The following is a 51,650-nucleotide window of genomic DNA, read 5'->3' as shown; positions in this document are numbered from 1 at the left end:
CAAGTCTTATCTGTGCATACAAAGGCAGCAGCCTGGATTGGTGCTTTAATTCCTGAAAGCCACAGTCTCACAGCAAAGTGCTCCAGAAGTGTGAGTCATCATTCGTGGGGCTTTTACAGCTTCAGTTTCACTGTTGAGTATCCAATGCCCATTAATACAGTCTTCTTCTTAAAGGAGTCAATATTCTACAACCATTCAACAGCAATTTTAAAAAAAGTGTCTCATTAGGAGGATTATCATTCTCCAGATGATTTTTCCAAGAATCTAGGTTATTTTGGGGTTTAGTCTCACCAATAAAATTTCCTTGCATTGAGAAATTGGTTTTACAGAGAACCATTGAGGAATTACTGGAAATGAGAGAGTCTGGCAGTGTTGCACAGGAAATCTGTGTTTTTTCAGTTGTGCTTTTACAGGTTTGTCAGTGAAAGGTGTACATGCAGCACCACATCACTATTTTATGGGCAAGAATCTTTAATTTTACTCTTTCTTATAAAACATACTATTATAAAAATCACTGCTTATCATGATAAACTTGTACATTGCTGGGAAAATGTTGAACAAATGATACAGCACATGAAATTATTGGTATCATTTGTTTCAAAGTGAGACTAGCAGACTGTTTTAGTATAGGCACTTTTACAGGCTTTTTTCTGCAGTTTTGTTCTGTTTGGCTCTAATAATAGTCTGCAGGAGTGATACAGAGAAATAGTTACAACCTTTTTTTCAGAGTGAACTATAAGCTACAAGTAAAATACAACTGATAGGATTATATTAAACTGTCTCAGACATCAAGCCTTTTTTTCTGCCTGTTATCTTTTACATTTAAAGCACTGCTTATTTGATTCATTTTTGTATCTTGTTTGTTCAGAGGGGAAAATGAGAAAATTTTCTTAAACTTCAGTCACTTTAGCTGATCTTTTTTTTTAAAGAATGATTGGATTATCTAAAAATAAATTTGGTATTGACAGTGGCAGCTATTCTACAACATGAATTAGGTAACAGAAATCATAACACTGGATCAAAAATAATTTCTTCCAAATAATTTAGGCTGAAAATTTATTTCTTTTTTAAGTAATCTGGATCATGCTTAAAGGTTTTTCCTTCTAGGTACAAGGACAAAGAACTTGCTTTCCAATGGAAGAAGTGGAGTTTTATTCAATTTTTCTTTGATACTAAAGGATAAATGTTGAATATATTGCATGTATAATAACAAAAACTTTCTGAGAGATGGAAACAAAAATTAACAGTGTTGTCAAGATTTTCAAGGGCTGGTGGATAAAGCTGGAAGACAGCCTCATCAAAAGCCTTTTATTCATCTATTTAGCTCTTGTATTGACAATTGGAAAGAATAATTTTGTAACTTTAAATGGTTTTTTAAGCCTCTCCATTTCTGTATGAGTTTGGCTGAGGGATGCTTTAGGTAACAGAAACTTAACTATATGTTTTTTTCCTTTTTCATAAAATATGAACCCCTGTTAAAAAAAAAAAAAAAAAAGAAAAAAAAGCAAAACCACACACTGAAACCCAGAAAAATATTCTCTTCCAAAGCAATAGCTGATAGCAGTACCAATGATATTTTGCTTACCTGATCCCTATTGCTCACTTCCCATGGTATGAAGACTACAGAGAAAATAATTTTAAGCAAGCCATTAGTATTCTTTAAAAATGTCTAAATAAAAAAAATACAGTACATAAGGCAATACCCGTATGTATTGCCTATTCTTTTTTCTTCTTGCATTTAAATTTGTTACAATAAAAAAACAGCAAAACCACAAACAAATAACAAAAAAAAATCCCCAAACAAACAAACAAAAAACAAACAAACAAACAAAACCCAAAAAAACCCACCCCAAAACAGAAAACCCCCAAACAAACAAAAATAAATAGTCCACCTGGTACCTGGTGCTCCCTGTCTCATTCATAGTTTGGCTTTTTGATCATTTGGGCAGCAGCAGTGTGTCTCTCCTAGTTCCCCTGATTCTCCTGCCATTTGCTGGAAGTTATCATGAATGCTGACTGCTTGATCTGAAGTTATTTTACATTTTGCCACCTGTTTCTCCCATGCCCTGAAGATTTAAGCAAATAGCAAGGCAGATTTGGAGGTCCAAACAAAGCATTAAATGCACTTCTTATTTCACAAAAATTATCTACATTCAAATTAGCTATTAATTGCAAGAGGTACCTTCCTCTAAGTTCCAAAAAAAGGTACTTTGCAATTGCCAGGTGAAAACCATTTTTGCATCTGTGATCTCTGCAAGTGTTGTCCTACTCTTCTTAAGTGCTTTCAGCTTGTAAATTATTCAGATGAAAACATTATGCTGCATATGATCACACTGAAGAGCTGTGAAACAAAGAGTAGTGCACTGGGACAGAAGACAAGTGTGCAGAGACTTTGCAAGTAGCTTTTTCTGCTCCTCAAAATCCTAAATCTGCAAGGATTTTTGATCTGTACAGGACAAAAAAATTGCTCTCCAGTGCTTAACTTGATAGGGAATGTTCTCCTCACCCTTCCAGGCCATTACTTCTGCTGAAGCACTGTAGCAGCAAACACAGTTCATAGTAGGTGCTTCTGGGGTTTTGTGCTATTTGGTTAACTTCATAACACTAAAATGTTTAATATTGGACCAGCTTTCTTCTCCCTTATTTTGTCCCCACAGTCTTGCCTTGTTTTTATTTTGTAAGCTCTTTGTAACACCTCAGGCAATACGGACTGTCAAAGACAAAATAAATCTCCTGGTACCACTCAGTTTGGCTTACAGAGGTCTCTGGTACCTGGCTTCCGTGTGGACATGACACAAATTCCAGCCTGTGTGACAACAGCTTAGGACTCAAGGATTTTTGCCCTGCTCGTAGTCTTATGCATGAATTTCATGCTAACAACTCAGTGTGGCAGTCACGTACAGCCTTCCTCCACCTCCTCCCCCGCTGCTGCTGTGTTAGGAGAAATAATTCTCACTCTGGCTGCTAGATAACAAAAGATAAGAAAAAAATCCCTGTAATGCATGAACCAGGCACCCCTCACCGATTCAAGCTCAGCTGTGACATTGTGCTACAGGATGGCCTCACATATGACCTGGAATATGGACCACTGCTCCATCAAACAATTTTGTAACGATGCTCACGGGCATGATTTACAGGAGGCAGGGACTGTAAGTGTGCTGCTGGTTGTAATCTCTGCTCAAGTGTGTATCAGGGATGTTTGGGTTTTCTTTTTCTGCATGCTGGAGCCTGGGTGAGACAAGCTGTTTTTTGATTATAGGGATTGGAGCTACATGCATATTGTTCTCAGTTACACAGCGTGTTAGATTACTAACATTTTAGAAATCACCAGCTCTTCTGGCAAAGCCGATCCTTTTCTGCAGTCTCACAGCATGAGTATTGTTGTCACTTGAAAACGAATTTTTCAGGATTGTGGTTTGTATCACAGCTCTCTTCTTTCCCTAATTTAGCTTCCACTTGTGTTTTTCATAGATGCAGATAGAGTATATGCTGGAAAAACACCAAGCAGGGCACCATTCTTTTGCTTTCACTAGTAACATCCTCCTGTTGATAGTAGCTGCTGTGACAGGTGGGAGCCCTGAATCTGTAGCAGGTTCCCTCTGAGCTAGTGACTCCATAAAGCCAGGAAATGATGAGCTACACTATGGGAGTTTACACCAGAAGTGTATGCAATAGGTACATATCAAATACATGCGTACAAGAAAATCTATGGAATATGGTAAAGGAGGGGATACAAATAAAACAAGCTTAGTGAACATGGAATGGCTTGGCTGGGGAGGGGCCTTAAAAATCATCTAGTTGCAACCCCCCTCAAGGGCAGGAATACTTTATACTAGACCAGGCTGCTCAGAGTTCCACCCAGCCTGGCCTTAAACATTTCCAGGGATGGGGGCATCTACAGCTTCTCTGAGAAACCTGTTCTGGTACCTCACTACCCTCACAGTAAATAATTTCTTCCCAATATCTAGTCTGAGCCTGCTCTCTTTCAGTTTGAAACCACTCTCCCTCATCTTGTCACTACATGCTCCTGTGAATTGTCTCTCATGGTAAATGCATCAGAGAGTACAAGTGCTCAGCCTCACTTCAAGCCTGCAAAGAGCTTCTGGAAAGGAAATGTGTGATGAATGCTGCACTGTGCATCCCTCAACTCCTAAATGTCTCTTCTGTGAATAGGACTTGGCAAAGAGGAGCCAGACAGCCAGACACAGAGCTGTCACAGGCAGTTTGGGTGAACCTAATTACCAGTAATGTGTGAAAAAACCATGGGTTTGGCATGCTGAATTACATGGCTGGCTGTTCAGATGGAAGATGGAGTACAAGCCAAAAACATCCAAATGGTTCTGCAATTCTAACTCCACATAGTCCTGGATATTGGCTCTGCAATGAGCAGTTCTGATCTGACAGAGGAATCAAACCTCTCATTTTCATAGTATGAGCTTCCCAAAAGGGGGTTGCTGCTCAGGCCAGCCATTCCCAGACACTTGCCTGTGTCAGTCAGGCCACAAACCAACAGTAAACCCACCAAGTGTGGAGCTGAGGAGAAGCTCTGTTTTTCCTGACTGAGCTCAGCCTCCAAGTGTTGGTGGAGAAATGAAAGAATGTGTGGATGGGCAGGAGGTAACACTGAGGAAGAGAAGCTGGGATGCTGGAGCCTACAGGACTGTTTGAAGAAAACAAAAGCTACTGAGGATGTGAATCCTCTGGCAGCAAGTGCAGCTAGACAGGCATAGGAGAAACTACTAACTGGAAGAAATTCCTGCCCATGAATGTTGGCTGCTTTGTCTTCTGAGTCAGGCTGGGTTTCTCAGAGGACACAGTGACATGAGCTGCTTCCTGGGGAATGACAATGCTGAGGCTGTGTGCAGGACCTGAGTGTGCCTGACATGAATAACAGATTTCCACAAGTCAAATCTCTCTGAATAAAGAAATGTCATCTCTTTCTTCAGCCAATTATTTATTCACTTTCATGAAAGCAGGATGGGATGAGAGAGAGAAAGAATACCAACAGACATTGGAATTCGAGGGTAGAATTCTAATTTTAACTTGTCTTTTACTCATGAGGCAAAATTCTTAATATAAACATTAAGATTGCATGCTCCTATTATGATGGCTGCATGAATAGGCATTGCTGCTGCTGGTGTGGGGCCTTGCCTTGCCAACAACTGGCTTTGATGCAGTCAGGTGTGCAAGAAAGAGAGGTAAAGGAGCCAGGCAGCAGCTCTTCCTCAGGGCATCAGCAAGAGAAGGAGCCAAGGCTGGGATGGATATAACCTGGGGTGAAAAGAAAGTTAAAGTCAAGTCTGGCTGGAACCTTCTGCTGCAGGGGAGATAGAGATAACATTAACAGGAGCAGCAGCTGGAGCTGTCAGGGCTGGGCTTTGCAGTCACTTGGAGATGCCTGTACAATCCTGCTGGGACTGCCTTTGGAAAGCCAAGAGAGCTGAGCAAATTTCCATTGCTTTCAGTATTGCCCCTCTTACTTCCTGCTCTCCTCAAATCCCTTCCCAAAGGTTTCCTGTGCAGAATACAAAACTGTCTGCTGTGGCCAGCCTTTTTGCTGCTTTCATCCTGCTGCCTCTCCTGCAGGATCTACCCAGTTCCTGCTTCAGCAGCTGGATCCTGGCTCTGGGCTGTGTGTACAACGTTACAAATGTGACAGTGTGGCTCCGGATCAATCCCTGCTGCTGCCACCTGCAGCGTGTGTACTGATAATGAAGAAGAGTGCTGCTCTGCCCCCATCACTTACCATCTTAGCATCGTGTTAATTACTACTGCTCAAGGAGCTTCTTTGTGCAGTAAATTATTGATGAAAGCAGCTCTGTGAAAATTTGAAAGTTTTGTGTGTCATTCTCCTGAATGAATAACAGTGCATGAACACTTGCAGCAAACACCACATCTCCCTGATCTGAAGAAAGGGAGGGAAAAATAGACAAAAGCACTTTCCTTGGGTTACTGCAAGGGTACAGAAACTATTTCGCTTCTCTCTGATCATATTTGATTTTCCAAGGAGCTATGTTCATATTAAAGAGTGACTGAGCACTGGAGCAGATTGCCCAGAGGGGCTGTGGATTCTCCCTCACTGGAGATATTCAAGAACCATCTGGATGCAATCCTGTGCCATGTGCTCCAGAATGGCCCTGCTTGAGCAAGGAGGCTGGACCAGATGTCCCACTGTGGTCCCTTCCAGCCTGACCCATTCTGTGTTTCTCTGAGTGTAGTGAGCTCCCAGCAGCTATCAGGAGACACTCAGCTTGAAATGAGGAGACAGCAGTGGATTAAATATAGGATGCTTCCTTCAAAGTGTTGCATCCTCATTGTCTTATTTGGGGAGTATGCATAAATCAGATCTTGCTTGCATAAATATAGTAAATTTATTTAAGAAAATAATCTAAGAGGAAAAGAATTGTCTGCTGATTAATCCAGAGCTGCCCCTTCTAGAAGCACAAGCTCCAGGCTCTGGGGCAATGTACTGCACAGCATCACTGTGGGTGTGACTAGCAGCCCCATGGGTGACTTTTGTCTTTAACACTTGCTTTCTTCTGTTACTTTGCAATGTTGGACAAAAAATGAGTCTTGAAGTATTTCAGAGGCTGAATTCTGTATTTCAGGTATGGTTTTGCCAGCAAAATGACTATCTCTATTACAGCATGAGAAAAAATGCCCAGAATGGGCCAAGGAGGGATGGAGAAAGAAGCTGTCAAAAGGGAAAGTTCTGTTCTGTTGGAGCAGGAAGGCTGGCACTTGCCTGGAAAGGCAGGAGTAGGCTGGGCAGCCTACACAAAGCGGCTGCAATACTGCCAAAGAGGCAGTGCTACTCCTTTGCTCCCCCTCCAAACTGAAGTTAGGCAGCTAAATGCATCCCTTTTCCTGCTACTGTTGGCAAGAGGAAAAGCTGGAGCTGTGCTGGGAGATTCCCACATGGCTGTGGGTGATGGGAGAGCAGGGGTGATCAAAACCTCTGCCTGTGCTCCCAGCTATGGCACAGCTCAGGATGCTGATCCAGCATGGGAGCTTTGGCAAAAATGAAAAGAGCAAGGTTTTAGTTTGGCAAATTGCTTGCTGTGGAGTCCTGGAGATAGTGCTGTGTGGTACTTTCAGGGTCCCCCGTGGCAGGAAGGAAAGATGAATCTGACTCCATGTTCTTAGAAGGCTAATTTATTATTTTATGATATTATATTTTATTAAAGAATGCTATACTAAAACTATGCTAGAGAAAGGATACTTACAGAAGGCTTAACAAGATACTAATGAAAAACTTGTGACTCTCCAGAGCCTTGACACAGCTGGCTGTGATTGGTCATTAAGTTAAAACAGTTCATATGAAACCAATCAAACAATGACCAGTTGGTAAACAATGTCCAAACCACATTACAAAGCAGTAAAACACAGGAGAAGCAAATCAGATAATTATTGTTTCCATTTTTCTCTGAGGTTTCTCAGCTTCCCAGGAGAAGAAATCCTGGTGAAAGGATTTTTCAGAAAATATGACAGTGACAGTGCTGTGACCCTTTAAATAATAAACAGACAGCCCTGGGTGACCTGACATGATCACATCTCTCAGAAATGGCACGTGGAGTCATGGTTTAGTCTGCCCTGAGGGTCACAGGGGACAGGAAAGACAGGAGGACACAAGGGCTGCCTGAGGAGGTGACACAGCCTGGGCAGAGGGCAGGACTGGGGGAAGAGGATGCAGTGCTCGCCCAGTTTCTCCACTTTTTCCATGGAAATTGCTCTGTGGACTGGACTCTGCAACAGGCTGGGCCTCAGGAAGGAGAAAAGAGTGGTAATGAGGACCTGAATGGGGAAAATGTGGAACAGAGAGATGAGAGAAAGGAGCAAGTGTGAGGAACCAGGGAGGAGGAAAGGTCAGAAGCCAAACAAGGTATGCAAGAAGGAAGGAAATCAGCCCAAATCAGAAAGCCAGCTTCAGAGGCGTTGGAAGAGCGCAAAGGTGTGAACAAGTCAGCCACTTTCAGCTTAGAGTGTCCTGACAAGGACATTTGCACATTTCAAAGGGCTGTGGGGGCTGCAGTGGGAGCACTGCTCTGCACTTCCAGGTGCTTGGGGACATGTCCCACCTGCCAGCCACTGCTCAAAAGCTGCTCTCAAGTCCCAGGAGGGACTTTCTGGGTATCCAGAAAAAATTGTCCCACTCGTGTGTCCACAAGATCCATAACTTAACCAGACACCTTTAAAGCACTTTACCATACTTGCATAGAATTTTCACAAGCTGCAAACTATGCTTTTCTCAACAATTTCTTTCTAAGGAGCCTGCAACTACCATAATTTGTTTTGTACTGCAGAAAAAGCCCTGGGCTTCTTTCCTGGCTTTTGTTTTCCTTCACTCTTAAGCAATAATTATACCACTGTATCCAGATGTCTAAAAAGTAGCCAAACAGGTTGTCATTTTATTCAATAGTATAGCCAGGTTAAAAGAAGAAGGGAATTAAGCCCCGTTGCCATGATCTGCTGAGAGGTGAGAGGATCCTTGCCAAGATCCTGAGATAATAGAAAGCTGGAATTTATCAACTACTGGAATAACTCATGAACTCATGAACTCATGATGGATTTAATCAAATTATTGTATTTCTAGAGAGAATTGTTCAGAAGTGCAAGCTTACATTAACACACTCATTTATGAATGATTCTTAAGCAAAATCAAAATAACCTTCCTCAGAAATGTGTCTTCCACTCCCAGGAGTTGGGAAAAAAAGGCTTTAGGCCAGTGCCTATGGAGAAGTTCAAGTGGGTAATAAAGTGCATGAGTCCACACAGCACTGTCTGTGAACTACAATTTTTAAAAGCCTAAAAAGCAGGACTGCTATTTGTTAAAGCATAGCTCTGTTCTGTGCACCTAATCCTGAGGACAGGAGATCCTTCAGCAGCCATATAATGCTGAAGACACTGAATTGCCCAGAATACTCTGAACCCCAGAATACTCAAAAATATTAAATTTAAAAATATGGAAAAGTTATATTTTTAACATACATTTTCTCTCCATGTCCAGAGTCGTTACTTGTTTATGGTTATGGAATGTGGGAGTGTGAGGTGTTTGCCTTAAATAAAAACTATAGGATAACTCTGCAAACAGTATTACAAAATTGGGCTATATTCATATTTACTTTGTCAAGACAGATATGACATTTTAATAAAAAATGAACCCTAATCTGATCTATATTAGGGGAAAAAATGAGTTCCTCAAATTCTGATACTTGTCCAGAAATCAACATGAAGACAAAGACTGTGAAACCATACTATTTCCAGCTGAGTAAAAATCTGCTATGAAAATAAAGCATTATAATTCATTCATAATTACTCTTCACATAATGTCTGTGTCAAAGTTGTATCATACACACTTTTCAGAGTCATAGGCAAGTTGAAAAATCTTTCATGGAAAAGTCTGCATTGCAAAAGGAAAAATTCAGTGTGTATGTGTGTGTGCATGTGGGACAGCTTTGGGGTCTTGTAATTTGTTTTTTCTCACTTGGAGGACAAGTCTTTCAAGCAAAAACAAGAATAAGAGCTGAAGCCTCAGAAGTTCATAAATAGGATTTTAGTAAAGGTTTGGAATATATCAAAGAGAGGAAGTCTTATATGAGATTCAAATTTCGCATTAAAATCCTCCTGTAATATGAAATTTTTCATTCTATTTTAGACAACATATTGCTTGGGTTTTGTACAAATTGAGCAATATATTTGGAAAATTATCCTGATTTTCTGATCCTGCTCAGATTGGCTCAGAGGCAGGATCCACATCACTGTCCCTGCTTCTTTCCCTGTGCAGCAATAATCACTTGCTGGACACTCTTCTAGAAACCACAGGAGCCTTTCCATGACACTCCCAAATGCAGCCATATGTTGTGAAGACCTGAGGCAAGGGTCAGCCCCACTGCCAGAAAAGGGTGCTGTGGAATTATCCCTTGATTATTCCTTTGTCCATGCCATAAGCAACAAGCAGGATGCGGATCCCAGGTGGATCTGACATCTCTTCCCTCTCCATTGTATTTAACAGGAAGCTGCTGTGCTGCACTCAGCCTGGTGAGGATCACATTCTGTTTGCCTTCCCTCTCTGCAAGGTGTCTAGGGTGTCCCCTCAGCTGTGTGAGGGGACAGCCACACACAGAGACCTGAGGTGACAGCAGCACCTTGCCCTCTCGTGGAGCCTGGGGGTGGCAACTCCTCATGTGCTTTTTTAGGAGGCTGCCAAGGAGAAGCCAAAGTGTGTGTTGGTTCTCACTGTTTCACAGCGCAGCAAACTCCTTCTGGGAACAGAGCAAGTGGTTCATGCTTGCACTATTTGTGTGGTATTTTCAGGGACCCCTGTGGCAGGAAGGAAATAATGAATCTGACTCCATTCTTAGAAGGCTAATTTATTATTTTATGATCTATATTGTATTAAAGAATACTATACTGAACTATACTAAGGAATAGAGAAAGGATACAGACAGAAGGCTAAAAGATACTAATGAAAACTCGTGATTCTCTCTTCAGAGTCCGACACAGCTTGGCCCCAGCTGGACAATAAGTAAAAACAATTCACATGTTGGATAAACAATCTCCAACCACATTCCAAAGCAGCAAAACACAGGAGAAGCAAATGAGAAAATATTATTTTCCTTTTTCTCTGAGGCTTCTCAGCTCCCCAGGTGAGAAATCCTGGTGAAGGGATTTTTCCAGAAAACATGACAGTGACACTATTGGATCCCCCTGGCCTTGATATCAGTTCAGGACTTATGTGATGTTCCTCCACAATATGCTGTTGAATGTACAAAGCTGTAGCATTAAATAGGTCACTTTGTCTCTCTTCATTATAGTCTTAATTTTATCACTCTACTCACATTATGTGCTTGGGTGTTTATTGACCTTGAAGTCAGACCTAAATGGTAGTGTATGGCTGCGTGCTGCCCTTGATGTGAGTGAATGTGAAATCCAGCTAATGCCTTTTGAGGGCCTGCATCCAAAATATTTGGCACTTAGGCAGGTTCAGTACAAATGGGAGGTGACACTGATTGACAATACCAGCTTCCTGATGCCTACCCATTCCCTGCTTTACACTGGGGATGGAGGGAAAAGTTTTACCTCTCCCAAAGAAAGGCATTTTGCCTTCTGCTCTGAGAATTGGAGGCCATTTGTCTGAGGAGAGCAGTGGGTAAGTGGGTTTTCTTTCAAATGACAAAAGGCAGGGTTGGACCCAATACAAGAAAACGTCCCTGTTAACTACCGTGTGGCACACCAGACAGCCTGCTGTTGCAATAAAATATTTATAACTAATCATTTTGTTAAATGAAACATGTACTTTATGACACCTTTTGTAATTAACAAGCCCTGTTCCAGCTGATTGTGCACATGGTGTTCCATGGTTTATTACCAGGTACTACAAGGAGACATAATAAGTACCTACAAATAACCGCCCATATTAAGATGTAGTATTGCAAAGAGAAGCAATTAAGCTCCTGGGAAGCTTAGTGTTATTTGTTTGTAAACAAGTGCAAGGGTAGGACCTTTGCCAAACAAAAGATTGGGTTAGTAGGATGATAAAGCAATAAACCTCGCAGTGCATGAACACTTTGTGGTGGAGCTACAGTCGGGGAGTGATGAGGAGGCTTTAACAGAGACTTTAATGAAGCTGGATTTTGCTGACAAATGGTGCTTAAAGATACTGGTATGGTTAAGCTGTATTTAATGATGCCTTAGATGTCCTGAGTGCTGGGATTAACACTGAAATAATGGCTCATGATCTCAGTAAGGCGATCTCAGTGGACTTTGGTCACACGAACATATTTAACATTCACCATTAAATTCTCTGATTTGCAGATTAAAGACTAAAGTAAGAGGCTTGAGGGTGTTGTGCTGAGGAGAAACCTCAAACACCTGTCATTCATATTGTCATCAACAAATCAGAGGTTGTAGGTACAAGGAACTCTGAGATATTCATTTTAATCAAACCAGAGAGCAGTGATGTTGCAAAGATCACTGACTTGACCACAGCAATGCAGAGAGCTAAATCATCTCCTAAATTTTCCTGCTCTGCAAGGACAGGCCAGCCACTGCCCACTGGCCCCATTTTCTATGGCTGCCTGTCAGGACAAATCTAGTCAGGATGGGATTGCTCACTGTGCTTCATCTTGGAGTCAAAATCTAGAGTAGGTTAAAACAACTAAAACTCAGCATTTTCAAATGGCAGATGTGGTCTGAGGTAACAGCTCCAAATGCTAATTGAAGCATCTTCTGAGGAAGAATTATCCCTTGATTAGAGCCAACAGAACAGGTGTCTTGTTCCTGTTATCCCTGCCTGGCAGAACAAGCCAGGTGTGCAGCGCTCAGGGTGAGCAAGGCGGGACAAAGCCTGGTCTGGTGCACCTGGGCAAGCCTTGCTCCATCAGTGCTTCCCAGCACATACCCCAGCACTCCTGAGGAGGGATGGAGTGGGGAATACCCCTCTGATACACACAGATGCCCCTTCATCTCTCCTGAGCTGCTGCCGGCTTGCCTGGCTGGCATGTGCAAACCTCGTGGCAGGGGGACAAGGGACCTCACCCCAGAGGGGCACCACTGCCACTCAGGTTGAGCCAAGGGACAGGCAGGGACACTACATGCTCACTGTCAGGCACGTGCCATGGTCTAGGGCCCCTGTGCTGCAGGACTGGGCTATCCTGTGAATTAACCAGAAATGTGGCATCTTCTGTCTTGCTCTGAATGTAAAGGCTGAGGCTGGCACTGTTGGTTATTTGGAAACTGGCAGTCCTCATATATTTTTACTTTTATTGGTACTCTGGGTTCAATTTTTGCAAATTGCTGAGAAGTTTTGCCAAACCAGTGGCAAAACTTCAGCTCTCACTGGCTTAATTGGTCCTTTGGTAACAAACATCTATAATGGGAATTAACCATCTGCAAAATGCTGCCCCACTCTATTGGTGTCAAATCCCCACATCCTTACTTGAGATCAGGGACTGAGGGGGCAAAACACATCTACATACATGGTTTTCTTGCAAAACATTTCCTGGCTGTTTCTTTTTCTAAGGCTGTGTCTATATTTGGCTCACATTCTCTACAGGGGTAAGCTTTTGTGTTTCAAATACAATGTAAAGCCAGGTAAAAAGTTAAGGCTCAGTTTGAATACTGACAAAATTATTGTGAATTTTCACTTCATTTAACTTTCTTATCTTTGTTCTATCTTACCTTGATCTGTCTGCAGGGTTACTGATGTTCCCTGGATAGTCTTTCTCTGTGGTCTGAGGTAACAGCTCCAAATGCTAATTGAAGCACCTTTTGAGGTATAACATTAGTTATACCCATCCTGGTAGGGTTTTTTGATGTTGTGGGATCAGTTTCTTTGAATTTGCCCTAAAACTGGAGGCAGAAGAGCTGAAGAGACATGTAACTGGATGAAAAACTCCTGTTTTTTTTCTTTCATGCTGAAGCCAGCAGATGGTGCTTACTGCCTTTGCACATTTCTTGGAGAAGCCCCACATTATCTGTCAGTTCGTTTATGGTATTTACCAGGGAACAGCAACAAGGCTCACAGCCACTTGTCACTTTTCAGAGAGATGGAGAATTGGGTTCTGAAAGTAAGACACATCCCACAATGTTGAGAGCTTTAGAATTTCAACTCCCTACGATTTTGGATGTTTTCACAAACTGTTTTCTCAAAATGATGCTTTGCTGCTATCACAATAATTGGTGCAGTTTGTGTTGTTGTTGGGAGTTTTCTCTCCTTAAAATTGGAAAGAGTGAGGAAGATAATGAGTCATAGAATCTCCTTGGATGGGTTTTAAAGTGGAGCTTACAGAAGTAAGCTCTAAGGGACAGGTTATGTCTCTGGTATGGGGTAGCTGAGGCCCAGGGGAGCCAGTTCAAGTTGGGATGATTTGCAGGGAATACTGAAGAGTGTGTGCTTCCAGGAGGGGTGTTCTGAGACCTCTTCAGCCCAGAGAAAAAGGGTAATAAGCTCTCAGAAAAGCATCTTCCCAACCCATCCCGCACTGGTAAAGAAGCACTATCTATCCCCACTGATGAGTGTTGTGTTCCCATATGTGCTTTGGGAGACTTTTACAGCCTGAATATTTTCCCAGAACAGCTGTTCTATAGCTGTTCTCTCTCCCAGTGTAGCTGATATTGCTGAAAGGTGCAGAGAGGTTGAGTTACATGGTTTAGAAAAACCCCATAAGCAGAGGTGCTCTCTCATGTGGTGATGGAGAGTGTGAGCAGCAGTGCTGAGGATAAAAGGCTTGGTTACACATTTACACTCATTTCTTCTGTGCAAAGGGCTTAACTTGTACATTTTATTTACCTGTGTATTCCACCTATGTATTTCCTTCCTATGGCCACAAATCAAAACAGGGACTTACCTGGCAGACTGCATCTTTCTGTGAGTGTCTTTTATTCAATATTAATCTCATTCTCTTCCTTGTAGCTGAATCATTATGTCTACATTAAAGCAGTAATTTCTATTTCCAGCCACAAGTCGACAGTTTTAGTAATAGGTAACAAATTTGCTTGTGTTTAAAACCAGTAGGAATTTCTTTCAAGATAATGTGTGTCCAATTTCTGCCTGCTTCCAGCCCCAGCACAGTGCCTGTCAGTGCCATCTGCATTTCTAGGAGCAGCCTCAGGTTTAAGCTTTTCATTTGATGATGCAAGCTGAAGAAGTACTCTCTTTTTTATTTCTTTTTCATTATGGATTACCTGATGTACAAACCCAGCTAGGTTTTCTACATGGGAGGGCAATTTCCAAACCCAGCAAAGCTTATTAGAAAAGTCAGCAATCTGACAGCTGGGCTGGATGAATTTTCTGACCACTTTTACCAGACTTGGCAGCTAACCCCGGAGAATGAGAGCTTCAGGGAAGCTGTGCTGCTCAGTGCTCTACTCTTTCAGTCCTCAGATTTTCTCCAAAATATGTTTTTCCTCCCTATCTGCGTGTTTACACTGGAAACTTGGTGAAATTACAGAAATATTGGTGCTTTCCTGAGGCTGACAGCTAGTTCTTTTAACCTCACTGACAATTATTAAGATAAAAGATAAAAATCTCTGATGATTAATATCTTTATGATCTGATCAAATGTGCGTAGTGTGAATCAAGAATTTTCTAAATAATACAGGAGAAGAGTGTGGCTAAGCTTGGGCAGAGGAACCAGGCAGGGTCTGGCCCCTTGTGAATCCTTACTGAGGAATTGGTGTATTTCAAATACCTGGAACTGATATCTATGGCCTTAACAAAAGGAAAAAACAAAAAAACAAAAAAAAAAAACAAAACAAAACAAAACAAAACAAAAAAAAAACAAAAAAAAAACCACCAACAAAAAAAACCTCTTGAGATAACTTTAGTTTTCATCTGTGTCCAGGAGTGCTGAGCACCTGCCCTTCATATTAACATTCTATCACTGTCTGAAAAGATGAATATTGGAAGAAAATGGCAAGTGGTTACTGAGGTATTATAAAGATACTACTCAGTTTTTGGCTTATGTCATGTGCAGGCTGACCCACCTTGATCCTTAAATAACCTATCTACAAGAAAAAGGCTTGCATAATCAGGTTTTTTTCTGTCCTACTTCTGGGAGAAGGTGTTGTTAGCAAAGTGCTCAGCAATTCGGTGGCCCTGCTTCTGCACAGCACAGGTAGCTCCTGAGCCCTGAGCTCCACAGGAGATGTGACAATGGCCTTCCTTTCTTTGATGCACTGGAGACATAGAAAGGTCTCTCAAATCTGTTTTGCCCCCAAAGAAATCAATTACAGAGTTCTTATTAATTTCAATGAGGGTGAAAAAGAAAAACAAACACTGTTTATGGGTAAGTAAGTAAATTTATTTCACAGATATAGAGGTCAGTGCTCACAGAGCTTTGCAATATGAAGCACTGAGCACCTCTAGCACCACAGTGAAGTCAGTGCTGCCTTGCTCTGGTGTTCTTTATCACTCAGCCCAGACCTTCCCCCATCCAGGCTGTCTTCATCTGCCCACAGGAACAAAATGAGAGGAATCACGTTTCCTCCAGGTCACCTTGGGTTTCCATAGTGACTATTTGAATGTGATTGTCTTATCAATCAGAACCTTCTTTACTCTCATAAGCAACTATAAAATCTCCTCTGGTTTCTATAGCAACCATCTTTAAACCCATATATTTATTTTCTCTAGGCTTAGCTGAATTGTCAGAAATAGTGCAAATTAACTATTAGTGCAATATTTCTCATATTTTTTCCCTTAAGCTATCCTTTACTGTCATCCAGAACAACAATTATGATGAGGCTACTGTCCTTTTGTTTCAGACCCTCTTTGCTGACTAACCACATGAGCAATGCCTCTTAAACACCATGGGTTTCATGAGGAGCATGGTAAACCCCAAAACCTCTGGAGTTCAGTCTTTCCCTTCCCAATTCAGGCCCCTATGCCATTCCATCCCCATGCACTGAGCACAAAAAATTGGTGTTGTTTTGATATCCCAAATCTCTTCTTGTAAATAATATGCAAGAATAGCACCTTCCCTTCAGTAAGCTCAAAGCAAACTACAGTGTTACTTAACAGCAACCCTGTGAATTACTTATTATTGTTGCTGCAGCACAATTTGCACAAGGTTAATGGTCCATTTACACTCCAAAACCAATAAATGTCAAAAATTTTATGGAGTTTTTTCAACTATATGTGGTAACTGGAGACAAGGCTGATACCACATTGCCTATGGTTTCCTTTCACCAGGCAGCAGGTTCACATGAAGTTTTCTGTAGAACTGAGACTGGCACAGTCACAACTACACTTTTACTTCATGATATGGCCAGGAACACCCATTGCTTTCAGTCTCAAAGTTCACCTTCCTGATGCCATGGTTCGACTTGGCAGGAAGTTCAATGCCATACGGCCACTCCCACATCCTCCCCCACTGACCCTCCAGCAGGACTGGGGTGAGAAAAAGAGTAAAATTAATGGGTTGAGATAAAGACAGTCTAATAGAACAGAAAAGGAAGTGATAATAGTAACAGTAATTCTAACAGCAATAAATATAATAAAAATATAATATAATATAATATAATATAATATAATATAATATAATATAATATAATATAATATAATATAATATATACAAAACCAGTGATGCACAATACACTTGCTCACCACCCACAAGAATTCAAGGTTATAATGTGCCTAATTCAAGATAGATTATAGATAATTTTTCTGCTCTGTGGCAGTGTTTTCTGGAATCCCGTTGGTAGCAGCAATTGCAGACATACCATATCTGCTTCTGTGCAACTTCCAGGTTACAGGGCAAGAGAGGCTCTCAGCTCCATCTCTGGTGCTGCTTTCTAGCTGTTCTGGGCTTTTCTTTCTCCTCTTTCTCTGTAGTAGGAAAATTATTTTGGTTTTGGCATGAGATGAGAGACTTGTTTGTTTTTCTCTTAATTTCTACCTTTTCTCTAGAAAGGTTTGGTCCCTACAGAGTCTCCATCTGCTCCCCCTTGCCCAGAGCTGCTGGGTTGCTGGCAGAAGGCAAGTTTGTGCCTGTTCTGCATGTGCAGAGACACCAACAAAGCTGCAGTCAGTCCACCTTGCTTCTTAGGAAAATGCTTACCAACAAAATTGAAAAAGTTCAAAGAAAGGTGAACAAAAGAGCCAGGAAGCTGAGGTTGTGGTCACATATCAGGGAAGGACAAAAGATTTTTGTGCCAGCTGATGGGAAATTCAGTAACTGAAATCCTATGGGTATGAGAGGAGGAATACATCGAGATAATAAAAAGGAGAGGAGTTAACTACTTCTAAAATTAAAAGGAGGAATGTGTAGTGACTCAGGATCACACTGCTGAATTCACAAAAGGTGGTTGGTACTGCAGGGGCTTGGGCCCTGCAGCTGCCTGGCTGTGCTCAAGGAAGTTTCCAGGCTTTTCCAGGGTGTCCCATTGGTGTCCTGATGCTGAGCTGCAGATGAAGGAGAGGAAGGGGAAAGGGGATGCCTTGAGGCTGGCTGTGAGAGCTCCTCCAAGGAGAGCTGTAGGGGACCAGACTGTATTTAGAACCCCCAGGGAACTAAAAGCATTTGTGCTCAGCAGGATTATGGCCTGCTTGTGCCAGGAGGAGGGCACTGGGCAGTGCCTGCCTTGCTGGGCAGGGGCTGTGGAGTGCCAGCACAGAGCTGGGGACACAGCTGTGGTGGCCTGGCTGCCAGTGCAGGGAGGGAGTCACTGGTGTCTGTGCTGATGTGAGCTCAGCGCCATGGCTCTGTTGCACTGCTTCAGACATGGCCAGAGCACAGCACAGCAGCTCTTTGCTATCAACACAGCAATTCCTCTGCTCATACAAATCCCAGAGTAAAATCACTCCTATAAAGAAATGTTTTGCAGAAACACTTTTTTTTTTTCAGTGGGAGCTTGCCTGGAGCTCTTTTTCATCCCTAAACTTTCAATCCCACAGCATTTTTTTCCACACAGGTGCCCCCCCCCCCCCCCCCAGGTGCACAGGTCTTTCAGCTCTGTGCAGGGTCCTGCAGCACTGCTGCATGCTCCCAGGGCACTTGCAAACCTGGATACAAATCTGCTGGGTCCCAGTCAGAGTGGGGATGCCAGGAGCCCGAGTGACTTCGGGTTTGATGGGGAGATGGCTGCAGGCAGAGATGGGACACAAGGAAGGCACAGAACACTACTCACCAGGAGGAAGAGCTACTTCCTTCAGTCAGACACTTGCAGCTCCTCTGCCTTCTTTCAGTGGCTAAACCTTCCTGAGGAAAGCGACACAACTTCATTCTCTAAAACACAAGTGTTGAGAGACTTGGGACCATTACATTTGACTTGGCATGGTAAGAAACTCTCAGGTTTATATAAGAATTGCTAACCTGAAGCTGTTCTTTACTTAACTTCAGCCAATGTGCAGGCATGTTCAGAAGCCATATAGCTCCCATATTTTACCTTCACATGTCTGAAGATACTAAATCATATAGTCATAAAATGATTGTATAAGATACTATATATATTCACTGCTGAGGTCTGTAAAAGCTACAACAATCCATTTTTTTCTATGCAGATTTCCGGAAACTGTCTGATATCTGAATGTGGAACTTGTAACTTGTGTAATCTGTAAAAAATAAGCACATGCCCATTGCTGGCAGTAGATGAATATTTGCAGAGCTGAAGTCAAACACTTAAGAACACGGAGATGCTGAAGTTATCATTGCAGTTTTATCTTGTAAATGCTCCAAAGAACAGAGTGTTTCTTGCTCCACTTCCCACCTCCCTCCCCAGGCAGGCTGAGCTTTTCTTCCTTCTCTTTTCTCTTTTCTCTGTGGACTTCCAGAGCTGCTGGCTTTCAGCTTGTACAAGGACAAGCAGGGACGAGCTCTGTGCTTGCTTTTATGCACCTAGCATGCAACCCCTTTGTGTTACTGTGGATACATTTGTTTTTCACTTTCTAAAAGTGAGGAAAAGGGGCAGCTGGGGAGAAGGGCTGAGAGAGGGTGTTTTTGCACTGTGGTTTTCCCCTGAAGCCTGTGGTCGGGCGGGTGCAAGGCCTATGAGAGCACAACTCAAAAATGACAGCAGGACTGCCATATCAGGGGCAGATAAGAGCCACATTGCTTGCAAGGACTGAAAGCCTCATTGCCCTTATCTCAGTTTTCAGAGCCACTGAAGCCCCGTGTCTTTCTTTCTCCTGTTTGCTTGATGTATTGGGGAACTGCTGCTGAGCAGCTACACGAGCTCCTGTCTTCCTTGGGGCATGTGCAGCATGGCCTGCAGTCCCTCCCTCCCTCCCTCCCTGCCTCCCTGCTTCTCTCCCCCCCTCCCTCAGGAGCGTGGGGGGCACAGGCTGTGCTCATTTAACACACCACTCTCTAGCTGCATCTTCTCAGCAGCTGCCCCCAGGAACACGACTTTGTTATTTATGCTGCTCCCACTCCCACCGTACTGTGTGGGTCCAGAGCCTGCTGTGGGTTTTCCCTTGGGTGAATGACTCAAGTGGCAATAAGAGCCAGCAGCTGTGCTGGAGACTGCCACAGCAGCTTCCACTAGATTAACCCTGGAGGACTGCCAGCAGGAGAGAGGGTCTGGCATGCTGCTCACTGGGATCTCACATCCCTGCAAGGTGGCTTCAGCCCCATGCCTTGAGATGACTTGACTTCCAGCCTTCTTCTGAAGCAGCTGAGCAGCTCCCACAAAAATAGGAGCAGTTTCTGTAGGAGGGACTGTGGAAAATCACTGGACTCAGATTTAAAACAAGCTAGCAACACCACTGTCTCCATCCCCCACTGGAAGAGGGTTGGGTGTGCTCTGAGCACAGTCACAGAGAAGGTCTTGCAAATTATGTGATGGTTGTCCTCTCCTGTGATACCCACCAGTGATACACACCAATGATACTCCCAGTGTCCAGGGAGACACAGCCTGGGCCTGGGCAGCTCTCCACCCAGCAGTGCCTGCTTAATGTATCCTCCAGACAAACAGATCCAAGTTCCTATTCACCCTCTGGCCAGCATTGGCCAGCATTGGCCAACATTCCATGATGTTCAACAGAAAAGAAAGCCACTGCATGAAAGTGGGGGCAAGCAGTGAGAATTTCAGCAGAACCTTTGATATACCTTTCTAAGTCCAAACTTTCTTTAATTAAAAAAAAAAAATTTAAAGACATCAGAAGTGTGGGATTTTGAAATAAGAAGTTATTTGAGCCTCCTGATGCTCAGAGTCAGGAATCACCTGTTTGACTTAGTAGCAGTGGGTGAAGATACATTTCCTTTCGTATTGGTTACACCTCTGTAGGCACTATAGCTGGTGCCTGCAGCAGAGAAGGTTGTGTTTGCATCCTGTGCTAGGCTGGCTGCAGGAGGCAGAGATGGAGGCCTGGAGAGAGGGGGTTACAACAACAGGCACTGTCTGAGTGCTCTGAAGAGGGGCAAGCAGTTAGCAAATTTCTGGAAAACTCAAAATCATTTAAAGGACATAGATGAGAGTGGATTGGGCTTTTCTTTTTCCTGCAGAAGGGAAGTGTGATGAGATCTGTGACTGCACCTATGAAGAGGTGAACAGGAGTAAGTGAAGTTTTCCCTGACATTGTGTAAGTCTTGTCTCAGGGTCAGATGCATCTGGTGGGAGTTTATACTGCAAGTAACTGTGCCTTTCTGTGGGAGGTTCCTCCTCTGAGACATTCCTGAGGGATTAGTCACATTTGTGTGCCTCAGAAAGAAATGTGTACTATGGCTTTTGGAAAGAAAAGAGCAGAAATCTACCCAAGCAGAGCTGTGGTGCAAGCAGAGGGAGATGCCTAGCCTGGCTGAGCAGGCTGAGGCTGTCCATGACTGGCTCTGCCCACCCACAGAGTGTGTGCAAGTCAGACACAGCTCTGAAAAAATGAATTGTCTGTGCTGTTCAACAGAAAACAAAACTGGGGCTTGAAGATGGGGATGAGGGTGGGAAGTAAGTTTGCAGACAGCACCAAGCTGGGTGGGAGTGTTGATCAGCTGGAGGGCAGGAAAGCTCTACAGAGGGATCTGGACAGGCTGGATCAAAGGGCTGAGGTCAATGGTGTGAGATTCAGAGAGACCAAGATCTTGGTCTGGTACTTGGATCACAACAACCCCAGGCAGTGCTACAGGCTGGGGGCAGTGGCTGGGAATCTGCCCAGTGGAAAAGGACCTGGGGGTGACAGCTGGACATGGGCCAGAACATGCCCAGGTGGCCAAGAAGGTCAATGGCATGCTGGCCTGGATCACCAATAGTGGCCAGCAGGACCAGGGCAGTGGTGGTCCCCCCAGACTTGGCACAGTGGGTCCACACCTCAATTCTTGCGCTCAGTTCTGGGCCCCTCACTACAGCGAGGACATTGAGGGGCTGGAGCGTGTCCAGAGAAAGGCAACAGAGCTGGGGAAGGGTCTGGAGCACAAGGCTTGTGGAGACCTGCTGAGGAAGCTTGGCGTGTTTAGCCTGGAGAAAAGGACGCTCAAAAAGACCTTTTCACTCTCTACAATTGCTTGAAATGAGGGTGTAGCCAGGTGGGAGCTGGTCTCTTCTCCCAGGTTACAAGTAACAGGACAAGAGGAAACGGTCTCAAATTGCACATGGGAAGTGTCAGACTGGATATCAGGAAAAATTTCTTCACTGAAAGAGTGGTCAGGCATTGAAACGGGCTGCCCAGGGAAGTGGTGGAATCACCATCCCTGAAGTATTCAAAAACCAGGTCGATGTGGCATTTGGGGACATGGTTTATTGGTAAGCACAGTGCTGCTGGGCTAACAGCTGGACTCAATGGTCTTAAAGGTCTCTTCCAACCTTAACATCTCTATGATTCTATACATTTAAGTGGAAAGTTTGTGCTACTTTCCAAAATCCAAACTTTCTTTGTTTCTTTTTTCTGTTTTCCTTTGAAGACAGCTGAACTGGTACTATTTAGTCTTGCATAGCCCAAAAGTGCTAAGCAGAGGACAAAGTGCATCAATAAAAGGTTCTGTAGTTTCCAAGAGGAACACTAATTCCAGAATGGAAAATTATTACTATTCCATCCCTTTAGAGACCAGTAGGTAAATTTGCTCATGTTTGAGTACTTGAATTAAAAATGTGTAAGTACCACATCTCTTTCTAATTTCTGAAAAGTATGTTGGTAAATCAAAGACATCCAGAGCTGTCTGTCCTGAATGTTTTTCTGGGTGTACTGTGGCTGTTGGGTGGAAATAAATGTGTGCTTTCTAAGTAGAAAGAAAGATATGATCTATTAGCATAAAATAATGTAAAATTGTTTTAAATTAAAACTCAGACTTGGTGTTTAGAGCTTGGTAAAAAATGAAATGGACCAAAAATCACTGCCACCAGTAGAACTGGCTTTTTGGGCTGGAAACCAAAACTGTGCCCAAGATACACAAAAGCCTCGGGGATCTTTCCCCAGGGTAAGTGGTGCTAAACTGTCCATCTGCCCTCTCTGCCCCACTGAGAAGCCACCCAGTTGCTTGGCTGTGGGCTGACTTTGGAACATGGAAGCAATTTTGTTGAGGCCAGCTTGACTGATCAGCCCAGAGAGCTGGGTGTGTCTGTACATTTTGCAGAAACACCATGAGGTTTTATTGTCCTCTGAATGCAGAATTGTGGATGAGGATTCGGCAGATGAGGTCCATTCATGCTCAGAAATGTCAGCCCTTTCGCAGAACAATATGGTAAGGATCCACCTTGGATCAATATTTTGAGTGCATTATTTAATTAGAGAAATAAGTTATTGCATAGGGTAAGGAAGGCAGTTATTGCACAGGGCACAACAGATAAAAACTTAGTTTTGATTTAATTCAGGCAAATGAGATTTTTGTGTTATGATGTTAATTCAATCATAGCATTTCATGATCCTCAGTCACTGCCTTTCATAAGGTCTAGGAGGAAAAGTCAGAGACAGAAATAATAAAAACCTGGGAAGGGCCAGGAGGTTAAAACTGCATGGCTGTGAACTGAGATGGGAGGTGGAAATCAGGCACCACCAAGCTTGGGGCAGGGTCAGGTTTATGTGTATGGTCTGAGCAAGCTGAAGAGCCTGCCAAAGAATTGTTTCTTTTGTGTTTCTTCTCTGCTTCCATCCAGCCCCACAGCTACAAAGGAGATATCCTGTGTGACAGCCACCGTCCACTCACTCTCCTTGCTTCCCTTTGTTACAGAGGTGACTCTGGGCTTTGGATCTTGACTTCCAGCTGCAACTGCCATGGAATTCACACTCTTCTTCCCACTGACTGTGCTGGTGGAAAAGGCAAGTGCTGTCTTGGGAAAACAATAAATATCACCCAGCTTCCAAAAATCTCTGCAAAACAAACATTGTGAAAAGTATTTAAGATAGATTGAAATGATTTGGTTTGACATGTATGTTTGCTTCTGCCACTCTTACAAAACTAATTTGAAGTGTATTTCTGAAGGAAAACTGGCTTTGTTCTGAAAATGCTTAAACAACCTCTCTTAGAGGCTTGCTGGACTCTACAAAGGTTGTGCCCTAAAGTGAAATCTTAGTAAAATCCATCATTAAGAAGACTGCTTTGCATTTGACTCAGGTTTTCTGGTGTGAAATCGTTCCAGCTTTTTTTGACCAGCTCTATTGAGAGCTGTCAGTGGTGATATCTGATGCCAGCAGTGGCCTTGTGAGGCTGTGAAGGGAGCTCTAAGAAATGCTTATCAATGCATTACCACTTGCTTCAGAAAAAGATTTATTACTTTACCTTCAACACAGTAATGGGGACATCTTGCTGTGTCAACATGATGTGTTTTATTCATTTAACATCATTTGTTAAAGAAAAGTAATTCTGAATGCTGCAAGTTGAGTAATTCTTATGTCTTTTCACACTTAAGCAGGCTTGCAGTGGACGTACAGTTTTCTTTCTTCCTATTGCTTTCCAAGCTGCAGTCACAGGTTGTACCCAAGAAATATTTCTATAGGCTTCCATGGCTGGGTTGGGGTCTGGAGCAGTGAGTCTCATTTCCAGGGAGCCTCAAGGCAGGAGTTAACATTAGAATATTGCCCATGTCCCAGCATGTGTTACAGCTGTGTGCTTATATGTGGTGCTTTTTAAAAGAAAAGACTATGCTTATGTGTTTCTTGAAAACTGTGAATTGTTTCTCAGTTTGCAGTTATAATTATTCTTCCCTGTCCCTCTGCTTTTAATTTGTGAATATGTAGATGCAGATTATTGATTTTGCAGTATCTTGAAACAAATCTCATCATTTCATGACAGTGCCACACACCTCTTCTGTGGGGCAAAATCTGCAGGACCTCTGGCCCTGCCATGACACAGTGATCCAAGAGAGCTCTGATTTTTCCCAGATAACAGGACTTGCTCTAATGTCTTTTATCTATTTTAAGGTTGAGAGTTTTTTCATCCAATATGTATATTTTATCAATCCCTTCCTTTTTTAAAATAATAAAGTTTTGAATGAAAAAATTAATTTCTTAGAAGGCACCCAGAGAATACTTGAGGTGGATGGTAAGACTGATAAAGGCAGTGTGCGAGGGAGATTTAGTAAATAAACACCTTGTAAGCATGCTGATCAGTGGAGGGAGGTTTGGAATCACTGCTTCTAACCCTAATTTCAGCCATTACTGCGTTCTGCCATTACTGAGAAATGGTTTTGCCATCACCATTTGTTTTCCTGCAGGTTTCTTCCATTCCTGGAGCCTGCTTGGCTTCACACCTCTCAGTGTGTGTACACCACATAGAGCCAAGCTTGGCACTGTGTGTGCAACTCCAGACAAGCGACATGTGAAAGGAAGGAGGAAAAGCATTTTCTCTCTGAAAAATTGCTGCTGACATGCATCCAGCCACTCTGGGTTTTGATACAGGCTTGCACATGATACAGTGTATGTCCATTAAACAGCCTGGGCTGTGCTATCAGACTGTAAATTGCTGATTAATCACACAGCCAGCCTGGATGTCCATCCCAGCCCAAGCTCGGCTTCTCCATGTGACTGATGGCAATGGATGTGTGCATGCTGACAGCACCAAGTGTCACATCCTTGGGAATTCAGAGCAGGAGCCACCACAATGAATGTGGAGCAACTTGCTCCGACCTAGATAAACTGTCTGAGAGCTTGTATGTGTGTGTGCACATTTGAGCAAACATGATAAGAGAAAATAAGGATTTAAATGAGCAATGTCCTGCCCTGTATAACAATAAACCAAACAAATCAAAATCCCTTCTTCTCCCCACACATTAATCTCTTTTCTCCTCTTGTTCATTCTCACAAATCTGTCCTTGGTATTGCAGTGGCTTGTTTACAGCATAGCAAAGTTTGCCCCTGTGTAGCATTTCAAGTAAAGCAATTTAATGGCCCATTGGCTAAATGCTGACTAACCTGCTTTGAATGGAGTGGGAGGTAAGGACTGAGCATAAGCTCAGCAAGGATTTTGGCATAACATCCCATGACACTCACATCCTTGCAGTTTAGTGGGAGCTATTTACCCACGTGGGGCTTTTCCATGCTCTGCATGAAAACTGTTTTAAAATTTTGTTGCATTGAAACAGCATTACTGAGGCCCTGTTGGAACCCAGGAAATTCCTCTGGCTGCCCTGGAGGACTCAAGCCCCTGCCCAGGGGGCTCAGAGACCTTGGCACAGAGCCCAAGACCCCTGAGCCTTTGATTTAGCCCTTGGAAAAAACAATTACCAACCTTATATGAAGAATTACAAGCCACGAAAGTTTAAGTAGAATGATAGTGAATTTATCACGGGGTGAAAAATAGATTTTTGGGGTTTTTAGCATGGGGGTTCAGGGGGCAAGATGGAGGAATCTGGGCGTGTCCAGCCTTTCTCCTTCTTGGTCTCCGTCTTCTGCTGTGATGCTGGCACTTTTAGATTGGTTTACAGTAGAAGCTCACTGTCTAACATAGCTGACAGGTATTGGACAGTAATTGTAAATATTGTATACGTAGTTTTTAGTATAAAAAGATAACACTGCCCCAGGGGCAGGCAGAGTGCCTTGGACTGTCTTGTTGAGCGGACCTGGGCAGGCCAGGAGAAAGAATTTTATAGATAAAAAACAATAAACAACCTTGAGACTGAGAAATGAAGAGCTCTGACTCCTTCTTCAAGCGCCAGGCTAGGAAAAGAGACTTTCTGATGTATCTCAGGGTCACTCTGAGGAGCTAAAGTCCTGAGAAGGCCTCAGGACTCAATTTTCACTTGTCAGGCTTTGTGCTTGGCCCTGCACAAAGCGTGGCCTCTTTGAGATGCCATTCATCAACACATTCTTCTCTACTGACCTCTATTTGTGTATGACTGGGAATTGTATGGGATGTCACACATTCATTCCCTGATTTGCTGTAGATAGGAATCACAGGCAAGCACACAGGAACACTTATTGTGTAGGTATGGTCTTGCATAGCTCAGTTTGGGCTGGAAATACCCAAAAGCACACAAGCCTGTAGCCAGCTGCTTTTCAATGGCAGTGTGACTAAGTTACTTAACTACCACACCCCTGGCAGCCCGGGAACCTCAGCTCTGACCTAACAGCAGGCAGTACCAGGCAGTGATGCTGTCACAGGGCTCCTGGTAGGCACCTGTGGATCTCTGTGCTGCTCTGCCTCTGCTTTGATAGACCAGAGTCCATGTGCAAAGATGGAGTCCTGCTGTCCCTGCCTTTGGAGGGCACAGCTCATCTCTGGAGTCTGCCTGGAGAACACTGGGGTAAGATTGCTAAGGGCTGAGCAAGTGGCACATGGCAGGTGTACAGGGAAGGAAAACCTGCAGGAAGCCAGCGTGGCCTTTCCTAATCCTAATCCTAATCTCCTGCTGGAGCCATGGGTGGGTGAGCCCATACATCTTAGATTCATGCACTGCTCTTGCTGTTTAGACCTGTACTTTTCTCATGTCTCTTCTGCTTTAGTCTCCGTCTGTATTTTAAATCACTAGGGCCTACAGCTGACAGGATAAGGTTTCTTCATTCCCAAGGGGGTGCCTTTGGGATTTTTCTATTTTTTCTATGCAACTTTCATTCTGAGGAGGAAATACATAGGCAAAAATTTTTACTTCCCTTAGCCAGGGTAACTATAGGCCAGTTTATAAGACAATCCAAAATCTAAAATGTTAAGAGGTTTTATTATGCCTGCTATGCCTTTTTAACGATAACAAAACATGGAAATTTTATGCTAAAGTTCTTGTTTGTTCTGTTCAGTTTTGTCTCCTTCACCACTTTTGAAAGTCAGCTGAAAGCCCTCTGAATTAAAACTCATTGAAATCAATACCAGTTTGGGGGAATTGATCAAGGTCCATGGAACAAACAAACACATCTCTCTTTTTGGAATATTTTCCAAGGAGCTGTGCTGTGGTTTAATCACAGGGAGGCACAAAGCATAAATATATGCATGGAACACAAACATTATCTGCACCAGAGCAGTAGACACCCTGACAATCATGCTCAGCTGTAACAACAAAGTTAAAAACTCCACTCAAATCTAGCAACTCAGTGACTCTTCCACTTCAGTGACTTCACCTGCAGAGTTTACCAGTACTCCCAATTTACACGAATAAAGAGCCAACCTGATAAATGAGAACTTTATTATAAATGATAGAAGTATATTTGATATTCCAGAGAAATTATCTTATTTGGGCTCTATCATTTGCACCACACACCCCCTCAGGAAAGTCAAACCTATTACAAAATGGGAGCAGTAAATAATAAAATGATATTTCACTGAGGGGCAAGGTACCTGACCAAGAATTGAAATGTATCACTTAGACTTCAATTGTAGCCAGTGTATATAGTGGTAGTCTGCCAAAACACACTAAATCAAACCTGTGTGAAAGAGGTTATACAATAGATAAATTTTAGGACTTTACCCTTTTTTTTACTTATTTTGTCCATATCTTTTCTGTGGCTCTAAGCTTTTCTTGGCTTAAAATACTTTAAAATTTCATGTAAAAATACAGTTTCTCCAACTATGCATAATCTCACAGTTCTTCATTCCACTAAAGCTTTCAGGAAAAAAAATGGCAAAGGAAAATACAACAGTTATGACAAGTCCCATGTATTTTACATAAATTTTAGCCATCTAAGACTCCAAATTGGACAAAGAGTAAATTTAAGGCAACCTGATGTGTGCTGTGAGTTTATAAATTTTAAAGACTGAGTTAACTCACAAGTCTGTTATGCTGGGAAGATAAAGGTGGTTAAGGAATACTTATATATGTAATTAAGGTTAATAATGATCCAAAAAGGCAATCTGATTAGGTCCAGTTTGAGTGTTTACCCCTAATATGATCTTAAACATTTTTAGTGGGGCATTTGAGGTTTTTGTATACAGCGCACATTTTCTGAATAACAAACAAATATTTGTACTTATAAGACACTTTTCTCTGATATGTCAAAGGACTCTCAAGCATTTCAGAATACAGCTTGAGAAAGGCCATGCCTCAAAAATAAAACCACACTGAATACTGATGTAAATTCTCCCCTATTAGCAATGTCACTATAGCAAAACAGCTGTAAAGACTTGGGTAAAATTGGGAACTCTAAGAAACACATATGTGAATGCAACAATACACAGCAGCAAAAATGCTTTTTGAAAAGAATAGCAAAAGCTTGCTTTAGAGGAATCAAGTTATCTTTCTCTCTCCTTCCAAAAGGACAGTCAAACCTTTGTGCAGTATTCAGTCAGTAAAATATTAAGGCCCTTACACCTTTGTACTAGTGAGATTCAGCTGGCCAGCAAGACAGTAATCTCTGTCTTGTGGTGCTGTTTCTGTGCTATGTTGCAGCATGAAGGGAGCTGCCATCCTGAACCTCCTCACCTCCCTGTCACTGACACTGAGATCAAAGTGAAGCTGGCACACAGGATTTCCCCATGTGTCTGGTAAAAGGAAAATTAGAAAGCAAAGCCATTAAACTGGGGCAAAGGGAGGGAAGGTAAAGTTGTATCACTGATCTATTCTTGTTTTCCTTCTTCCCCCTCTCAGGGTAAAGCACAAGCACTGTAAAGATTTAAATAAGCCACTTAATCATAAGGGATTCATCACTTGTCACACCATTAGCTGGTATGAAATAGTTAACAGTGCAGAAATCTAGAAAAAAATTCAGCCCAGATTCATCTGTTCCCAGTGCAGACTTTTTATGAAGGCTCATTAGAGGAAAGTTAGAGGGAAAATTCAGTACCTTCTATAGAGGTAACTCAATACATGGCAATCCATCAGGACCAGAAAAGCTGCTTTTTGTAGATTCAGGACTAGTTTTTCTGACAGAATTATACTTCAAATGCCTCTACAAAATTTTCCACTGATTAAGCTAAGCTTTCTCCTAAGGCATCTTACTGATTTTGCAATATAAGTCAATTTCCATTTCAGCAATAATGTAAGCAAACAGTAGTCTGTTAGTAACAGTTAACCCTTGATGAAACCACTCTACTGGTACCAACACAGAAATATTTCTCCATACCTCAGACATGGTTTTGAAGTTTGGTCCTTCAATTCCCTTAGCACCAGGAAAAGGAAAAAATCAAAATATTTCTATTGTTGCTAACTGTACACCCATGTCTAATGGATCAGCAGAAGAGAAAAACAGGCAGCTCAAAGCAGCCAATAACAGTGATCTGCATTTTGATAACTCAGTTATCAAATGGGTTATATGCAGTCAATATAGTCAAAGCAGAAAACTGGGCACTACTGCAGGAAACTGCACACGCTGCATTAGAGCTCCTGCCCCTGGCTGTGAGAAGAGTTATGGAAGGCTGATGCTAAAAACACCAACTAGAAGAAAAAGACTTGCCTTATATAGGATTAGCTGGCCCTTGAAAGCACCAGTCCTCTCATCTGTACTCCCTTCTTTGGTAGCTCTAGTTGCACAAATTTGTCTTTTCTCCATTAGGTTGTGCTGCTCCAGATGAAATACTGCTGTAGCCACAATAAACCCTTATTTAAAAAAACAAACCAAAACACTTTTGCATTTAGTGACACTTATCTTTAAGCATCTGGTGCCACATGCTTACATATAGAATTTGTGCTTCTGTGCATCAGCAGAGTTAACACCCTTCAGACTATGCTTCCAAGATAAGTTCTTCCCACAGCATTTCAGGTGCCTAATATTCCCTAGTGTAATTTGATGTTTAACACAGAGCATCCTCCCCTGCACCAAGTATGCAAAAATATCGTCTCTGATAGACTAGAGAGATTTACTTGAGAGGAATTCTTAGTTTTTAAAACCTTTACTAAGATTTGATCAGAACAACTTGAATGGGCTGAAAATATCATTATTTCAGTTTAGTCTATAACAAAAAGCAGAGCCTAGCCTCAGTATTTAACCAGGTTTTAACATCTTACTCTGAACCATGGATTAAAATTTCTAAGTTACATGGTTCCATTAGGCTGGAAATAAATCCCCACAGACCAATGTCTTGAGAGCAGGTATTTGCTTCTTGCAGCACTGGGGATGAAGGGGATTTCTCCACCAACCTCACCCTCTTTTGTCAAGTGCTGTGGTGTACTTAAAGAGTAAGTACTGCTTAGTATCACTATGTCACTGCATCATCACATGTACGATCTCATGGTTATTAGATAGTTCTTTGGCACTGCACCTGTGCCTCCCCATTTCAGGGGTCTTTGATGAAGGTTTCCAAGATCGTCTTCGCATCTGAACATTTCAGCCTTGTCTTCAGAGCGTGTGTAGTTACAGTGTTCCTTGGTCTGTCTGGTCTTAACTGGCCTAAATTCTTTGTTTTGTGGCTAATTGCCTTTACATTTGCCAATTTCTCATTAGTAGTATACTTATCTATCTCTAAAACTGTCCACCTGGTGAGTTTTTCCATCTTTTTTGTCTATTCAGCATTAAGCAACTAGTTTACCACATACTAGCCATTACATTGTATAGAAAGTTATTTATATCAGGTTACACAGGTATAAAAGTTATGATTCAGGTTATATTGGTATCAGGTTATACATATACATTAGGTTATATGGATATCTTATAATTCAAGTTATATAAGCACCTTGTAACCTAAATTATATAGGCATCAGTTACAAGCACTGTCCTATGCTCTAACATCTGTGAAGTTTTCGGGTTCTTTCAGGTGTTTACAACACTTGGGCCAAAGAAAAGAAAGAGGCATTACTTGTTAAGGGGCTAAATTACATTCTTCTCACTGTACAACTGGTTCTGTGCAAAGTGTGAGTTTTAAGTGTTTATGACTCCTGCACAGGAACAAAAAGCAATGGCCTGTCACACTGTGAGGAGGGTAACACTTGGAGCCGAAGTACTGTGAACAGTTAAACTCAAGAGGTCAGGAGATACCAGTAAAATGAACTTTATTTCAAAGCTCTTTAAAAAGCTTCACAATAACACTAACAGAATTAGCATTTCCTTCATTTTATGTACCCCACATGAAAAATGCATTGTTTAGCAAGAGATGAAACGTAAGCGTTTCTGCATGCTACTAACACATTTCACCATCTCATTACCTGATAAGTACTTTGGACTGCAACAATCAAAAACCTCAGACAGAAGGAGTTCTTCTGCAAAGTCCTTGTGAAGGGGACAGACACTGGCTTTTTCTGACATACCCAATTAGATGTCCAGACAAAAGAAAACTACCTTGGCATCTACAAATGCCTCGAGTGTTTCGATTACAACCTTTTAAAGGAGCAGTACATTTCAAAGCAAGGGCTTCTTTTCATCTTTAGTGATGCAAATGGTTAAATACTGCACAGAAGCTTAGTATGAACTCACAATTCCACAGGAATCTGAAAGTTACCAAGGCAATTTTCCTTTTAGGATAGTCATGACCAACACTTTTACTATTCTTCCTCCCACAACATAACATATTCCCAGACAAGTCTTAAGAAAAAAAATATAAATAGTTTCCAAAACAATGCATTCCCACCCCCATCACATATGACAGCCAAAACATCTTCTGTCATGGGATGAAATAATTTGCTGCAAGTGCAGTGGCTTAGTCCAGATCCATGTTAATGGTGTTTTGATCACCTGGATGACATTCACCGTTTTGCTGAGGCATTTCAGAATTTTTGTCATCTCCCATGTCTTCAGTTTTATAATCACTCTGCTCACTTAATGGGTTTTCCTCCTTAGGAGAGTCAACTTTTGGTTTTGGTTGTGTCACAACAGGCTCACAGACATTGTTTAACTCCTAAAAAAGATGGAAAAGATGTGGGCAGAATGTGCATTAAGGAGCCACCAGCTTCACTAGTGCAAAAAGTCCTGTGTCCAAAAAACTGTTTGAAATTGGAAATTCTGCATTTGTTCCCCTGAGACCAAAGTAAAGTACTTATTGTACTCTGAAATAAATTGGTATACTTTCTGATGTTCTGTGGGCGAAGTTCAACTAAGTATTTTGGATTTCACATTGGTTTTTTTAAATACTCTTTTGTCTCAGTAGAATACTGAAAAACAACATGAGTTTTTAAGGTGACTGAAAGACAAAATATCAATGAGCTCCACAGAATTGTATACAGTACACTAGAGCTCCTCTTCTTTCTGCTGGATCTCCTCCTTTCCGTACTTTCTACCTTTCAAGAACACTAGAGCAGCACGATGAAACTGGGAAAGACAAAAGGCACAGATACCAGTCTACTTTTAGCACCAACCTCTAAAGGTAGTTTCTTATGGTACTTACTTGTAGCTTTGCCTTAATTTCACTTGAATGCACAGCTGGATCCTGATCTAAGCTCTTCTTAGCCTGTGCACTCACAGCATTGTTCATCCACTCTACAACTTCACTAACACACTTCTCTACTTTCATCATTTCCATCTCATCAATATGGATGTATTTCTCATCCTGTCCAAATACAAACATTTTGTATTAGTTAATAATGTCAAGTGTTAATAATGTAATGAATTTATGCCAACAAGTCTATCTCAATTATTTATAACTTGTAAATCTCTTCCAATGGTCAAAACAAATAGAAGTTAGCCACAAGGGAGATCCATTACAGCAAGAGACAACAGGAAATACAGATGAGAATATAAAGCTTCCTTTACCCAAATGAACAAGCAATCTGTTTTACAGAGGGCATAGAAGCTTCACAAAAAAGTCATGCAAAAAATATAACATTCTTAACAAAGCTGATAAAAAAAACATTCCCTCCCGTTCTGGAGGAGCTACCTGCACCCAAGATAGTTTAGACATTGAGATTCTGATGTACAGGGAAAGGACCACAGTTTTCAACTTTAGCATTCCCTACAATGCTACAGTTACACAATTAACTACTATCCAGAGAAGGACCTACTCACAGCAACACAACCAATGAATCCGTATTTAGAATTCTTAAATAAAGCTAAGTTTTTAAATATACTATTTACAATGATGTTAGTTATTTCACATACAACACTACTACTGCTATGATTTCACTTAATTTTCTTATCTATAGCTGTGAAGACATAATTGTTTCTGATGTTAAGTCTCAGATTTATTTATTTATTATTATTATTTATTATTAATTAGTCTGAGTGTTGTGAGCCATCCTATTAAAATTCTTTAAGCTGAAATTCAAGGAGCAAGTTTTCAGACTGCAAAGTTATCAAGAACATAATCTACAAATAGTAATGGAAAACAAACCAAACACAAAAACCCCACAAAAAACCAAACCTCAAATACCCACATGTAACAAAATTGTGGTTTTTACTTTATCTGCAGCTAGGTTTTACACTAATGCTCACCATACAATAATTCTCGTCCCTGAAAGAACTGGAAGAGGAGTGCATTTCTAAAAAACAGATCAGTTTTTTAAAGGTCAAGAATCAGACCACAAGTCTAAACTCTTTATTAGAACACCCTCTTCAGCCTGGAAACATCCAGAAGTATCAAGCAACTGAAGATATGACACACTGCATGAGATTTTTTTGAGTACTGGGAAACATTTGTGGTGTTAAATTTGTGACCTATATAGCAGTAGTTCACAGCTCATCTGAAAGTGCATTTGAAGCCCTCCAGCCAATGAGCCTCATGGAAGCACTGTGGTTAAAAAAAGGCCACTTACTTTATTCCTGAATTCCCCAGCTATTGTAGCATAATACTGGAGTCTGTGTCCCAATTCTTGTAATAGCTTTGGTCGTTCCTCTGCTTCTTGGAAGCGCATTTCAATTGGAGTACCTAATTTCTAGAAAAAGCAATTTCTCCATGTTTATGTGATTCATTAACATTCATTAATGTTGTTTAGCACAGTCTTTTGGAAATTTTGCTTTTTGGCATATTAACAGGCCTACCTTTAAATTCTCTAATTTTTCTACATACACCTGCTTTGCTTCATCTTCACCCTCCTCATACAGCCAGCCTTCTGTCTCTGCTAGGAGGGCAGAGAATCCCTGCAGATCCTGTGTGTCAATATAATTCAACACATCAAACACTGAAATACACACCAATCAATCATGTTTGTCTTGAAGGAACATAACAGAGGTAAATATACACATGAATCCTTAGCTTCCTCTATAAAAATTTAATTTCTACTGCAGCTTTTGCCTAATTTAGTTACTTAAACCACGCCAGCTTCTGGACTAAGAAACACACATCTACAACAAAGGTAGTATTTACAGACTTTTGTCTTTGATTAGGCCAATGCTTGGGGTGTAACTCGAATTCATGGTTTTGGTTACACATAAAGCAACACAGTTTCCCCTTCCAGTCACCAGTTCCAATTGGAAACAAAACTTTACTCCATTTGTGACAAAACCTTTTTTCAGGGATATGTATTTGTTACATCTAAGCCTTATTCTAGGTTAGTCACTGCCATCATTCAAATGAAGTTCTAGTTTTGCAGCTATGTTTAGGGTGGCTTTGAGCAAGTTTAACCAAGGTATACAAAACAGGTACTTGGTATTTTCGAAGAAGTTCCTGAAACCATAACCTACCTTTTCACAAACAAACTTTTCATATGGTCCAGACAACTTGTCCCTGAACTCATATACATATTCCTCCACTGCATTCTTTGCATCATTTCTTTCTTTCTCCAGTTTATCTTGCATAATCATCTTTCCCTGTATACCACAGAAAATATTTTAATTAAAAAATAACAATGTTCAAACAGCATTCTACAAAGCACAGCTCCTGGAAAGTCTCCCAGAGGCCTTGGTCCACCTAACTGTTGAAATTCTCATTATTATGCAGTAGACTCATCTGAAGAAAGGGGTTGCACTTCTCTGGATTACAACAGTTTAAATGAATCTGTGATGCCATTCCATGGATCAGTGCTCTAATACTAATTGCTGTAAAGGACATTTCAGTCTTTCTGATAAACATTTGTCAGTTATGTGTTAGAAGGCAGACAGTATGTTAGCTCACTGTTAATTGAGCCCACACTCCAGGGTGACAGTACAAGAACAGAGGTTGCCTTGAGAAGCAGGTGAATGGTTAATAACTGCACACAAGAAAGCAGTCTAAACCACACTAACTCACCTCTGTTTCAATATACATATTGAGGAGATCTTTTCCTAACTGCCAAACCAAGTTAGCTTCAATGGGCAGTTCCACATTCTTCACTTTTATCTTGGGTTTTTTAGCTTCTGGGGGCTGATCACCTTTCTTCTCATTTGTCTGAGTTAGAAAGAAGAAAAATAAGATAATTTTCCTGACTTCTTTCTGATGAAGTACTGCTATGATGAAAGACACATTCAGAGGAAGAACACACAAAGGTTTTTCCATGTTCTTTTAAAATCTTCAAAATATGCTCATGAGGCACTTTCCTTTTGGGGATTCCACCTCCTATCCTAGTCTCCTTAGAGTCTGTTTCGAGACAGTAAGCACTGAGCTGCAGCAAGGACATTTCTCAGATATATGCTGTGTTTGCAGATTTTCCAGAAGTGTTCATGTGTAACGTAGCAGTTCACTAATGATGCTGATAGGCCTTAAGATTTTAACCCAAAGCATTTTTCATCTCATACTGATGAAAAAAATGAAATCACTATCAATAACATGCAGACAAATGTTTCACACTGATTGTTTCCTTTTAGGTTTATGAATTCCTGATCCCAGCTTGCCTCAGCAGGCTTAATAAGCTTGGCCTTTAACTGCTGGTTAAATTGAAATGTCTGCAACCCAAATAAACGAGTTGTACAACACTGCAAGAAGACATGGAAGTGGTAGAGAAAGGCTTCTTGCAGGAATCCTTTTGCAAACTCTGTACAGAAATCATCACAAGATACAGATATTATTTTTCACTATAGTAAAGGTGTGAAAATGAAAAAGGTTCCAACACCAAGTTCCTACTTTTCCTGAAATATATTACCATTTTAAAAGCCATTATATAGGATAACATTTTCAACAGAGTTAAAGGGTCACTCACTTTCTTGACATCTGGGATTTTGTTTTCTTCAGAGGGAGGTTCTGATGAAGGGGGAGACTGTGACGTTTGCTGACCATCAGTTTGTACCTGGGACTGTGTTCCAGCCTCACTGTTCTCTTGCTGGATATTTTTCTGAAATGAAAGCCCAGGCACAAAGGATGTAGAAGGCATGTGCACTTGCATTTAAGTATAGGGCACGTCACTTCTGACGCACGTACGGTACAAAGTGCCCTACACAGCATTCTGTGCACACGCAGAAACACACACGCTTCAGCTATGGAGATACACACTGGGTGCAAGTTCAGAAGGAGTTCATGAAAATGTTACCAGTGCCAGGCTTGCTGCACAATACTTGTGTGCGTGTGTGCACGTGCTACCACTTTCTCTTACAAAAAGGGGCTTTTAATTTCTTGAGTCAATGTTTACTTTTTCCCCCTCAAAACTATTAAAAGATCAAGTAGATTATAACAATGTGCATTATTCCCCAGTGCTCCCCTCTCCTTTAATGCTGTAGAAAACAATTCAGCTTTCCCTTTCAAAAAAAAAGTTTCAAAAAACTTTACTGATACAAAGGGGATCAGTACAAATCCATTACATACAAATTCTTTCAACACAAAGTGCATGGATAATTAACAATCCAAATCTAGTTTTCCTGTTTGGAACAGTTGGATAACTATGGCAGCTGTAAGCAACCCCACCCTCAAACCTCAACCTGTCACTATTTGGCACTTCGCACGATAACTGATTTTGAAATCCACACACTTTCAAGATACCACAAATTATCTCCTGTTCTTGTAAAGACAATTTCCTGACAGCTACACACATCTGAAAATTAATCTCCTTTTGCTTCCGTAGAGGAAGGTATTTTTCTTCCAGAGTATGTAACAGCAGAACACACTTTCATCAATCATTAAGGACATTCACACACAAGAAAGGTCAACTTACATCACTGAAGTTTTCAATAGATCTCTGGTCCTGAGCTTCCACTTCAGTCTCAACACTAACATCTTCACACTCTTCACTTTTAACTGGTTCTACCATAGATGCAGTGGACACACTGAAAATACCATGAGTATTGACACGGACTTTCACTTTGACTTTAGACTTCTCTCCGTCTTTCTGGGCTGCCACATTCTGGATAACATACCTACCTAAAACCAAAAGAATCAAAACTCACACAGTGGAATTAAGTAGGTAATATTACAGAGACAAGAAAACATCTCCCTTTTTCATAGACAAACTGTTTTCTAAATATTTAATGAAGCCTCCATGCTAATCTCACAGTCCCTCAAATTAAATCAGTACTACCAGAAAAAAAACCCCAACAAAACCAAAGTACACTGCTTTTCAGCTACCTTCATCTTATAAAGTGAAGAGTAGGTTTTCCTGACACAACTAATACAGAGTAAATACAAAACTGGTGCTCTCTGTGTTACTAGTGGGCTGAAAGAAAACTACTGAAGGGCTTAGTCTAATGCCAATATAAAGTGGTGCCTTTCTAATACAAGTTACTGCCCAACACAGAAGCAGTATTTCGAGAGGCTTTCCTTACAGCTTCTAACATCCATGCAAGTCTGCGATTACCTTTTATTCTTGGGCAGAACCTAATTGTTCTGTAACTACTGTAATACTTGAAACAAGCATTGTGAAACTAATAGACTGACAATTAATTCAACAATAAATGAAGAATCAGATGTCCTTGACATTAACTGCAGATATTTTTCCTTATGCATGGATTACCAAAAGAGTGACCTGGAGACCAGAATGCTCACTTAGCTGCAAAGTACAAGCTGCCCAAGTTCACAGGCCAAATATACATATTTGCACACACCGTTCTTTCAGCAACAGATCTAGATCACAAATGCACAAGCTTTTACCTGCCTTTCTCACAGGCTATGGAATATAATCCTCTCTCTTATAAATCCAATAATACTGGAGTTGTGTGACCTGTTCTCTCTTTTGCCAGTCTCATTAGAACTACTATTTCACCCATTAGTCATACCAATAATTCTGTTCTGAGCAAAGAATTAACTGGCAACTGAGTTGAAACAAATCTGATCTTCAGTTCTGTTCTTACCAGTTTTCAGAACAGCAGATAAACAGTTTCTCATTTGTCAAAGCCAAATTAATTGAACACTGCCAAACCCCACCATCAGTCTTTATGGTAAGAGTTAGCCACCAAAGGCAGTGTGATGTTTCTGTAACTACAGAATACAGTCAGAGAATCATAGAATGGCCTGGGTTGGAAGTGACCTTAAAGACTACATTCCAAACCCCCTGCCTTTCATTGGACCAGGTTGCTCAGGACCTCATCCAATCTGGTCTTAAATACCTCCAAGGATGGGGAATCCACAACTTCTATGGGAAACCTATTCCAGCGCCTCACCACCCTCACAGCAAAGACTTTGCTCCAAATATCTAATCTAAACCAGCTCTTTTGCAGTTTTTAAAGCTATTCCCCCTTGTACTGTCACTACTTGTGCTTGTAATAAGTCCCTCTCCTTTGTGCTGGTTTTTCAAAATACATGGCATGCAAACAAACAACATTTAATTGCATGCTTACAACTCAAGAACAATTATTTAATTGGCCTGTCTTTACCATCGGTCTTTTTCTAACTAACCACGTTGTAAGCTCTTTGCAAGTATCAACACTGTCAAGTACTGCAATTTGTCAACAAGTATGAAAGAACTGCTTAGAAATGTTACACAGACAAATCAATACTGTAGTCTTGTAGCTGCCACTATTTCAGACTGCTTTGATTAGAAGTCACTCAGCATTATGTCAGTCCCAGAAGGCACAGGTAAAAACAACTAGTTATTCAAGACATGCTTTTTTTTATATATAGGAGATATTATTCAATTATTCCTAGCTTGCTTCAGTGATAAGCAGAAAAGAAGATTTAAAAAGTTAAAAAGCTATCTTTAGTAGTCATAACCACATTTTAGTTGTAGGCATTGATTTGGTCCCCCTCATTTCTTCATTCAGCCAAAGCAACATTATAAGCAAGAAAAATAAAAAATACCAATTCAGTTGTCTCAGGAATGGGAACATTCTGAGTCCTTCAGAGACAAAAGCCTGAATATATACATCATAACCATAATGCACAACAGTTACTCTTTGATTTCAAATTGTTCTATTGGAGACAACACTATTTCCAGGACAACTACTTACCAATTTTTGACTCAGGATATGGGACTCCATTAGGATCAGAATAAAAAGCTTCTAGCTCAAATGGACCTTTCCTATAGAATGTAAGTACCTTAGAAAAGGGTGCTGCATGATTTCTGCTGAAGACCTCATGAACTCTGTAATTAAGGGAAAAGTATCACTTTTAGCAGTGTATTTGAGCTGAAAAGTTTTGATATAGGGTCAGAACTCTTTAGAGGAATATCATGCTTTGAAACATTTACCCTTCTGAACAATTCCAATAAAGACACTTTACTACTGTACTGCAAGGAAAAGGATTTACTGTTCTCTACTGTAATGAGAACTTGTCCTATTCCACTATTTGAGCTTGAAATGGTGTATTTTGAATCATAATTTGCACCCTTCCTTAGTCTCAAAGGGATAATTATAGCCCTGTTAATTCCTTGCTCATTTACGTTGCATGGCTCAGTTGAGAGCCCTGACACCAGATTATTATTCATTCCTCAACATGACAGAAAAACAACCAGCTTTACTTCATGTTCTATGGCGTGTCCGCTATTATGCCAGCCTGATCCCAATTTCCAACTAAGCTTTGTCTCCTAACTGTGGAAGATCTCATCTAATAACCTAGATGTGAGAAAATGAGAGCTTTACCTAGAACATGAACCCACAGGCTGCTCTCATAGGTGACAGAACAATTAGGCCCTGCACCTCCACAGAAAACAGACAGGAAGAAAAAAAAGCTAAACTACAAAGAACATGAAAAAAGTATGAACAGATCCCTCTAGAACCATGATTTTTCCACAGGTTGAACTTGGAGCTCTTGACATCCTAGAAAACAATTGCATTTCCCACAGGCATGGTACAATTAGAAACAGATGTCAGTCATATGAGACTGCAGCAAGAAATCACTCTTACAAATGTTAAATTTCTGCTAGGTGTTAAATTCCTCCTGCAGCCAGATAAATAGCATCCATACAAGTTCACAATATTTCCATAGTACCTAACATTACTAATCAATCAAGAATCTTAGGTGTCAGGAACACCTTGAGTAAAAACTGAAAAGCCAGAAGGCAAAGTGGAATCAGGACCCAAGCACTGATCTAATTTTATATTCATAATCCTGACAACCAGATAAAGGCAAGACAAGGTACTAGTTGGTAGCTCTTTCACTTACTTTTTAAAAATCTTTATGTTTTTACAAATGAGGAATTACAGTTCAAATTTCAACCTATGTCTTCACAATCTTCTCTGTCAACCATCTCTGGTACATGGCCTATGGGTTTTCTGCATGTGAATGCCAAAATCCTAGTTTAAATGCAAGCAAGAACATGACCCCTGAATTATGAAGGTCAAAAGCTTCATGGAATGGTAGTCTGAGCTACCTACCCTTCAGTGTCCTCTGCTTCTGTGTTCCACAGCAGAGATATTGGAAAAGGCGTAGCATCTGTCACAGAAAATTCTCTCACTTTAAAAGCCGGAGAAAGAATGGCACACTAAAAAAATAGTAAAAAACAAACAACAAAAAAGCTTGCATTAAAGCTGGTTAACTCCTCTACTCCACTAGACATGACAGCAAAAAGTTTTCCAACAAGTGAGAACTGTATTGATTTTACCAGGCAGGACTATTTCAATACTCAATTTCAACGCAGTATGAGAAATCTCACACACAAGTGTTTATGTGCTGTGTTAGCAGGTCTTTTGCAGCTTGTGAGTAAAGGTAACACTAAGAAAATAGCAGGACTATAAAAAAGGGAAATTCTGCAGTGCTTACTCCTAAAAGAAGTGTTTACCTAAAGGGTCTTGCTTCTTTCCCCAAACACTACTGATAGCTGGCAATGGGAAGCTGTCAGTGAGACAGAGTAAAGAAACAAGTCCAAGAGAAGAGGGTGAAATAAGACAAGAAGTTAAAGGAGAAAAGGAAGAATACAGAATGTGTGGTTTGCTTGTAAAATATAGCTGGAAACAGTAAAAATGGGAGGGAGACAGAATAAAGCCTGTTTCACATTAATGGCGAGCTGGATACCAGGAAAGTCAAACTTGCAGTAGTTTGGGCTCTCCATCAACACTTCTTAAATCTTGTTGAGTAAAAGTAACTTTCAGCTTGACAACAACTTGAACTTTTGGCATTAAAGATCCCTAGATTGTGTTCTTCTGAAGAGCAGAGTGGGCTGCTTACAGAACGCACCCTGCAATAGAGTACTGCACCAGGGAGGACTACGCTGATCTTTTTAAACAGTACAGTCCCATAAAAAGACCTAGTGAACATGTATGTTCCCTTGAGTACGTTAAAATGGACCACTTCTACAATTTTTCATAACTGCTTGACCTATTCTTCATGGAAGAAATACATCTTTTAATTTCATCAAGTGCTGCCAGTACTATACCTGCAGAGCACAGCCCCTAGCTATGGCTTCATCTGCATTCAGTGTTGTACTGACATCCTTGCCAAAGAATTTAGCAATCCTCTCTTTGACAGCAGGAATACGGGTTGCTCCTCCCACAATCTCTACAGCATTTACATCTTCCACTTTCAGCTGTGTTTGTTCCATTAATGAAAGCAGAGGCATCTCTATCCTCTGCAGCAGGTCAGCACACAATTCTTCAAATTGTGACCTAAGAAAAAAAAATGGAATTAACTAAAGAATGTCTGTCCCACAAGAACCTTGCCTGGTATTTGTTTCCAAACCGATGCTGACTAGGTTGGTTAACTACACTGCAGAGATCTAAAGCTAAACTCCTGTGAGTAGGCCAAAGTGGCAACCATAGACAGGGTAGTACACAAACAGCTGCTTTCAAATTTTCCTAAGCCACTATCAATGTAGTTAAATAAGATAAAGGTTTTGTTTGGGCAGCTGCTATGTATTTGCCTCAGGGCAGATGTTACAGATAAATCAGAAAACACTGACACTTCCTTTATGATGAAAAACTGTTGCCTAAATACTGGAAGAAAAACAACCCACCACTCTTAGCAGTAGCTACAGAACAAATGAAGCCATGCCTGTGAACATGTGCAAGAGAGAGAGACTTATTTACACTTGGACCATAATCAATTCATCACCTCTAAGCATTGTTTCTGCCCTCCATTTCTCTATCAATTCCACAGTACACTAAGAACAGAAAAAAAGAAACAAAGCTTAAATTGTTCCTATCTTAAGAGAGTATGGGATTTAAGTTACCTAAAATATGCAGAAAGTCAAAATATGCAACCAACCTTCTGGTTTGCAAGCATCAATCCATGGTTTTAAGACCATATTCTACAAAAAGAATCTAAATTTTTATGTATGCTTTATTGCACTGAAACATTACTCAGGTAGCTGAACATCCCATTTCCCAGCCTTAGCTATTCTAGCATTACAAAATGCCACAGCTATTAGGCACTTACACTTAATTTTAGCACATTAAGTTTCTTTCAAACACTGAAAGAAACACTGCTTGAAAAAATGGCCACTAAAGCAAATGCCTGTCTGGTACAGAACTCACCTGTTCATTTTTCCAGATACATCAGTATCATTCATGAAACACTCAATATTTAGGGGAATGTCTGTGCTATTTGAACTCATCAGTTTCTTCAGTTTCTCACATTCCTGATACAGACGAAGAAGAGCCCGAACTTTGGTTTTTGGATCTAGTTTGTACTTTGATTTTATTTCTGCACAAAAGTAATCTACCAGCTTTCCATCAAAGTTTCTCCCACCAAGGAAAGGGTCAAATGCTGTCCCAAGTACCTGGTTTAAAAGAACACAATTATTTAGTTTAACACTAATAAAATCACAGGGAATAGCAGTCTTCCAGTATCAGCAAGTCCTTGCTTCAAAATACTGTTGGGGACAGGTCAGCCTATCTTCCAATGCACAATCACATCCACCAAAAATTGATCTTCACTTTTACAGAGGAAATAAGACTAAGTAACGAAGTGACAATCCTAAGTATTCAAAATTTTCATCCATACACACACTCATTTAGATAAAGCAAAATAAATTATAGCACTAGTATTAGTTATCTTACATTTGTGTATTGCAAGAAATTTACAGCCTGTTTGAAACAATTCTAATGAAATGAAGGACACTGATGAAAACCTTTGCCTTTTGACTCGTTGTCACTTTCCATGCATTAAATTATTTCAGAATTTAAAAAAGAAGGCAGATTGGCAGGCTATTTGATTCTAATTGCTGGTAAACCCTTTTATTTCCATTTAATCTTACTACCTTCAGTTTACTCTTGTTGAATGCACAGGCTGATACTTGAAATGCAGAATGTCCCATATCAACAAACACAACTATCCGTGGCTTCTCTTCAGGAGCTGGAAGGTCTTGTTTATAAATTCCATAATTCAGAGCCACTGCAAAAGAAGTGTCAGGTATTATCCACACAATCTCTAATTTCCAGTGGCATACCACAACAACCCTGTGAACATTAAGCTATAAGATCAAAAGCATAAAGACAAATCCAGACATACACCTGTGAACATACACTATCTTCATGGAAGCTTTGTCCCATTAATCTAAGCTGTAGGACCTGAAAAGCAGAACTTAGTCCCTTAGTCATGTATATGCTCCCTAAGCATTTGTTTGGGTTTGTTTCTTTTTGCCTTGCAAAGTAATCAAAAACATAGAACATCTTAACAACAAAACCCAAACCCAGTTTTGTATTTCCAGTGAGTATCTTCCAAGCTGGGAAGTTTTGTCTGAGTGTTGTATAAATGGTCAGCAGAGCCATGTGTCTGCTTAAAATCCTGACTATACTGAAAAAAAAGCCTTGGAAGTTATGATGTGTTGATGTTTAATCAAGGAACTTCCTTTAAGACTGTCTAACTCCTGCAACTGTGGATCTGGGCAGTACACTAAATGAACAAGTAGTCCAGGCACATGTAGTGACTCCTAAATAAGTGCTCAGGGAAATAATTATCAATGGAGCTTGATCTCATCTACCCATTCACACAGAAGACATTAAACCAAGAAAAGAACACAAGTTTTTCAAATATTTATGTCTTATATTTGCCTTTTCAAGTCAGTCCTTCTTCTTAAAGTAATTAAATGGACCCTCTATCCCGCCTGTCAATTGCAGGAACTGCTATTTTATCCTACTTACCTGCTGTCATGTCATTCATTAATCTAAGACAATTTAGACCAACAATCTGAGCTGCATCCAGAAGGGACCTCCTTTCAGCATCTGTGAAAAATGATGGAACCTGAAGAAAGTAGGTGAGAATACAAAGTTATTTCCAGAAAATGAGACATTACACCACTTATTTGAAAGTATTAATTTAAAAATTGTATCTATTCCTCCTCTTTGAGGAAGATACTTACTGCAAGCCTCTAAAATGCAACTACCATACTGAATTGACACTTCAAATATTCTACTCAGAGATGGAATTAAAACAGCATCAGCTAGTTTACATGAGCACACACTAGCAAGAAACAAATGAGTTATTTGTACACAAATGCTAATAACAGTAAGTGCTGGCTCAAAATGTGAAACTGGGTATTATGAAGAGAGTGACATGGAATACCTTAATCAGAGGTAGCAGGTAGACTCCTGTCCAAACAAGGAAAGAGGGAACTAAAAGCATACAGCAATACTACAGATGTGAGAGATGCAAAGAAATAAGGGATAACAAATGAAGAGAATCTATTTTGGCGGAAATTACTTTGGGTAAAAAGTGCTAAGAAATTCTGAAGGAATAGGCTGCTGAAAATTTTCTACAGATCTCTAGCATTGGCATTGGACAGTGCCTTCTGATGTCCCCCCTCCAGGGCCACATGAAGAACTAGCTTTCCAGGTTCAACTGGAGAATCAACATTTCTAATAATAACAGAGCTAAATATTCCTAGATGCAACATAAGACAGACTTGTTCAGAGTCATTGAGAACAGAGAGGCAGGTGTTATTTTATACTGGGGCTTTGCAATGGAATGACTGATCTTGATCTGAGGTCATTTTCTGTGCAGTCATAACAGTGAAAGAAACAAAACAAAGTTTGCTGAAAGGATGAAGATAAACACAGCAGAAACTAAAATTTTCAGCTGACAGAGGGCAAATCTTCATAAACAAAGGAAATTGTTCAAAGCTGTTATCAAATTGTTTTAAATCCAAGAAAAACACCAACATATGTATTTACTTCAATGAGTAATTAGTATGCTTAGTCATGAAAGCAAACTGTTCCAGAAGGATTTATACCTGGATCCAGAAACATTTTGGGTCCAAAGGACCAGACATTTCCAAGAGAATGAGTTCATTAAGTTAGTCAGGGCCTGGAATATGGCAGCAGCCCTGGGATTTCTTTAAGTCAGAAGCTCTAAACCTAGTTTGGATTAATCCCTTTGTAAGTGCTTAACAGAGTTCTTTTTCACTCTGCATGAATAGAAACAAAATGCCCTCAATAGCTGAAGTTAAGAGACATAATGTTCCTGCGCACTACAATTACTTACAGAAATAACACAGTCTGTTACTGGCTTTTTCAGGTTACTCTCTGCAGTCTCCTTCAATTTAGTCAACAGCATAGCTGAAATCTGTTCCACACTGAAGATGTGCTCCTCATCCATGTACATGACCTGGACAGAATAGGTAAAATAATTCCATTAGTTCAACTGATAGAAAATTGCATACATTTAATGTTCTTTGATACACTGCTGGCTAATACTCTATGAATCAAGACATGCTTCATTATTTCATTATAGAACTTCAGTTTACAATTTAATTTCCCAGCTGAGTGCTTATAGAAGCAATAATTCCATTCTGTCTTAAAACATCAAGAACTGTATCAACTCCATAGATTAAGGAAATTGCCAAAAATGACACGTTTAAAATGTGGCACACCATTAAGTAAAAACAGCCATCATTTTTCAAACTGATGCCAAATGCAAAAAATGTACAGAAGTACTTGCTATATATTTTTCCTTGGCATTTTTATCCCTCTACTCAAATATGTGAGGCGTCTCTGAAAGGAATAACTGTGCAACAACAGTTCACCTATGCATATGAAGCAACTAAAAGCTTAAGATAAAGCTTAAGAAAAAGTTTATTTATTGCTCTCTTAGCAAAAATTATTCTTGAAGCACCATTTTTATCACGCAATAGAATACATGACAATGATGAAGTGAAGTAATATGTTACAGCTGAAGCTTGAAAGTAACACTTTTATTCACTCAGTATGTTTTGGAGAAAAATGAGGCATTTTGGTTTTAATAGAAAAATTGTTCCCTAAACCTCCCAGTCTTATTGAATTTTACTGAATCAATTATTAAAACTTTTTAACCACAGTTAAATACAAATAAATACTAATTTGTTCTCCAATCAGCCTAAGAAAAAAAGGAAAAATACCAAGTAGTAGAGTTCTCCCAATACTAGACTCTCATAGTACAAGACTCCTACACACAGATTAAAGGAAACCAATAATTTCTGTCTGAATTTATCTGTTAACCTCACAAATCACAAACAGCAAAAGAAAAAGCATCTTCCCTTTTTTTCTGTGATCTATTCACTACTTAGGACTGATCTATACTGAAGTTAAAAGGGACCAGTTCAAGCTAAAGTCTTCAACAGTGAAGCAACACTGATTGTTATGCCAGCAGGGCTTCATTATCAGTAAATGTACATATTTCTGTAAATGGACACAATGTAAACTGCACCTATTCTATGAAAAACTGACATTGCATCAGTGAAGTCCTTGAAATGTAAGCAAGAGCCAAACCTGCAATGTGATAGGAACTGGTTTTGAACACCTTTTTGCAAGTAACTGACTCCAGGCAGTCCACTAAAGACACACTTGCCACTCATTTAAGGCCATCATTCTAAAGAAGAGTTCTGACTATTTTCTAAAGCGTTTATAAAACACCTAATAAGTCAGCTGCAATGCATTCCACACAAGTGGCAGAAAGTCATACTTTGAAGTAAAACCATACAACCTTGTAATTATCTTAGCAGTTTTTCTGCCAGTGTGTTTGAGCTAGAGGTGCAATTTGCCAAGAGGGAAACTTGCATTTCAGCAATTATTTGTAAATGAACCTTAATTTGAAGGTTAATATCCACTATTTAAAGATAAAGCTGTCTATTCATAGAAGAGCTCTTCTTTAACAGAGAGATTAAAACAACCTACCTTTAGGGTAATTAAAAGAAAGCCATATTTTCATTTCAGGTGCTGAAATGTAAGACTTCAGATTTACCTATACAACCCAGAAAGACAGACTGCAGATTTACCTTCACTCCAACTCCACCATTCTTCATGGGAACCAAATCATAGCTCAACTTTTCTTTTTCCTTCTGAACAAAAGGATCATTAAATGCACGGCCATGGAATCTCTTGAAGTTAGATACAGTGTTGTGGGCATGAGTAATTTGCTGTAAAGAAATACAGGATACTTAGAAATCCACTCTTAATCAGCCTGCAACGTTCAGTGCTGTTCTGTAGGCTCCCAAGCACAGGTCAAGTTTTCAGACTACTGCTCACTCCCTTGTCACAGCTTTACTTAACACTGGTAATTACTGTCTGGTACTTTTTATCAGCTCATTAATAAGTTAGACACAGACCATTACTTATTAAGGATTATAAAACTATCTATCTCTGAAACCTTGAGACAACTGGGTGAACAATAACATGATCAACAGAGCCTACTACTTTAGTCAACTAATTTAGAATGATAGAACTGCTTAAATTGAAAAAGGCCTTTCAGATCAAGTCCAGCTATTTACCTCACACAGCCAAGTCCACCAATGTCCCCAAAAGCCACACCCACTCACCTTTTACATACCTCCCAGGACAGTGACCCCACCACTTCCCTGGGCAGCCTGTTCAGGTGTTTATAAACCATTCAGTGAAAAAATCTTTTCCTAACAGCTAATCTAAACTTCTCCTGGTGCAATTTTGTGCTCCTTTTAGGTTATTGTACACAGTGATAAGGGCACACCTGAGCTTCCTTTTCTCCAGGCTAAACACCCTCAGCTCCCTCAGCTGCTCCTCATCAGGCTTCCAGACCCTTCCCCAGCTCCATTGTCCTTTTCTGGATTCACTCCAGCACCTCAGCATCCTTCTTGTAGTGAGGGGCCCAAAAATGAACACAAGATCTGAGGCGTGGCCTCACCAGTGTCGAGTACAGGGGCACAATCACTGCCCTGGTCCTGCTGGAACACTACTGCTGACACAGGCAAAGGCACCATTGGCCTTCTTGGCCACCTGGGCACAGCAGGCTCATGTTCAACCACTGCCAAACAGCACTCCCAGGTCTTTTTCTACCAGGCAGCTCCCCAGCCACCCTGCTCCCACCCTGTAGTGTTACATGAGGTTGTTGTGTCTCAAGTGCAGGACACTGCACTCTTTAAACCTCACACAGTGGCCCTCAACCCTTCAATCCAGCCTGTCTACATCCTTTTGTAAAGCCATCCTGCCCTCCAGCAGATCAACACTCCAGTCCAATATGGGCTCACCTCCAAAGTAACTGAAGCTGCACTTGATCCCCTTTTCCAGATCACTGAATAAAATACCAGATAGGGCTGGTGCCCAGTACTGAGCCTTGGGGACACGATTGGTGATACGCTGCCAGCCAGATTTAACTCCATTCACCATAACACTCTGGGCCTGGTTATCCAGCCAGTTTTTAACCAGTTAGGAGTAACACCCCAGTTCTGCCACTCATACTCCCATGTTGCCATAATGGCAACTGTGTCAGAGTTTCACTGCTGCACAGTGGTGTCCAGCTCCTCCTCTTTATGGCCTGTGCTGCAGGCATTGATACCTGCTGGCATGCAGTTCAGCTGGGCTATCGATCCTGCCACATTTTTGCAGAGGAGAAGCCCCAGCTCCTAGGTGACCATTCTCAGGAACTCTCACAGCTTTCAAACACATCAATAATAACCTTTGTACCACCACTGCTGCATGGATCTCCATCCCATCTCCACCAAGGCAGCAGAGTGAAGGACCTCACTCTCTCAAATACTGCTGTGGTGCCCCCCAGGCTTATCTCTAGCAAACTTGGTTGTATGTCTTTCCCCCTCCAAATCTGGTTTAAAGCTCTCAGTGATCCCTGCTAGCTCCTGTGCAAAGATCCTTTTCCCCCTCTGAGACAGGTGTACCCTGCCTGTTGCTAGCAGCCCTGCTGTCATGTAAACTGACCCATGATCAAAACTCCCAAATTCTGCCAATGGCACCAAGCTCAGATATTGGTCTGCTGGCTTTTTCTGTTACCTCCTTTATTTCCTGCAACTGGAAGGATAGGGAACACATGATAGCACTATTTGTGCTCCTGATCCCTTAAAGCAGTCATTCCAAGGCCATGAAATCTCTCCTGATTGCCCTTGGACTTCCTGGTCACCTCATCAGTGCCAACCTGAGAAACCAATAATGGATAATTATCTGACAGCCATACCAGGGTAGGAACTTGGACCCCAGAGAGGCAGCAGACTTTCCTAAGAAGTGGTTCCTGCCAGCATATTGGGCCTCCTGCTCCCTTCCAAAGGGAGTCTCCTATGGTACTGTCATCTTTTTCTCCAGGGAAGCAGTTTTGACATAGGCCAACTTAACCTTGGTGACAGATTGCTCCCTATGCCTTCAAGTCAGTGTTTTCCAGCAGGTGGAGGAGAGAGAAAGGAATCCTCTGTGTGTCCTGTCTGCCTCCCAGGCATATCCCAGGGAAGGCAGGGTGCAATTCCAATATATCATCTCTCTCTCTCACACTCCCTGATAGTCCTCAACCTACTCACCTCCCACCAGAGTTCTTCACTAAGTGGAAGAGTACCTGGGCACATTCCCACATCTGTGCTTACAGGTGCCACCCACTACTGGTACTGAGAGCAGGGCTCACCCTGCAGTGCCACCCAGTGTGTCCCTGCCAGAGCTGTCTGGGGAGCTGTGCCAGCCATGCCGGGTGTGAAGCTGAGCGAGGCCCTGGCTTTCTGCCAGGTGGGTACCACTGCTCCCTGGCTGGGCTGGCACTGCCTCTGCACCTTCCTGCACACTGCTGTGCCACACCCTGCTCACCAGTGCTCCCTAAGGGCATCTTTTATATTTGTGGGAAACGGCTGTTGTTGCTCCTGGCCCCACCTAGGTCCCATCAGCCACTGCCACTCAAGCTGCAGGCCTCTGGCAGCTCTTGTCTCCCCCTGACACTCCTCCAGTTCAGGAAACCCCCCGTGCACTGCACTGGAGCACTCTGCTGCTGATTGTGCTGGCAAACAGAGCCGCTCACCTTGCACCTCACTTCTGCCACCCTGGGTGACAGAACTTAGACCAAATTCAAATGTTTAAAGATTGCAACTACATATGAAGCTGGCTTCTCTGTCTGTAAACTGGCCCTCCAGCCCAAGCCACACCACCTCCACTTTAAACATTATTACATTTAGCACAAGCAAGGGCTTTCCTAGTTACTAAGTGTCAAACTTAAGTGTCCCCGTATATTTCAATAGTTACTTTTTTCTCCCTGAGCTACTTTGAAATCACTTCATTCCCTTGTTCACACTCACCTAGCAGCAACTCAAATTGCTGCACTAGACCAAAGAAGAATACAGTGCTTAGACAACTTGAAACTTTTTTTGCTAACATCAGCTTGAACTACGTGCTAAACTACAATGCAAGCTCCCCAGAGCAAACAAGTGACATAAAGAAGCATTTGTTATCAGAAATGCAAAGCACAACAGAAAACAGACAACTAGAGCAGCCAAAGAGATAATGCAAGTATCTCAGAGTAGACTTAATTCTATTTTATTAGAGAGAAATTATAGAAGTGTGTTATTATCTACAAAACAGATTTAGGCAGGCACCAACAGACTGCATGATAGCAACTCAAATGCTGAGCATACCAAGGAATATTTCTAGC

At 41.2% G+C, this 51,650-nt stretch overlaps 1 protein-coding gene and 1 long non-coding RNA gene across 3 annotated transcripts in view; one reads left to right on the top strand and one right to left on the bottom strand.

The window, feature by feature from the left end:
- Window positions 1–2,940: 2,940 nt before the first annotated feature.
- On the top strand, window positions 2,941–26,548 carry LOC139593255 (uncharacterized). Its single transcript, XR_011680228.1, has 3 exons — window positions 2,941–3,149; window positions 23,592–23,680; window positions 25,075–26,548. It is a non-coding gene; the product is annotated as an uncharacterized lncRNA (long non-coding RNA).
- Window positions 26,549–31,690: 5,142 nt separating this feature from the next.
- HSPH1 (heat shock protein family H (Hsp110) member 1) overlaps window positions 31,691–51,650 on the bottom strand; it is a 23,467-nt gene continuing 3,507 nt past the window's right edge. Inside the window, exons 3-18 of one of the 2 annotated variants that reach the window (XM_071433961.1) lie at window positions 48,043–48,183; window positions 46,275–46,397; window positions 44,936–45,035; window positions 44,053–44,186; window positions 43,328–43,572; window positions 42,232–42,460; window positions 41,234–41,340; window positions 39,869–40,002; window positions 37,642–37,847; window positions 36,697–36,828; window positions 35,811–35,948; window positions 35,267–35,392; window positions 34,625–34,732; window positions 34,399–34,518; window positions 33,036–33,197; window positions 31,691–32,549 (exon numbers count right to left, since the gene is read on the bottom strand). In XM_071433961.1, coding sequence (XP_071290062.1) covers window positions 32,352–32,549; window positions 33,036–33,197; window positions 34,399–34,518; window positions 34,625–34,732; window positions 35,267–35,392; window positions 35,811–35,948; window positions 36,697–36,828; window positions 37,642–37,847; window positions 39,869–40,002; window positions 41,234–41,340; window positions 42,232–42,460; window positions 43,328–43,572; window positions 44,053–44,186; window positions 44,936–45,035; window positions 46,275–46,397; window positions 48,043–48,183 — 2,403 coding nt within the window. In that variant the 3' untranslated portion in view covers window positions 31,691–32,351. The remainder of the gene's footprint in view (window positions 32,550–33,035; window positions 33,198–34,398; window positions 34,519–34,624; window positions 34,733–35,266; window positions 35,393–35,810; window positions 35,949–36,696; window positions 36,829–37,641; window positions 37,848–39,868; window positions 40,003–41,233; window positions 41,341–42,231; window positions 42,461–43,327; window positions 43,573–44,052; window positions 44,187–44,935; window positions 45,036–46,274; window positions 46,398–48,042; window positions 48,184–51,650) is intronic. The other variant, XM_071433962.1, reaches the window with a different exon arrangement.

The sequence above is a fragment of the Agelaius tricolor genome, unplaced genomic scaffold (genome assembly GCF_023055355.1).
Source record: "Agelaius tricolor isolate 1412-34295 unplaced genomic scaffold, bAgeTri1.0.p SCAF_9, whole genome shotgun sequence".
NCBI classification, from domain to species: domain Eukaryota; kingdom Metazoa; phylum Chordata; class Aves; order Passeriformes; family Icteridae; genus Agelaius; species Agelaius tricolor.
The sequence above is the reverse complement of the archived record's forward strand: the minus strand, read 5'-3'. Positions and strand labels throughout refer to the sequence as shown.